The 72,089-nt window shown below is 47.0% G+C and overlaps 1 protein-coding gene across 1 annotated transcript; it reads left to right on the plus strand.

Moving 5' to 3' along the window:
• The first annotated feature begins 4,209 nt into the window (after positions 1–4,209).
• On the plus strand, positions 4,210–29,983 carry LOC142258710 (uncharacterized). Its single transcript, XM_075331328.1, has 4 exons — positions 4,210–4,266; positions 9,816–9,878; positions 18,956–19,056; positions 28,176–29,983. Exons 3-4 carry the CDS (start codon positions 18,978–18,980, stop codon positions 29,921–29,923), a joined length of 1,827 nt encoding a protein of 608 aa, XP_075187443.1. The 5' UTR covers positions 4,210–4,266; positions 9,816–9,878; positions 18,956–18,977; the 3' UTR covers positions 29,924–29,983.
• Positions 29,984–72,089: the final 42,106 nt, after the last annotated feature.

Consider the following 72,089-nt stretch of genomic DNA (forward strand, 5'->3'; position numbering starts at 1 on the left):
CTGGCCACTGCGATTCCCCCAAACATGCAGCGTCACCCCCTAGCCACTGCGAGCCCCCCAAACATGCAGCGTCACCCCCTGGCCACTGCGAGCCCCCCAAACGTGCAGCGTCACCCCCTAGCCACTGCGAGCCCCCCAAACATGCAGCGTCACCCCCTAGCCACTGCGAGCCCCCCCAAACGTGCAGCGTCACCCCCTGGCCACTGCGAGCCCCCCAAACGTGCAGCGTCACCCCCTGGCCACTGCGAGCCCCCCAAACATGCAGCGTCACCCCCTGGCCACTGCGAGCCCCCCAAACATGCAGCGTCACCCCTGGCCACTGCGAGCCCCCCCAAGCGTGCAGCGTCGCCCCCTGCCCAGTGCCAGCCCCCCCAAACGTGAAGCGTCGCCCCCTGCCCAGTGCCAGCCCCCCACCCCCCCAAACGTGAAGCGTCGCCCCCTGGCCACTGCAAGCCCCCCAAACATGCAGCGTCACCCCCTGGCCACTGCGAGCCCCCCCAAACGTGCAGCGTCGCACCGCAGCCAGTGCGAGCCCCCCCAAACGTGCAGCGTCGCCCCCCCGGCCAGTGCGTGCCCCCCCAAACGTGCAGCGTCGCCCCCCCGGCCAGTGCGTGCCCCCCCAAACGTGCAGCGTCGCCCCCCCGGCCAGTGCGTGCCCCCCCAAACGTGCAGCGTCGCCCCCCGGCCAGTGCGAGCCCCCCCAAACGTGCAGCGTCACCAACCGGCCAGTGCCATCCCCCCAAACGTGCAGCGTCGCACCGCGGCCAGTGCGAGCCCCCCCAAACGTGCAGCGTCGCCCCCAGGCCAGTGCGAGCTCCCCCAAACGTGCAGCATCGCCCCCCGGCCAGTGCGAGCCCCCCCAAATGTGCAGCATCATCCCCCTGCCAGTGCGATCCCCCCCAAAACGTGCAGCGTCGCCCCCTGCCCAGTGCGAGCCCCCCCAAACGTGCAGCATCGCCCCCGGCCAGTGCGAGCCCCCCCAAACGTGCAGCATCGCCCCCCGGCCAGTGCGAGCCCCCCCAAACGTGCAGCGTCACCAACCCGGCCAGTGCCATCCCCCCAAACGTGCAGCGTCGCCCCCCGGCCAGTGCCATCCCCCCCCTAACGTGCAGCGTCGCACCCCGGCCAGTGCAAGCCCCCCCAAACGTACAGTATCATCCCCTGCTCCGTGTAACCCCCCATAAGACACTTACCTTATTGAAGCCTGAGACATACACGAGCTGCAGCCCCCAACACAGACAGGAGACACTGCTCTGTGCCCCCAACATCCAGGCTGAGACCCCAGAGCTATAACTAATGAGGAAACGCTGACTCTTCTCCACCTCAGGGTCAGGATCCTCCGCTCTGCACAGAGAAGCCCAAGCACTGCCGCTTCCCGCCCACAGATCTGCACGGCACTGAGGAGGCCCCGCCTTTTCCGGTGACATCATGATTTCATGAAATCACTCCTCCCACCTCAAAAAATCAACTCCGATCTAGCCTCTACCTTAGTTATAGAGCTGAGGTCACACTGGATTTTGGGGGAAGAAATAAAAGTGTCTCCTGTCACTACTGGGGGCTGCAGCTCGTGTATATATCACAGGGAAGGGGCTGAAGCTGCAGCACAGGGCTGTGGAGGCTTCCATAAGGAAGGGGGGTATGGGGGGCTACACAGGGCAGGGGGCGAGGCTGCATATTGGGGGGCTTACACTGGGCGATGCTGCATATTGGGGGCTTACACTGGGCGATGCTGCATATTGGGGGGCTTACACTGGGTGATGCTGCATGTTGGTGTGGCTTACACTGGGTGATACTGCATTTTGGGGGGCTTACACTGGGCGATACTGCATATTGGGGGCTTACACTGGGCGATACTGCATATTGGGGGGCTTACACTGGGCGATACTACATATTGGGGGGCTTACACTGGGCGATACTGCATATTGGGGGCTTACGCTGGGCGATACTGCATATTGGGGGGCTTACACTGGGCGATACTGCATATTGGGGGGCTTACACTGGGCGATACTGCATATTGGGGGGCTTACACTGGGCGATACTGCATATTGGGGGGCTTACACTGGGCGATACTGCATATTGGGGGGCTTACACTGGGCGATACTACATATTGGGGGGCTTACACTGGGCGATACTGCATATTGGGGGGCTTACACTGGGCGATACTGCATATTGGGGGGCTTACACTGGGCGATACTGCATATTGGGGGCTTACACTGGGCGATACTGCATATTGGGGGGCTTACACTGGGCGATACTGCATGTTGGGGGGCTTACACTGGGCGATGCATGTTGGGGGGCTTACACTGAGCGATGCTACATGTTGGGGGGCTTACACTGGGCGATACTGCATATTGGGGGGCTTACACTGGGCGATACTGCATATTGGGGGGTTTACACTGGGTGATACTGCATATTGGGGGGCTTACACTGGGTGATACTGCATATTGGGGGCTTACACTGGGTGATACTGCATATTGGGGGGCTTACACTGGGCGATGCTACATATTGGGGGGCTTACACTGGGCGATACTGCATATTGGGGGGCTTACACTGGGCGATACTGCATATTGGGGGGCTTACACTGGGCGATACTGCATATTGGGGGGCTTACACTGGGCGATGCTGCATATTGGGGGGCTTACACTGGGCGATACTGCATATTGGGGGGCTTACACTGGGCGATGCTGCATATTGGGGGGCTTACACTGGGCGATACTGCATATTGGGGGGCTTACACTGGGCGATACTGCATATTGGGGGCTTACACTGGGCGATACTGCATATTGGGGGGCTTACACTGGGTGATACTGCATATTGGGGGGCTTACACTGGGCGATGCATGTTGGGGGGCTTACACTGGGCGATACTGCATGTTGGGGGGCTTACACTGGGCGATGCTACATGTTGGGGGGCTTACACTGGGCGATGCTACATATTGGGGGGCTTACACTGGGCGATACTGCATATTGGGGGCTTACACTGGGCGATACTGCATATTGGGGGGCTTACACTGGGTGATACTGCATATTGGGGGGCTTACACTGGGCGATGCTGCACGCTGGGAGGTTTAGGCTAGGTTCACATTTCCGTTGTTTTGCATCGGTCACATGCGTTGTACAATGGATGACAATAATTGGGATTAGAAAGCGGATTCCATTGTAAAACGAGAGCGAGAGAGCGATCAGATGATTGCTCTCATTAGACGGCCGCTGGGAGATCAGCTGATCATTCGGCCACCGAGAGAGAGCACGCGCAGCGACATAAGGATTCCGCTGCTCAAAAAACGTTACGCTCTGCGTTCCTGCCGCCGACGGTCAGTCGTTCCATGACTAATCAGTCGGGTGGAGGATGCAATGCAAGGGCATTAGTCACAATCCGACGCTCATATAAATCCGCCAAACGGATTGCGTTGTTTATCAGAGCGGCGGATTGTGACTGATACTAAACAGCGGAAATGTGAACCTAGCCTTACACTGGGCGATGCAAGACGCTGAGGGAAGGGGCTTACACTGGCCGATGTATGATGGGGCCACATCCGGGTGGGGACTGTAGTAAGGATGGATGGGCCATATCCGGGGTGGGGACTATAGAAGTCCATGCCTTATAGGGAACCTATCACCAGTTTTTTGGCGTATAAGCTGCGGCCACCACCACCGGGCTCTTATATACAACATGTTAGAATACTGTATATAAGAGCCCAGGCCGCTGTGAGAACATAAAAAAACACTTTATAATACTTACCTAACGGTCGTGCGGTGGGTCATATGGGTGTCTCCGTTCTCCGGTGTTGGCGCCGCCTCTATCGGCCATCTTCGTCCTCTTTCTGAAGCCTGTGTACATGACACGTCTACGTCATACACACTCGCCGATCCTGCGCAGGCGCACCACAATACTTTGATCTGCCCTGCTCAGGACCTGAGTGTGAGTGTGGATTACGTCGGACGCGTCATGCACCGCGGCTAGAGAAGGAGGACGAAGATGTCCGAAAGAGGCGGCACTGGAGAATGGAAACACCCATATGACCCACCGCACGACTGTTAGGTAAGTATTATAAAGTGTTTTTTATGTCCTCACAGCGGCCTGGGCTCTTATTATATACAGCATGGTAGAATCCTGTATATAAGAGCCCGGTGGTGGTGGGCCGCAGCTTATACGCCAAAACAGTGGTGATAGGTTCCCTTTATCATATTTCCTCCAGCAGGATATATGTTTTCTCTTCCTCCTTTATGGAGCTGAAATCCCGGGAAGATATCATAGTCTCCTGAAGTGAGTGTCCCTCACTGCTGAGTATTTGGTGCAGTGTAGCAGGAGGTGGGTTTCATCCTTCCTTGGCCTCCAGGTCAGTGTTGGCACAGTCTGTCCTCCCTGGCTTGTAGCTCTGCTTGTGTGGGAATTGATGGCTAGACTGTGGGCACTGAGTCTATATTGGCTCATAGTCCTGCGGTCTCTGGGGTCGGGGGGTTTCTCCAGATATGGGGCCAGTCTGTAGTCTGTGGTACGTGGTCAGTTTCTGTGAGGTGTTGATATCGGTCCTCCAGTCACTGACACCTCTCCTGGCCCTCGTCTACCATCTTCCTGATTCTGGCTTTTATCAGGCTGCTGTGATTGGTCATTTTATCCTGTTGGGTTTGGGAGAGCTGTGCCAGGGGTCCTGCTTCATCTGGACCACCTATATGTATCAGGGCTTTATGGTGATGGGAGCGTGGATTGTTATTCTGTAGGTGAGACTGACATGACAGTGCCCTCTTCAGAACTGCTAGGTGTAAAGGGAAACTGCCCAGCTCGGCCTGACAGGCGCTGTTGGAGGTGCTTTGATGGACGTGGAGAAGGCGCTTACAAAATTCCAGGTGGAATATTTATGTTGGGCTGGAATCCCACCTTGATCAATCTGGGTAAGCCCGTTTCACACATCCTTCTTTTCGCCGGTTTTACGGATGCGGCGAACTCCCGTACAGTGTATACAGTACAATGACAGCGCTGTAACGTCCGGGTCACATGCGCCGGTCACATGACAGCACGTGACCCCGGCGCTTGTAGCGCTGCCACTGTACTGTATACGCTACTGGCGTGCGCCGCATCCGCCAAACCAGTGAAAAGCCGGATGTGTGAAATCGGGCTAAGTGTGAGGGCCCCAGACTTCACTGCCGTACAGGAGGATTTCGGTGATGATGGAATTGAAGCTTTTTAGCCAGACCCTCACTGGTGGCTTCAGATGATGGTTTCCTTCGGATGGCATAGCAATCTCTATTGCTTATTTGAAGCTTCCTGACTGGTGAATTTCCAGGCCCAGGTAGGTGTATGTGTCCGTTCCTGTATGAGCGCAGTTATTTAAGACAAATGAAGGTGCTGGTCCGATCTTCATTTTTCTCTTCTGGAACTCTATGATGTTGGCCTCTTTTTAGGTTGATCAGTGGCGCACACGTAGAGCTGAATTTCTCCAAGATTTGTAGGTTGTCTTGGAGGCCTGTCTCAGTTGGTGTCAGGAGCAGGAGGTCATCTGCATAGAGCAAGTATTTCACCTGGGCGTCATGGAGGGTGAGACCTGGAGCTGTGAAACGTTCCAGAGCAGTGTACACTCATTGATGGAGATATTAAAGAGCGTTAAGGTGGCTTTACACTCTATGATATCACTAAAGTGATCTCGTGGGGTCACGGAATTTGTGACACACATATGGCCGCTTTAGCGATGTCGTTGTGTGACATCTATGAGCGATTTTGAATCATCGCAAAAACGTTCAAAATCGCTCATCGGTGACATCACCCCCTATTCCAATTATCGTTGCTGCTGCAGTAACGATGTTGTTCGTCGTTCCTGCGGCAGCACGTGTCGCTACGTGTGACACCGCAGGAACGAGGAACCTCTCCTTACCTGCGTCCCGCCAGCAATGAGGAAGGAAGGAGGTGGGCGGGATGTTCGTCCCGCTCATCTCCGCCCCTCCGCTTTGATTGGGCGGCCGCTTAGTGACGTTGCTGTGACGCCGCACGAATCGCCCCTTAGAAAGGAGGCGGTTCGCTGGTCACAGCGACGTCGCTAGGCAGGTAAGTAGTGTGACTGTTCCTAGCGATGTTGTGCGCCACAGGCAGTGATTTGCCCATGTCGCACAACCGATGGGGGTGGGTACGCACGCTAGGGATATCGATAACGATATTGCAGCGTGTAAAGTGGGCCTTAGACTTCGGCTGCAGCCCTGTCTGACTCCTCGGCTCTGCTGGAAATAAGCCATTCTTCTATCGTTCACACTCACACTGCAGAGGTTCTCGGTGTAGGAGCTTTTGATGACATCGTAGGACTTTCCTACTATTCCGCTCTCCAGAAATTTCAAGAACAATCCCGGATGCCACACGGAGTCAAAAGCTTTTTTAAAGTCCACAAAACAGGCGTATAACGTCACGTACTTTGTTTTGTGGATGTGGCTCTGAATAAGACTGTGCAGGGTGTAGATGTGATCCGTGGTGCGGTGGTTTGGCAGGAACCCTGGTTGGCTCTTGCTGAGGACATTGTGCTCGGTGAGGAAACTAAGGATCCTGTTGTTCAGGAGGCTGGTGAACAGTTTTCCAGGTTCCTGCTGACACGTCTTCCTCTGTAGTTGGCAGGGTCACACCTGTCCCCGCTCTTGTGGATGGGTGTGATGGACCCTTGCTTCCAGGTACGAGGGAAGAAGCCGGCATTCAGCACAATATTGAACAGTTTAATCATTCCAGCTTGTATTCCGGTGGGCTTTATTTCAGCATCTCTGGGGGGCTTCCATCCGGACCACCGTTTTGTTTGCCGCCGGTTGCGGGTTTTTTTGCATAGACTTACATTAGTGCCGTATTGTGCCGCATGGGCTTGCGTTCCGTCCGTTTTTTGCCACATGCGGCAGATTTAGCCGATGCAGTGGCCAGATGGAACGTTACCTGGCACTTTTTTTGTCCAGCAAAAAAACCGCATCACGCCGCATCCGGCCGATGCGGCCCGATTTCCAATGCATGCCTATGGCCGCCGCATGCGTTTTTTTCCACTGCGCATGCTCAGTAGCCTGTCGCAAGTGGCAAAAAATGGACGTCCGCATGTCAAAAACTTATGCAAAGGATGCGGTTTTGTCGCCGCATCCGTTGCATAGGTTTTAGAGCCGGATTGGCCGCCTCTGCTAAAACCGGAGGTGTGAAAGCAGCCTTATGGAACAGATTCTTTCTGCAGCTTCCTGTAATGTAATTGGTGTATCCAGAGGGTTTTAGGAAATGTTTGACTTTCTCCTCCATCGCCTTTAGTTTTGATGTTCTGTTTTCCTGTTCTTGGCTTAGTCCTTCTTTTGGGACGTCTTTGTAGAGGTCTCTGAAGTAACCTGAGTGATGTCATCACAGCTCAGTCATTCTCTGCCTGAGGCTGGAGTCACACTTGCGTATGATTGCGTCCGATTCTCATGCCGGGGATTAGGACGATTGTTTGCCACTTGTCATCCTTGTGCTGTCCGTGTGCAATCTGTTTTTTTTCTCAGCAGCTTTTAGTCATTTACAGGACCTTTTACAGGAGCATTAAGGCCTTGTGCGCACGCTGCGGTTTTTGCTGCGGTTTTTGCCGCAGTTTTGCTGCATGAATTGCTGCAGAAAATGTTCATAACCTTTCTCCAGTCATTTCCCAGTAAAACTTATGGAAAAAAAAAAAAGATGTGCGCACACTGCGATTTTTTTCCCCTTCAGGTTCTGCTGCAGAATTTCTGCAGCCAAAAGAATGTGCATGTCACTCCTTTTCCGCAGGTACCTGCAGTATTTGCCATAGATAATGGTAAAAAGCTGCAGGGAACAATCTGCGGAAAATTCACGGCAATACCGCAGCCAAACCGCGGTAAAACTGCATGCGGTTTTCGGGTGCGGTTTGCTGCGTTTTTTTAGCGCAGTTGCGGTAATCTTTCAGAAGGTGCGGAATTTTCTTAAGAATATTCCATTTTCTAGTGCGCACAGGGCAGTGTTTTCTGCTACATGATAGAATTGTATCCATAAAAACGGATGTCACTAGGATGGTCCGTGTGACATTGTTTTTTTCTCGCACCCACAGATTTGCATTGGCGAGTCTCACGTGAGATACCTGTGCAATTGCAGCACTCTGTGATTTTTTTATTTTTTTTTTAATTCATTTATTTTTTTCCCTTAGTCCGATTGGAGCTGAGACAAAAAAACGCAGATCGGAGCTGCCTCATTGATTAACTTTGTCTTGAAGCCAATGTGAGATTTTCTTACATTGCACTCGTGCGATTTATACACAAGTGTGACTCCTGCCTGAAGCCATGTTCTATGGCCACACGCTGTGATTTCAGATGGAGCAGAGCTGCAATCGTCGTGGGACCTTGTGTGGATTACGTTGGTCCTGGGTGTTTTGGGGGTTAATAAAGGGGTGCTTTATTGTATTTTATTTCAGATAAAGGATTTTTTTGGTGTTTGTGTTTATTTCTTTTCACCTACATAATATTAATGAGGGGTCTCATAAACACCTCCCCATTACTAATCCAGGCCTTAGTGGCAGCTCTGGGCTGCCATTAACCCCTGATTACATTGTCACCACACCAGGGCAAAGTGTCAGGACTGGCGCATCTAATGGATCCAGCAATTCCAGGCGGCTACAGGCTATATTTAGGCCGAGGGGGCCCAATAACCATGAGTCTCCCCAGGCTGAAAATACCAGCTTCCAGGTGCGAGTTTTATCATGGTCGGGTATCAAAATTAGGGGGGGAGCAGATTTTTTTAAAATTTACATAATTTTAAAAAAAGCTGCATGCGGTACTTCTTTTTTTTTTTTTTTCACAGCCAATGTAAGGGTACGGCTGGGGGCTGCAGCCTGTAGCTCTATGCTTTAGCTGTACTGGGTTTCATAATACGGGGGGATGCTACACCAATTTTTTTTTATTTATTTTTATATATATTGCAGTCAGACACACTGTTACACAGGCTGAGGGCGCGTCTGACTGCAACCAATCAGACGCAGGGACTGGCAGTGGGCGGAGAAGCAGTGAATGTGTATGAGGTTAATGAGGTTATTGCTGCACGGAAACTCACAGTATAATGTGCCTGCTCCAATCCCACTATCCCTTCTACCACCATTTTAAAACACAGGACTCTGGTCCCCATAGACTTTTTTTTATATGGAGACCGCCATCCGGCCAGATATCCAGGATCAATTCCGGGCCTGAATCAGGTTTATATTAAACCCATATGGACCTGCCTCCCGGGTATCTGAGAGTCCGCTCATCACTATATATTATCTATCTATCTATCTATCTATCTATCTATCTATGTATCTATCCCTCTATCTATCTATCCCTCTATCTATCCCTCTATCTATCTATCTATCTATCTATCTATCTATCTATCTATGTATCTATGTATCTATCTATGTATCTCTATTCTCTATCAATATCTATGGGGTGGAATCTATGGTGGCTCAGTGGTTAGCACTGCAGTCTTGCAATGTTGGGGTCCTGGGTTCAGATAACAACAAGGAAACCATCTGCAAGGAGTGTGTATGTTCTCCCCGTGTTTGTGTGGGTTTCCTCCGGGTTCTCTGGTTTCTTCCCACACTCCAAAGACATACAGATAGGGAATTTAGATTGTGAGCCCCAATGGGGACAGTGTTGCCAATGTATGTAAAGCGCTATGGAATTAATAGTGCCATATCAATGAATAAATATATATATTATCTTTTATATATCTCTCTATCTATCTGTATTATCTATCACATATCCATCATCGATCTGTCTATCTCTATTAACTATTATCTAATTATCTGTCTATTTTCTATCCAAATCTATCACTATTAACTCTCCATCTAATTTATCTATCAGACAGCTGGTATAAATCCGTGAGGAGGACGAGGCCGAAGATCAGCGCAGAACACAGGAGAAAGGGTCAGTGCAGTGATCTATCTATTATCTGTCTGTATTATCTATCACATCTATCTATTATCTATTTATCACTATTATCTGTCTATCTATATATCTATTATATATCTGTCTATTGACTTCCACTATACTCAGTAAACAAGTCGATCCCGTCCGAGCATCAAAATGCTTGTCCCGAGCCCCGGAGCATGGTCGCACTCGCCGGAGTCTATGAAGCGGTGTGTGCACATACGAGGTCTACACTGATGGACAAATAATCACAATACAGAGCCCAGTGTATTATATCAGCGAGCAGAGGATCTCAGGACTAGAGATGAGGGAACCCGATGTTTGGTGTTTGTTTTTTTTCGAGCCAAATGCCAATTTTAAAAGAAAACAGAGTTCGGATGCTTTATGTAAGCTGAGCAATGGCGCCAGCATCGCTGTGCTCAGGTACGCTCGGTGCTCAGCCCGGTGTGAGCCCATTGCAATGATTAAACTGCTCACACTGAGGGTAACAACAGCATAATTGCTTGGAATGTGCAACCCCCCCCCCCACACCCCCCAAAAAAAAGGAAAACCCCCGCCCATCCTCTCCCAGAAATATTCTGCTTATGGCTGGCATTATGTGGGCGGAGACTAGAACGGCCAATCAGTGACTTCCATTGGGGTTCGGGTCAATTTCCAACTAGTGGAGGTACCACTGCTGCCGACGAACCGAACTTTCACAGGTTCCCTCATCTCTACTCAACACCCCAAACTGGGAGAAAAGAAAGTGAATAAGATCAGAAAGGTTTTATATCAATCAAAAAAATGTTTCATTCAAAAAATCCAAAGAAAACATAAAAAAATTATACATTTGAAACAGCTTTTTGATGTTTTTGCAGCCGCCCAGTGTGGTGTAAAATAAAACATAAAGCAGAGATCGGGGGGGGGGGGGGGGTGATATCAGCGCTGGCACCGCTCGTTCCCCTGCTCAGCATTGCAGATGTCACCACTGTTGAAAGCAATGATGAAAGATGGAGCTCTCTGCTTCCTCCTCAATCGTTCTCCTTCTGCATCTGAGATCTGGCGTCTCAGCACAGGGGGGCGCGACGAAGTCACTACTGTGTGCCCGCTGTGCCGAGATGTGCAGAGCTGCAGAACACGCACCACTGCAGAGACCGGAGCAGTGCGGGAAAGAGGAGAGGTTTGTCTTCCTTCTTTTTTTTTTTTTAATATATAAATGAGTGAGTACATTGGTGGCCAATGGCCATAATACTATGTGGAGGACTATGGGGGTGCATTACACGATATTGAGGACTATGGTGGTTATATTATATTATATAGCGGACTATAGGGATGCATTATAATATATGAAGAGTGCATTAGAATATGTGGAGGACTATGAGGGCTGAATTATACTGTATTGAGGACTATGGGATGTATTACAATATATGAAGGAATGAGAATTGGTATGTATTATATATGGAAGACTATGGGGTGCATTATAGTATATAGTAATATATAGTAATATATGGAAGGCAGTGAGAAGCCCATTATACTAAATGGAGAGCTAATGGGTGTGCATTATATTTAGAGGAATATGGGGGTTGCATTCATGGCCGGCTTTAGGTATGTACGATTAGTGCGGTCACACAGGGGTCCAGCCAGCAGACAGCACAGGGGGTGCTGGAGGGAGCATCAATTCACTTTCATATGCTGCTCCTGCAGTGCACAGGCTCCAGCAGAGGGCGCCCTCCCATCCTGTGTGCTCTGCGTCCTGTCTTCTCCCGTCTTCACCAGAGAGAGGGGGTAGGGCCGCCTGCACTGCTGCAGCTGGAGAAGCTGCTTCTAAAGACCCTCTGTACTCCAGGAGGCCAGGAAGGCAGTGAGTATAATGTGAATCATGTATTACGTGCCGTCTGTCTGTGTTATGTATAAGATATGTTTGTCCTGTATAGTGTGCAATTAGTAGCTGTGTTTCTGTGTATACATTCTGTCTGTATCTGTCTGTTTTTACATCCATCCTATTATCTGTTTATCATCTATTAGGCATCCATCTGGTGCACAGACACAGCCAATGCCCCGGTGCGCCCCCAAACTGGAGACAGAGGGGACCCGGCGGCAGGGGCATTGCTGGTATCCAAGATTCGGGGCTCCGGCTCTGAACTTCTTGCCTGCAGCCCTGAATCTTCTGCCACTACCGCATTGAGCTGTTTTGGCGTCACATTGCCCCCAAATACAGTCCAATCCTGTAACAGAGCAAGAGTTTCATGCTCTCATTGCCCGTCTCCTAAGCGGCAGACCGCTACAGGTCTATGGCTTAAGAGATGTCATCGTACCACGAGTGCAGCGCGGGGAAGTCATCGCATAGCACTGCCTCTGCAGGCCGCCATAGAATAGGAGACGGAGGCTTCGGTATTGGGAATCGGGATTAGGTTAGTGTAATTTTTTTTTGTGCACAGGAGGCTGTGTGGGGGCTCCTGCCGTGCGTAGGGGGCTGTGTGGGGGCTCCTGCCGTGCGTAGGAGGCTGTGTGAGGGCTCCTGCCGTGCGTAGGAGGCTGTGTGGGGGCTCCTGCAGTGCGTAGGAGGCTGTGTGGGGGCTCCTGCCGTGCGTAGGGGGCTGTGTGGGGGGTCCTGCCGTGCGTAGGAGGCTGTGTGAGGGCTCCTGCCGTGCGTAGGAGGCTGTGTGGGGGCTCCTGCCGTGCGTAGGAGGCTGTGTGGGGGCTCCTGCCGTGCGTAGGAGGCTGTGTGGGGGCTCCTGCCGTGCGTAGGAGGCTGTGTGGGGGCTCCTGCCGTGCGTAGGAGGCTGTGTGGGGGCTCCTGCAGGTATTTGCATATAGTTGGTGTGGCCCCTAGAGTTACCTCCTCCTTTGGACCTCAGACACCCCAGCCTGACCTTGCAGTCATCTATCTAATGTATCCATCTATCTTTTACTATATATAGTATCTATGTGTATGGTGTAATTTATGCAGGGTCACAACGACCAGGCCTGTGACTGATGGGGCCATTACTGTCTCCTCGTATGCAGGTTAAACACCATTGAGGAGCAGATGGGCACTGGCTCCCTGTTCCGCACTTGCTCTGCAGCTGTGGGCCCCTGATAGGTGTAATGACATCAGGGGGAGCCTGTGTATGACATTCCCTCTCTCTCATTATTCCGGCATTTGGCAAATAGAAATAATTTTGGTTCCTAAACGACCTAAAACGGGAAAGATTTATTCTGATTTCATGTCATATAGTGAGAAAAACCTGCAGATGTGTCTGTATAGAGAGCGGAGGGAAAAACCTGCAGATGTGTCTGTATAGAGAGTGGAGGGAAAAACCTGCAGATGTGTCTGTATAGAGAGGAGGGAAAAACCTGCAGATGTGTCTGTATAGAGAGCGGAGGGAAAACCTGCAGATGTGTCTGTATAGATAGTGGAGGGAAAAACCTGCAGATGTGTCTTTATAGATAGTGGAGGGAAAAACCTGCAGATGTGTCTGTATAGATAGTGGAGGGAAAAACCTGCAGATGTGTCTGTATAGATAGTGGAGGGAAACTTCTGGTGTGAACTGTATGAGGGAGTTGGAATCAGTGAAATATTGGGAGTCAGAGGTTTTTCTTAGCGACTCCTCAGCCCTGGTGTGGAGGAAGTCACTGTGGAGGTATCATACAGCGCTTGTATTATACATTATGGGAGAAATGAAAGGGGAATCAATGGACTTCATTAGGAGGAAAGTTACATTGTAAAGGCTGTAAAGTTGTGAGATAGGTACGTATATGACCCATCTGAATATTAATTACATTTTTATTTTTTTGGGGAGGGGGTACCAATTAGAACTTCCGCTATGGGGTCCCATGATTTCTATGTACCCCTCTGTCCACCCTCTTAAAGGGGTTATCCGGCTTATTTTGCCTTTTTTTTGTAATTACACTATTGTTCTACATTAGGGCAGGTAAGTAGACAGTAACTACCTACCTGCCCTGCTATCAGCCCTCTCCCCCGGCTCAGAGTGGTCATGTGACGGCTCCTGTCAGGATTTTGCTGCTTCCTGTGATGTCAGGACAACAAGTGCAGGAGCTTATGTTCTGCCTTGTCGACGGGCATCACAGCTGACGTCATGTAGGCGCCCTGCTGGGCAGGTACAGTGCGTGGAGTCCCCGCCCCCTTTCCTCCGCACCCTCCCCACATTCCCCCGCACCCTCCCCACATTCCGTACTCTCCCCTTCCACTGCTGTGGGGCCCGTGAGCTCGGGAGAGAGGCCTGGCAGCGGCAGCTATCGCGGGGTCACCTCCCAACACTGGGCCCCCTGCTCAGGATTGCACGTTCAAATGTATCGGCATCACAGATGTTAATACATTTGAAAGCACAGATGACAGGCAGCACCTCGCTGCTTCTCATCACTGTCCCGCTGTCTGCTCTGACAGTTCAGGACAGCGCTGACGTCACTACTGTGCTTATATGTCCAGAGCACAGACAGCGGGTGACCGAGGAGCAACGGCGGGGACCGAGGAGAGGTAAGTGTGTATACCCTACACGGTGGGGGTGCAGAGCGTCGTAGGGGGTGCAGAGCCCGATGTGTGGGAAGGGGTGCAGAGTCTGATGTGTGGGGAGGGGTGCAGGGCCCGATGTGTATGGGGGGTGCAGGGCCCCATATGTATGCAGCCTGCAGAGCCCGATGTATGGGGGGGTGCAGAGCCCGATGTGTGTGGGGGGTGCAGGGCCGGATGTGTGTGGGGGGTGCAGGGCCGGATGTGTGTGTATGGAGGGTTCAGGGCCCCATATGTATGCAGCCTGCAGAGCCCGATGTATGGGGGGGTGCAGAGCCCGATGTGTGTGTGTGTGGGGGTGCAGAGCCCGATTTGTGTGGGGGGATGCAGAGCCCGATGTGTGTGTGTGTGTGTGGGGGGTGCAAGGCCCGATGTGTGTGTGGGAGGGTGCAGGGCCTGATGTGTGTGGGGGGGTGCAGAGCCTGATGTGTGTGGGGGGGTGCAGAGCCCGATGTGTGTGGGGAGTGCAGGGCCCGATGTGTGGTGGGGTGCAGGGCCTGATGTGTGTGTGTGTGGGGGGTGCATGGCCCGATGTGTATGGGGGGTACAGGGCACCATATGTATGCAGCCTGCAGAGCCCGATGTGTGTGTGGGGGGTGCAGAGCCCGATGTGTATGGGGGTGCAGGGCCTGATGTGTATGGGGGGTGCAGGGCCCCATATGTATGCAGCCTGCAGAGCCCGATGTATGGGGAGGTGCAGAGCCCGATGTGTGTGTGGGGGGGTGCAGGGCCCGATGTGTGTGGGGGGTGCAGGGCCCGATGTCTGTGTGTGTGTGTGTGTGTGTGTGTGGGGAGGGGGTGCAGGGCCCAGTGTGTGTGTGTGTGTGTGTGTGTGTGTGGGGGGTGCAGAGCCCGGTGGGGGGTGAGGGGGGTGCGGAGCCCGGTGTGTGTGTGTGGGGGGGCAGAGCCTGGTGTGTGTGTGCGTGTGGGGGGGGGGGTGCAGAGCCCGATATGGGGCTGTTATTTCTAATGCTAGAGTGATAACAGGTCAGTGCTGGGCCGAATACTGACAGCTAAGGCTATGTTCACACTTCCGTTGTTTTGCATCTGTCACAATCACTTGTGTGACTGATGCAACGGATGCGTTGCAGATAGTGGCACAACTGATGTGACTGGTTGCAAAACAACGATACGTTTTGTTTATTTTTTTTCTTTTTCTTTTTTTTTTACTGTTTAACCAGCGGCCCGGCTATTATGAATGATCAGCTGATCGCTCACAGTAGCCGGACGCCGGGTGATCAGCTGATCGCTCACAGAAGCCGGCCGCCAGGTGATCAGCTGATCGCTCACAATAGTCGGCAGCCGGGTAATCAGCTGATCGCTCACAGTAGCCAGCTGCCGGGTGATCAGCTGATCGCTCACAGAAGCCGGGTGATCAGCTGATCGCTCACAGTAGCCGGCTGCCGGGTGATCAGCTGATCGCTCACAGAAGCCGGCCGCCAGGTGATCAGCTGATCGCTCACAATAGTTGGCAGCCGGGTAATCAGCTGATCGCTCACAGTAGCCAGCTGCCGGGTGATCAGCTGATCGCTCACAGAAGCCGGCTGCCGGGTGATCAGCTGATCGCTCACAGAAGCCGGCAGCCGGGTGATCAGCTGATCGCTCACAGTAGCCGGCTGCCGGCTGATCAGCTGATCGCTCACAGTAGCCGGCTGCCGGGTGATCAGCTGATCGCTCACAGTAGCCGGCTGCCGGGTGATCAGCTGGTCGCTCACAGTAGCCGGCTGCCGGGTGATCAGCTGATCACTCACAGAAGGCGGCTGCCGGGTGATCAGCTGATCGCTCGACCGCCGAGAGCGAGAGAGAGATTGATTTGAATAATTAAACACAAGATTTGACCATGCGCGGTGAAATCAAAAGGATTCCGCTGCTCAAAAAAACATTACATGCTGCGTTCCTGCCACCCGATGGTCAGTCGTTCCACCACTGATTAGTCGCGTGGCGGATGCAACGCAATGGCATCAGTCACAATCCGACGCTCATACAAGTCTACGGGAAACAACGGAATCCGCCAAACAAATTGCGTTGTTTATCAGAGCGGTGGATTGTGACGGATACTAAATAGCGGAAATGTGAACATAGCCTAATGAGTGTGCAGAGGGTGGGAAGAGGGGCGGGGCTGGACAGTGAGGCCGGGTGGGGCCAGCTCTGACTGTGAGGTTCGGCATAGGAAGTTTTCACGTTTGGTTGAGCTGAAGGTAAATAAACTGTCAGCAGAGAATGAAGGGATAATTCAAGAGGAACAACAGTTAGGAAACAAAAAAAAAAATGTAGGGGTGATTTAGGCTACATGCGCACGCTGCGTTTTTGTCGCATTTTTGCTGCATTTTTTTGATGCAGTTTTGTTGTCAGAACTTTCTGACATCTGACTTCCCAGCAAAGTCTATGAGAAGTCAGATTTGTAATGTGCACCTTGCAGTTTGTCAGCGTTTTTTTTTTTGTCAAAAGTTTGTGACAAAAAAGATGCAGCATGTTTATTCTTTCTTGCGTTTTTGTCAACATTTGTCACCCGTTGAAGTTAATGAGGGCATCAAAAAGGCAAGGAAAAATGCATGCTATCAAATTGGTGCATTTTGCATGCGTTTTACCTGCGGTTTTGTCAACAGAAACGCAGCTCACCAACTTAGTTCCAGAATGACAAAATCAATGCTGGAGTGAATTTGACATGTCGGAGCCTGTGTTGGTTTCTCTGTCTCTCTTGCGCTCTCTCTCTTTCTCCCCAAGCAGTAGATACTCACCGATCACGGCTGTCACACTGCTCCCCCGCCTCTCATCTTCTTTCGGACCTGCTCATTAGCCTCATACATATTTACTCCTCCCCCCGTCTGTGATTGGCTGGTTGCAGTCAGACGAGCCCCCATGCTGAGTGACAGCTGTCTGACTGCAACCAATCACAGCTGCGGTGGACGTCTCTACATAGAGCGACTCTCTTCAGTGCTGTACTATCAGCGGAGGAGTACTCGAACTGTGACAGCAAACACCTGAGTGATGGCACCGCTGACACTCGGGTGGTTTGCTGTGACAGCTGGAGGACATCAGGCTTGAACCGCAGTGAACCCGTGATGTCATTGCTGCGACACCCGTACTGCGAGAGCTGTAGCTGTGACGTCAGGGATTTACCCTAGTTCATTCTGATCGCTGCGGCTCTGTCCACACTCACAGCTGGCAGCCATGCTGTATGACTGCTGGCTGTGACAGGACAGGGATGTAACAGAGCTGGAAGCGTCGTGGGACTTCGTGTGGATTACTTCGGACCTCGAGGGGTGTTTTGGGGGTTAATAAAGTAGTGAAAGAGGGTGGCTTTTTATTTCAAATAAAGGATTTTTTTGGCTGTTTTGATGTGATGTGGGGTGTCTCATAGACGCATAACATCACTAACCTAGGGCTTAGTGGCAGCTATGGTCTGCCATTAACCCCTTATTACCCCTATAGCCACCGCACCAGGGCAACGGGAAGAGCCGGATCCAGCTCCAGAATTGGCGCATCTTATGGATATGACACTTCTAGAGCGGCTGTGGGCTGCTATTGTTAGGCTGGAAAGGACCAAATAACGATGGCCCTTTCCACCCTAATATTATCAGCCCCCAGTTGTCTGCTGCACCTTGGATGGTATTAAAAAAAAATGAGGGGATCCCACGTCATTTTTTTTAATAAATCAAATCATTAAAAAAAACAACGTGTGGGATCCCCTCTATTTTTCATAACTAGCCAAGGTACAGCAGACAGCTGAGGATTGCAGCTGCTGCTGTTCCTGTACTGTATATGAAAAATGTGGGGACCCCATGTTATTTTTACCCCCAGCCCCCCCAACAAAAAAAAACAGCTAACCAAGCTGGCTATTCCTCTATCAAGCTATTCTGTTATTTCTTTCTATGTATTCTTTTAGTTCTTTCTTATTATCTAATCTATATGTTCTTATTATCTATCTATCCATCTAGCTATTCTTTCTATTTTTTACTATCTATCATCTATTCTAGCTATCTATCCATTATCCTTTCCTATCATATTTCGTTTCTCCTTCAAAAAAAGCTGTGAGAAAAAAACGCACTAAAAACGCACCTACATTTCAAGCGTTTTTGGGACATTTCCAGGCTCACTCTGACAAGGTGCAGTTTTGGTTGCAGTTTGTGTGCAGAAAAAACTGCAGCGTGCGCATGTAGCCTTATATGACAATACAGCACAGAATAGCTTGCAAAAAATGTTTGCGCTTATGTCGGACAACGCCTTTAAAGAAAAAAAATTGAATAAAACTAATGTACCTCAAAAAGAAAGCTTTCAAAAATACAATATTGTTGACTAAAACAATTATAAAATGACGGAAAAATAAGCATTAGGGCGTCCAAATTGTGAAGACAAAACAATGAAGGAAATCCCAATGTCATAATGTACCACACTAAGTGGATCCTGCCACGTCTGCTTCTATCCCTGCTGAACTGACTCTGGGGCAGCGCGGGGGATATAGGAGGCGTAGAGGCCATGCATGGATTGGTCTCAGGGGCCACACGGCTCTGGTAGAAGCGTCCATCTAGAACCTTCCACATGACTTTTCCTTATGTCCGTGACTTTTACATTATTTATTTTACAGCTTTGAAATTCAGGGAAAAAATATGCAGAACGCTGCAGACACAATGGAAAAAGGAGAAATGGATGTGCGGGGTGATGAACGGAGTAGAGACCTTTCCACAGGTAACCCTCCTCAGTGAAGTCACCATTAAATAACAAGGAGAACAGTCACATTCCAAGCTGCAAGGAGAAAATGAAGTTACATTCTCCCTGCTGCCGCTCGTATACAGTCACCGATGCAGTGCGGGAAACAGTAACAGTTACCGCTCACAGGCTGTCAGCCAAGGAACAAGAGGGTTGATTACTGGGCGCTCAGTATCTAGTGAGTGGTGACTGTTACAGCCTCTCCCACTGTGCTGGTGACTGGAAGTGAGCAGTTGCTGGGAGAATGTAACTGCAATTTCTCCTTGCAGACACTGTCACAATTTCTCCGCTGTCTTGGACGCAGTGAGTGACAATTTTGCCTCTCTATGGAATCAGGGCCGTGCCAAGCTGTTAGTTTATTGAGCGTCAGCTCAACTGTCCAATCTGAAACTGGGAGGTGCTTGGTTTCTTCAGGGGATTCCCTGTTCTGAGTGATTGATCAGTTACTTAACTGAGTAGTTAGTCCCAAAACCATGGTATCACGGAGGTGCCAGGGTAACTGGAGAAGGGACCCCCCGAAATGGGCCCTCAGACTAGGGATCTTGTGCTGTCCCTTTTCCCAGGGGTAGGCTTGATGGTATCCAAGTCTGGACTGCCAGCGTAACACTAACTCCTGTCCAAAACCTGATCTAACACCCCCTCTCTCCCCCACTGGGAAAGGAGATGCAAACCCCACAAAGGATCGCCACAAAGACCGGAATCACAGGAGCATAAATTGAAGGTATCATCTGCAGTAACAAGTAATATCTCAAACCTTAAATAGGGAGAAGACAGCTGAATAGAAAGTAGCTCCCCTCTCAAGGAGCCACAAACCACTCCACAGGACTGGAAAACAGTGTAAAAGACTCAGCTGAAGCTGAGCAGCTAGTTTCAGGTTGCTTGTGAACAGAGTCCGACGCCACCGCGGCTCCCTGCGAATGTGGGCTTCGGTTATCTGTGCTGTGTTCTGATCTATAGCTGCCAGACCTTGGGCCTCCTCTGACAATCCATTTGTCCATATCCGCTATCCTCCTGATATTCTGACCCCAGAGCTGACTATGCCTTTGTCTTTCCCCTTAGTTCACGGCATGCTCTCTTTGAACGTTTGATAACCCTGCCTCACGGCTTGTCCGTGCAGTGACTAGCGTCACACACTGTTCTAATAAACCAGATAGATATCATTTAAATGCTAGGTACTCAGATTACCACTATATCTGCAGGTAAATAGTATTTTTGTAGCTGCCAGGTTTTCTTTAACTCCTTCTCGATATGTAACATATTATTACATCCTATTGCTTTTTGCGGGCTCAAAAGCGGAGTCTCCATTATTGCCAGCAGATGATGCCTGAGTTATTCAGTGGAGGTAAGCTTCACCCATTGCTGTTAACTTTTCGATCTTTGACAGTAGCATTTGGAACTCGCAGCCTATGGGGTACAATGTTCCACATATCCAACACCCCCAGCAACATTTATCATTGGGTGTATATGGATCGCCATAATAGCTGGGGGTCTGCTAAAGACCCCTTGCCCTATATAAGGGTACTCCTATGATCTCCACACCTAGATACATTCCTTCAGTGGTGTAGATTTCAAAATGACATAATTATTGGGGTGTTTCCACTGTTTAGGCACATCAAGGGCTTTACAAACGTGACATGACATCCTCTATTTCAGCCAATTTTGTTCTCCAAAAGTCAAATTGTGCTTCTTCCCTTCCGAGCCCTGCCGTTGACCCAAGCAATAGTTTTACACCATATATGGGCTATCAGCGAACACATGAGAAATTGCACAACAGAATTACCGTATATGGTCCATTTTCTCATCTTACCCTTGGGAAAATGAAAATTTGTGGTTAAAGCAACACTTTTGTGGGAAAAATTAAAATCTTTATTTTTTTCCTTCCACATTGCTTTAATTTCTGTGATGCATCTAAAGTGTACTTTGGCATTGCATTACTGCTGTAGGAATATTACAAAAAGGGGATAAATGCATTGCTAACGTGAAAAATGAGCAAAAGGACATATGTATTGCGTTACTGCTTCAGAGATATTTGCAAAGAGAGATTCTTAGCTTATGTATTGGCAAATCCATGTGAGCCCGATAACCTCGACAAGGTGATCTCATTATTTTGGGAACCTAACCTTAAATGCCTCTATGTGTGATTAAAAATCTGCATGTCTGCTTCCTGGCTAAATAAAATGGTGGACACACCTTAGCTATAGGGCAGAGTGCTTGGTCAGGTGCTTGTCAAGGTTATCGGGCTCACATAGATTGGTCAATACATAAACTAAAAAATTGTTTAAAAGAACTGAAGTCTTCAGTGGTTGATACCTTTTTAATGGCTAACTGAAAAGATGGAACTAAAGACACTTCTGAAGAAACGTGCACAACTGGACAGTGACATATTTTTCTTATCCAAATGCAAAAAGGAGAATCTGATCCTCAAAGGACTCTGGATTACAAACCCAATTCTACATACCTACAATACCCATTATGCACAAAACCTTTGTCACAGGACTTCTGAGAGACTTTAACCTGCTTTACACGTTGCAATTTCGCATACGATATCGTATGCAATTTGCAACGCCCCCATCGTATGTGCGGCACGTTCAGTTTGTTGAACGTGCCACACAAACGATTAACCCCTGTCACACATACTTACCTTCCATACGACCTCGATGTGGGCGGCGAATGTCCACTTCCTGGAGTGGGAGGGACGTTCGGCGTCACATCGACGTCACGCGGCAGCCGGCCAATAGATGCGGAGGGGTGGAGCTGAGCGAGACGTAAATGTCGCGGGCGGAGGGGCGCGCTCGCTACGCTCGGGTCCGGGGCTTCTGCTGCAGCTGCTCGGTGGCTCGAGCGGTGGGCCGGACCTGGGGACTCGAGCAGCGCTCCTCGCCCACGAGTGAAAAGGGGTGGTTTGTTTGGGGAGATAGTTCGTGACGCCACCCACGGGTCGTGGTGATGATGGCACCACCGCTGCTGGTGACGGGGATCCTGGGAGCGATGGTAGGGAGCAGCTAGGATGTCGTCCCCTCCGTGGGTAGGGGTTGGTGTTCCCGGGGCCCGGTGGTGATACGGGGAGGCTGGATAGCTGGGGTGCAGGGTTGCAGGGACAGCGCGGCGTGGTGCCGGATGGCATTGTTGTACTCACTTAGACAGAAAGTCACAAAGTCTCTGGTAAACCAAACGGCTGGATGGACGGGTCCCGCAGCCGGCTGCAGTGTTTTTCCCCTGACCCCGGGTTGGTATTGTGAGTCCTTTCCTGCACCTTCTTGTACGCTCCTCCTGTGCTCCAGTTTCCAGCTGGCTCCTCTGTTCGGTACCGGACGGGCCACCACCCTGTCCCGGCTATCTACGGTTCCACCAAGACTGTCTTCCTTGCCCCTGCAGACGGCCACTACCGTTGATTTCACATTACATTTGTTGATCTCCCTAAGGTCAATAATGCTTGCTTAAGTAGTCTTTTACTAGGCATTGCCCCCACTAGCCAGATTCCTACTCCACACTGATGAGGGACAAATACCCCGAAACGGCTGTCTGTGGATGGATACCATGTTTGGTATGGGTGGTCTCCTTGACTGGAGACTGCCCTTCCCGTGGTTGTTCCTTCCCGATGAAAGACCTGGCTAGTTTCCTGCCAGCGTTGAGAAACACGTGATGGTGTCTCCGCGGCTTTCTTATTTGCATACTACCGTCTGCCTGACTGGCTCCAACCTAGGCCCCAGTCTGCGTCTGCCTCTCTGCACACCTCCTCACCCTTCCTCTGCCTGGACTTGTCTGAACTTGTTTTCTGCCTCAGGCCAGCTAGACTCCTCGGTGGGCGTGCCCATCTGCCTGACTCCGCCCACCTGGTGTGTCTGTCTAAACCCGAGGGAAGAAATCAGGTCTCACTGGGGATGACTGCTGTGAACTGCTGGGGGTGGGGGTGTGTGTGTTGTTACCTGTGACCCCTGGCTAGTCCAGGGCGTCACATAAACATCCCACCCACCTCCTTCCTTCCGCATTGCTGGGCGGGAGCCGCAGGGCGCAGGTAAGATCTGTTCATCGTTTCCGGGGTGTCACACACTGCGATGTGTGCTAACCCAGGTACGATGAACAATCTGACGTTCAATTCTAGAGAAATGAACGACGTGCATGCGATGAACGTTTTAACGTTCAATCGCAATCGCACATACCTGTCACGCTACAACATACCTTACGATGCCGGATGTGCGTCACTTAAGATGTGACCCCAACGACAAATCGTAAGATATATTGTAGCATGTAAAGCGGGCTTAAGGAACCACCTTTTGCATGTCTTCTACAGCATCAAGAGTAAAATCCAGAGGGAATTTGAAACACAAAGGAAGACACTTCCAGAAAGCACAGAGCAAAAAGTACAACAATACTACTACAGACTACAAACTCTTCTGATCCACAACAAGGAAAAGAAACTACATTGACTGCGCTTCAATTCTGGACTTAATACAAACAGGTTGATAATAAAGCTAAAACCTGACAACTTGGACAACCACTCCATTCAAGACACAAAAGCATGTAACTGTATTATCAATCTCTCGGATTATAAACGAAAGAAAGTGGAACTTGCTGTGCTTTCTAGGGGATTCTCATTTTGTCCTAATAAAGCTCTAGACAAAACTGAACTCTGCAGCGACATGGAAGATTACTTCAGGAGACTACGTCTGAGGGAATATTTTAACGATGCAGATCTTTCAGAATCCACCCAGACTGAAGGAAGACGGATCTTGACAACCATGAAAAGGTCAGATTGGACACCTCCACCAGGACGCAACCCTTATTTGGATAACTATATAGACACTTTCAGACATTTGGTAAAATCCACTATCCTAGACACACACAGGAGGCAACCATCCAACATCAGTGCCCAGGAGAGAAGGGCCATAAAATCTTTGAAAACCAACAAATAAATCATCATTAAACCTGCAGACAAGGGGGGTGCAATAGTCATGATGAACAAATCGGACTACATGAATGAAGCACACAGACAACTGATGGACACACGCTACTATAAAAAATTGGAGTCTGACCCTACACAGGACTATTATAAGGAACTTAAGAAGTTGGTCTCTTGTCTGCCTGACATATCCTCAACAGCTGATGAACTGATACCGGTAAGTCCAAGAATAGGCACATTCTACATGCTTCCCAAAATTCACAAATCTGGAAATCCAGGAAGACCCATCATTTCATGTGTGGGCACTGGGCACCCTCACTAAACAAGTCTCTGGATGGTAGACAGTATCCTTAAACCCTTGGTAAGGGATACATCCAGGACACTACTGACCTATTGAGAAAACTATCAGCAATAGGTTCTCTACCACAGGGAACCATCTTTGCCACCATGGATGTGGAATCCTTGTATTCTAATATTCCACACCAGGATGGATTGAATGCCTGCAAAGTCTTCCTGGAAAATACAGGAACTGATGCCGATTCTGTAGTGAAGCTTACAAAATTCATCCTCACCCATAATTAGTTTGCATTTGACAATAACATATATCTACAGGAGACTGGGACTGTAATGGGAAGCAAAATGGCACCACAATATGCAAATCTTTTCATGGCCAAGCTTGAGAGTGACTTTTTATCCTCTTGTCCTATCAGGCCTCTGGCCTACTACCGTTACATTAACGATATTTTAATCATCTGGACAGTCTGAGGAGCAGCTGAAGACCTTCCATGAACACTTTAATCCGTTTTATCCCACCATCAACCTAACACTCAACTAAACCTGCACTGAAATCAACTTCTTGGACACCATCATTAAACTACGGAACAATGAAATAGAGACATCCCTGTACATGAAGCCAATTGACTGTCCAACATACCTGAAATGGGACAGTTTTCATCCAAAACACATAAACTATTGTATACAGCCAGGCTATCAGGTACAATCGGATATGTTCCAACAGTACAGATAAGCTGGGTTCACACATAGCGACAACGACGTCGCTGTTACGTCACCATTTTCTGTGACGCAACAGCGATTTAGTAAGTCGTTATGATCGCTGCTTAGCTGTCAAACACAGCAGACGAAGCAGCGATTATAACGACACGCGTCGCTGTGGAAGCCATGCTGCACTTGGTAACTAAGGTAAATATCAGGTAACCATTACCCGATATTTACCTTGGTTACCAGCGCACACGCTTAGCGCTGGCTCCCTGCTCTCCTAGCCAGGGTACACATCGGGTTAATTACCCGATGTGTACTCCGGCTACGTGTGCAGGGAGCCAGCGCTAAGCGGTGTGCTCTCATGCTGCCAGTGCCGGCTCCCTGCTCACGTAGCTGGAGTTCACATTGCTTAATTAACCCGATGTGTACTCTGGCTGTGTGCAGGGAGCCGGCACTGGCAGCGTGAGAGTGGCGGTGCTAGTAACTAATGTAAATATCGGGTAACCAAGGAAAGGGCTTCTTGGTTACCCGATGTTTATCTTGGTTACAGCTTACTGCAGGCTGCCAGACGCCGGCTCCTGCTCCCTGCTCGCTTCAGTTCGTCGCTCTCTCGCTGTCACACACAGCGATGTGTGTTTCACAGCGGGAGAGCGACGAGCAAAAAATGAAGCAGGACATTCAGCAACGAGCGGTGACCTCACAGCAGGGGCCAGCTCATTGCTGGATGTCACACACAGCGACAGCGACGGACGTCGCTGCCACATCACAGAAAATGGTGACGTAGCAGCGACGTCGTCTCCATCGCTGTGTGTGACACCACCTATAGAGACAATCACCTTGAGGGCCTCAGAAAGACCTTTATGAATCAAGGCTACCACCCAAGAACAATTGAAAACCAGATTACAAGAGCCACGAGAATATCAAGAAACCATCTCCTACATTATAAAACTAAAGAAGAAAACAACCGGGTCGCTCTTGCAATCACAATCCACATCTGGAGGTGTTAAGAGGAGCTACACGGAAACCACAACTATTACTGCAAAAAGATGCCCAGTTAAAATCTATTTTTCCAGCCCCCCCACTTCTGTGTTTTAGACAGCCCCCAAATCGAAGAAGCTTCATTGTCAGAAGCTCCCTGTCTTCTCCAACAACTACAAGAACACTTCCCTTCAACCAGAAAAAATGTAAGACCTGTCAATTTATATTGACAACGGACAAGATAAAGATTCCCAGATCACATCAGGACTACAAGATCCCAGGTACCTTCAGCTGCACCACAACCAATGTGGTGTACTTAATTATATGTACAAAATGTAAACAATAAATAGCTACTGGGTAACAATTCACTGGGAAATGAACAATCGTAGCAAAGTGAAAAATAGTCAATACGCCTAAAACATAGCCTTTAATATTCCATTAGTAAAAAGGTCAGAAAAGGACCTAATGTTAAAAAAGGACAATACAAAAATCAATAAGAAAAATATATAATGATCCTATAATCAGACCAACTGGCTAATCTTAAATTCACCTTATAAAAAATGATGTGAATATTGTATCCAATACTGAAACATACCGCGAAAACAGCGGTGATAAGAACATAGGCGCACTCTGCCCAGGCTTTTCCTGGTCTTGATGGAATAATTGTGCCATATTGTGTGGGTCATTTTTTGACTGGAAATTTGGAGTTTATCTCTCCCCTGATGATATAAGAAACGCGTTGGGAGAACTATGCACATCACTGGATACATGTTTGGAACCTGTGGGGATCCTGAGTCATGTAGTTAAGGACCAGGTTATCTTGCCTTTGGTAGCCATTACAACCCAGCACTAGTGCTTCATCAAATAGGGAAAGGGTGACACGGCAGATGGGGTAAGACCGTTCCTTTTCCTATGTTCTTATCACCGCTGTTTTCGCAGTATGTTTCAGTATTGGATACAATATTCACATCATTTTTTATAAGGTGAATTTAAGATTAGTCAGTTGGTCTGATTATAGGATCATTATATATTTCTCTGGCTATATTTTTCTTATTGATTTTTGTATTGTCCTTTTTTAACATTAGGTCCTTTTCTGACCTTTTTACTAATGGAATATTAAAGGCTATGTTTTAGGCGTATTGAATATTTTTCACTTTGCTACCATTGTTTATGTACTAAATGTCCAACTGGGGTCTGTATGTAGGGGACACAGGACAACAGCTCAGGACAAGGATGAATTCTCACCGCCACACTATTAGAGAAAAAAGGATAGATCTACCTGTGGCCAAACATTTTTGTAACCCAGACCACAGCATCATGGACATGAAATTGCTGGTATTGAAAGGTAACTTCAAGTCCCAGAGAGATAGGAGACTATGGGAGTACAAACTTATGCTGACCTTTGACACATTCAGAGCAGGAATGATGAATGTGTCTCATGGATTCATGTATTTTTACATCAATTAAGAGATGTGCTCCTCAGACCATCCAGGGGCATCACAGCCCTGGACCAGACCTCAATCAGAGGTCAATAAAACTTTCACACTGAACTGCAACAATATTTATGGCCACAGCAGTTTGTCCTCTTGCCATAGTGATAATTCTGCTTCACATTAACTTGTTTTATTTACTGCCCCATTCTATGTCCTGTTGTGTATAAATATGTGACTCTTCAGATTTTGTGTTATATTGAGCCTGAAGAAGAGACCTGAATAGTCTCGAAAGCTTGCTATTATTACCATCTTTTCAGTTAGCCATTAAAAGGTATCAAGCACTGAGGACTTCAGTTCTTTTAAACAATTTTTTTCTCTACTGGCTAACACGGTACAAAGATCTATTTTACCTGTACATAAACGAAGAATCTCACTTTGCAAATATCTCTAAAGCAGTAATGCAATGCCTATGTCGTTTTACTCGTTTTTCTCATTACCTATGTAATAATCCCTTTTTTCTAATATTTCTACAGCAGTAATGCAATGCCAAAGTATCCTTATATTATAGAGTGCCACTGGATATACTTTTGTAGATATTTTTTTTTGAATGTCGTTTTGAGCACTTCGAAGGGTGCAGTTTTTAAAATGTCATTTTGGATATTTACTGTCACATAGGCCTTTTAAAGTAGAACACTACACACTTTAGAATTTGTATGGATTTATGTGTGTCTGTGTATGTTTGAGGTTATATTATTAAAAGCTTATAACTTCAATTTTATTTATGGCAGATGACGGTACCAGGAGTTCCACACAGAATGCTAAGGGAAGTGAAAGTAACAAAGAAGCAAAGCCATATTCATGTTCAGAATGTGAGAAATGTTTTACTCAGAAATCAAAACTCATTACACATGAGAGAATTCACACAGGAGAGAAGCCTTATTCATGTGCAGAATGTGGGAAATGTTTTACTCAGAAATCAAATCTTATTACACATGAGAGAATTCACACAGGAGAGAAGCCTTATTCATGTTCAGAATGTGAAAAATGTTTTGTTCACAAATCAGGTCTTGTTAAACATGAGAGAATTCACACAGGAGAGAAGATATATTCATGTTCAGAATGTGAAAAATGTTTTGTTCAGAAATCAGGTCTTGTTAAACATGAGAGAATTCACACAGGAGAGAAGCCATATTCATGTTCAGAATGTGGGAAATGTTTTGCTCAGAAATCAGATCTTGTTACACATGAGAGAATTCACACAGGAGAGAAGCCATATTCATGTTCAGAATGTGGGAAATGTTTTGCTCAGAAATCAGATCTTGTTACACATGAGAGAATTCACACAGGAGAGAAGCCATATTCATGTTCAGAATGTGGGAAATGTTTTGATCGGAAATCAAATCTTGTTACACATGAGAGAATTCACACAGGAGAGAAGCCATATTCATGTTCAGAATGTGGGAAATGTTTTGATCGGAAATCAAATCTTTTTACACATGAGAGAATTCACACAGGAGTGAAGCCATGTTCATGTTCAGAATGTGGGAAATGTTTTGCTTTAAAACCAAATCTTGTTAAACATTTGAGAATTCACACAGGAGAGAAGCCATATTCATGTTCAGAATGTGGGAAATGTTTTGCTGACAAATCAGATTTTATTACACATGAGAGAAATCACACAGGAGAGAAGCCATATTCATGTTCAGAATGTGGGAAATGCTTTGCTCAGAAATCAGATCTTGTTACACATGAGAGAATTCACACAGGAGAGAAGCCATATTCATGTTCAGAATGTGGGAAATGTTTTGATCGGAAATCAAATCTTATTACACATGAGAGAATTCACACAGGAGTGAAGCCATATTCATGTTCAGAATGTGGGAAATGTTTTGCTTTAAAACCAAATCTTGTTAAACATTTGAGAATTCACACAGGAGAGAAGCCATATTCATGTTCAGAATGTGGGAAATGTTTTGCTCAGAAATCATATCTTGTTACACATGAGAGAATTCACACAGGGGAGAAGCCATATTCATGTTCAGAATGTGGGAAATGTTTTGCTCAGAAATCAGATCTTGTTACACATGAGAGAATTCACACAGGAGAGAAGCCATATTCATGTTCAGAATGTGGGAAATGTTTTGATCGGAAATCAAATCTTGTTACACATGAGAGAATTCACACAGGAGAGAAGCCATATTCATGTTCAGAATGTGGGAAATGTTTTGATCGGAAATCAAATCTTATTACACATGAGAGAATTCACACAGGAGTGAAGCCATATTCATGTTCAGAATGTGGGAAATGTTTTGCTTTAAAACCTAATCTTGTTAAACATTTGAGAATTCACACAGGAGAGAAGCCATATTCATGTTCAGAATGTGGGAAATGTTTTGATCGGAAATTAAATCTTATTACACATGACAGAATTCACACAGGAGTGAAGCCATATTCATGTTCAGAATGTGGGAAATGTTTTGCTTGGAAATCACTTCTTATTAGACATGAGAGAATTCACACAGGAGTGAAGCCATAGTCATTAATAGATTGTCTGTTTTAGTAAATAGTGAAAGTCTATTAATATCTGTTAATAAAGAGTTCATTTTATGTAATTACGGTTGTGTACTTTTTATAATGGATCATTTAAAAATAAAATAAAAAATAAATTTTTATTTTTATATAGCGCTAACATATTTCGCAGCGCTTTACATACATCAGGAACACTGTCCCCATTGGGGATCCCAATCTAAGGTCCCTGTATGTCTTTGGAATGTGGGAGGAATCCGGACTACCCGGAGGAAACCCACGCAAACACGGGGAGAACATACAAACTCCTTGCTGTTGTCCTTGGTGGGATTCGAACCAAGGACCCCAGCGCTGCAAGACTGCAGTCCTAACCACTGAGCCACCGTGCCGCCTGTTTCCAAAAAATTCATCTTTTTACACATTTTTAATTTGATGGAGAAATTTTTTTTTTTTTTGGTATAGCCAAGCTGTACGCTTTATTCATCCATTTGTATATTGCTTGAATGAGAGCAGAATCCATTTAGTTAAATCTACACTCCATTTTGTTTTTGTGTAAGAGCCTGTACTGTGTCTCCCCTGGTGTAATGCAGCAGAGACCCCTCTGTTTACTTTGGATAAGGGCTTATATAGTTTCAGTTTCTTTGTTATAAGTGAAGTTCAGGAATGTGAAACTAAAGGTACTGTCACACATAACGAGATCGTTAGCGAGATCGCAGGTGAGTCACCGTTTTGGTGACGCAGTAGCGATCCCGTTAGCGATCTCGTTATGTGTGACACTTACCAGCGATCAGGCCCCTGCTGTGAGATCGCTAGTCGTTGCCAAATGGTCCAGGTCATTTTCTTCAAAGGCAATGTCCTGCTGGGCAGGACGCATCGCTGTGTTTGACACTGTGTGACAGGGTCACAGTGACTGCTGAGATCGTTATACAGGTGGCTACTGCGACCTGTATTGTTCCTGCATCGCTGGTAAGATCTGGCTGCGTGACATCTCACCTGCGACCTCCCAGCGACTTACCTGCGATCCCTATCAGGTCGCATCATTTTCGGGATCGCTGGTAAGTCGTTGTGTGTGACTGGGCCTTAAAAGTTTATATAGTCTTATAGAAATTCGTGATGATGATGTAATCTTTTATTTGTTTGAAACAAAGGGAGAGCTACTTCTGATACTTTATTGTCTCAGAGGGGTGTCTTCTATACATACATACATGATCTTTATAATTTAATTAGGACCACTCACACAAAATCTTATATGTCCCATGCTGACTGGCAACAATAAATCTGGTGCCTGAACAGCGACCCCCTATTTCTGAGAACCGCTGATCCAACCACCTTGCCTTCCTCAGAAAGACAACTCAAGCTGTATCAAAAGGTAAGAAGCTTATTCTCACAATATTCGAATTTGATACGTGGACAATTTAGCAAATTTTACCACCTGCAAAGAATGGAGAGGCTGTAATTTTTATTGTAGGTAACTTCAACTGTGACAGAATAAAGAAACAATACAGAAAATTACATTGCATGAACTTTAAATAATGAATTTAGATTTTATTACGTTAAATAAGTATTTGATACAATGGAAATACAGCACTTAGCAATTGGTACAGAAACCTTTGTTTGCAGTTAGGCTAGTTTCACACTTGCGTTGAATGGCATCCATTGCATTGCGTTGTGTGACGGATGCCTTGCAAATAGTGTGATAAAAAGGGCAACGGATTCCTGTGAAATAACGCGTTGCGTTAACTTTTCTAGCTGAGAGAGCGCCCCCATCATGACGGCACACGCAGGCACTATCGCACTTATCACGGCACACGCAGGCACTACTGCACTCATCATCTCCACACACGCAGGCACTATCGCACCCATCATCACCGCACACACACAGGCATTACCTCAGTGATGTCCCTGCTGACAGCGCGACTCAGTTCAGTTACTGCGTGGAGCTGACAGAGAGCGGTCGTGTTCTACGGCTGCTCCTGTCAGCTTCATGTAGCAGAGCTGGATGCATCGCAGGACCTCATGGATTACGCTGGACCTGGAGGGGTATTTGGGGATTTTAATAAAGTGGGGAAAGAGGGTGTTTTTTGTCTTTTATTCCAAATAAAGTATTTTTTCGGGTTTATGTGTTTATTTACTTTCACTTACAGGCTAATTATGGAATGTGTCTCATAGACGCCTGCCATGATTAACCCAGGACTTAATGGCAGCTATGGGCTGCTGCCATTAACTCCTTATTACCCCAATTGCCACAGCACCAGGGCAATTCGTGATAAGCCGGGTAGAGTCCCAGCACTGTCGCATCTAAGGAATGCGGCAATTCCGGGCGGCTGCTGGCTGTTATTTTTAGGCTGGGGGGCTCCCCATAACGTGGGGCTCCCCATCCTGAGAATACCAGCCTTCAGCTGTGTGGCTGGTATCAAAATTGGGGGAGGGGGGACTGCTCACCGGCTTTTAAATTTTTTTTTTATTTATTGGACTGCACGATATAGACCCGCCCACTGATGGCTGTGATTGGTTGCAGTGAGACAGCTGTCGCTCAGCGTGGGGGCGTGACTGACTGCAACCAATCGTAGGCACCAGTGGGCGGGGGAAGCAGTGAATACTAAATGGAATAATAAGCGGCTGGCATTTTCAAAAGAGGAGAAGCCGCCAGAGAAGTGTGACAGCCGTGCAGTGTCACACCGGTGATCGGTGAGTATGAGAGAGGGAGAGACAGACCGACAGAGAGTTGGAGACCGAGAGAGAGAGCGAGACCAGGAGTGCTTTTAAACTATTTATAATGTTCTGCTGGACATGCTGAGCATGCTCCGTAGAACGTGACGGAGTCCTGCACTGGAATCCGTCGTCAAACCCATGGCGACAGAATCCAGCACCATAGACATTAATTATGCCTCGTAACGGATCCCAACGGAATCCTGCAGAGTTTTTTTTTTTGTTTGTTTTTTACCAGCAATAAAAAGCGCTACATTCAGCGTTCCCTCCGCTCGACGATCACTGATGGTCAGTGACAAAACAACTGATGCATCGCAGAACGGATGCAACGCAAGACCATCCGTTGCTATCCGTAGCTAATGGAAGTCTATGAGGCATAAACTGTTTCCTGCAACGGTTACTGTAATTCCTCAAGGCGGAGGATAGCAACGGATGCCATTCAACACAAATGTGAAACTAGCCTTACAGAGGTCAGATGTTTCCTACAGTTCTTGACCCAGTTAGCACACACTGCAGCAGGGATTTTGATTCACTCCTCCATATAGAGCTCCAGATCTTTTAGGTTTCTGAGCTGCATTGAGTTTCAGTTCCTTCCAAAGATTTTCTATTAGGCTCAGGTCCTTAGTTGCCCTGTCTGTGTGTTTCGGGAAATCGTCATGCTGTATGGGGTACTTTGCACGCTGCGACATCGCTACTGCCATATCGTCGGGGTGAAATCGAAAATGACACACATCCGGCGCCGGTAACGATGTCGCAACATGTAAAGCCTAGATGCGCCGATAAACGACCGCAAAAGCATCGTAAATCGGTGATCTGTGTAGCGTTGGACATTTTCATATTGTCGCACCAATAGGAGATACCATGTTGTTCCTCATTCCTGCGGCAGCACACATCGCTGTGTGTGAAGCCGCAGGAGCGAGGAACATCTCCTTACCTGGCTCCACCGGCTATGCGGAAGGAAGGAGGTGGGCGGGATGTTTACGGGGGCGGGTACTATCGCGCTTGGCATCACTAGCATTGGCTAGCGATGTCGCAGCGTGCAAAGTACCCCTAAGACTCAGCCACGATCCATCTTCAATGCTCTAATACTAATTCTAGTTTGGTCTCACTTGACCACATGACCGTCTCCCATGCCTCTCTGGATCATCCAGATGGTCATTGGAAAGATTCAAATGAGCCTGGATATGCTGGCATGAGCAGGGGGACTCTGTGTGCCCTGCAGAATTTTAATCCATGAAGGCATAGTATGTTACAGTAATATTTGATAACAGAGAGAAATGGAGAAGGGTGATAATACCGCGCCAAAGATCACTTCTGGAACCGTAAGATTAACGTATCTTTATTGGCATAGGTCTACGCGTTTCAGGAGCTCCTCTCCCTTCCTCAGGACCGTAGAGAACCAAGAGACATCAAATCTAAAATTGTGCCTACTGACATACATTAAATAGCCATATTGACGTCATAAGGACCATCCCTCTTGAAAAAAACGAGCGGGAAAACAAGTTGCATTAAAACATAACGTATTACAAGCATTTGCATATACAAGATAATGAAATATGTGTGTAAAAATCATATGAAGAAAATAAACCAAAAATAAACTAATATGCACAAAATAAAGCAAAAATGTGATGTGAAATAAAATCGATGTGTACTATATTCAGGGTTGAATCCCACTATGCATATGTGTGGGGGCTAGAACTCCCCCATATTTGTAGTAGTGCAGAACATTAGAGGTTACCAGAGAGGTACACCATAGCCACCACGGTGTGTGTGAGTTGTCTGTTTAAATAAAGAAGTGGGAAGGTTTTATTAGAGAATAAAAATATATAAGAGTAAGGGTAAGGCAACCCATAAAAGACTGTGAAAAAAAGTTAATACGTGTATATTGTGAAACTAAAACCGAAGTGACATGAGTGGGATCGGTATGTGAAATTGCTGCAGATCTTCACATACTGACGGCAGTTCACAAGAGTTCAATAGCGTGAGAAAAAATGAAACCGCGCCTGCGCCAAGGAGCCGGCAGGTTACAGAAGGTCAAGACCGTGGGAAATTAACACAGAGCGCATGCGTCCCCTCCAAACATAGAAACTAGTGTTAGTGCTAATATGTAGAAGCTCACATACATATATGAAAAAAAGTATGGGATCAAGTGAAAGTGGAGATAATATTTACAAGTAGTGATGTCTCTAATCAAGCCTGTATTGGTGGACAAGAACCATCAACCCAGTAAAACGGCCTGAATTACGGGAAAGTGTGTGCGATTACCCTGCTGGACGTGAACACAGAAGAAACCGCTAGCCCAATCCAGGGAGCAAAGATGTAAAATAAAAGAAATGTACATATACCGTCTAAGAGTAATAAAAACATTAACATATAAGATAAGAACCTATTCAATAAAAACATAGCTCATAAGGGAATATAAAAAAAGACGGGGGTACAATAAAAATTGTAATAATAAATATCAGAATGTATAAAAATATATTATATATATATACTTTAAACTAAAATCATAATGTAGCCTATGTACTGCCAATTATAAATAGCTAAAACCAGATAGGGAATATATAAAAAAAAATTTTTAGATTATATATATAAAAAAAAGGTTTCTTTTTAATAAATATATGAAAACGCATAATACATCCTATTCAATGAAATAAATCTGTAATCTCATTAAGCCCCCGGGGTTTGAGAGTATTAAGTCTATATATCCAAAATATCTCTTTTTTGTTGAGTACCCCTATTCTGTCAGGAACACGTGGAGGTATCTGTTCAATGGGGGTAACTTTGAGTTTTATTTTCTTCCCATGCACTAGAGTGGCGTGCCGTGATAGACCATGGAGCATGAACCCCACCTTAATGTTGTGTCTGTGGGAGTTCATGCGATTATGTAACGGTTGTGTCGTCCTCCCTATATAGCGTTTTCCACAGTCACATTCTATTAAATAAATTACAAAGTCAGACTGACAGGTAAGGTGCCCTTTTATCATACAATCTGTGTCACCCGGGGTTGAGCCAAAGTAAGCCCTTCCATGTTGGATATTACTGCAACAAATACAATTCCTAGTACAGCATCTATAAGATCCTATAATCTTGTTCTTGTTATTAGTGGCTGGAAAAACCTGATTTCTTAATCTACTGGGGGCCAATTGATTCCTTAGGTTGGAAGCTCTGCGGAATGTAATCCCTGGGTGCATAGGCAATACTTCTTTTAGATAGGGATCATGTAGTACGGACCAGTGTTTTGTTTTGTTATTTGTTTGTTTTTTAGGATCTTCCTAATTAGTTCGCCATCACAACTAAAAGTAGTGAGAAAATTTGAAGAAAACTTGTCATTATTCTGGTCATCTCTTTTTGCAGGGTACCCATTTTTCTGATAAGATCAGTTTGTCTAAGATCCTTATTAACCCGATAGGCTCTCTTAATCGTGGCCAAAGGATATTTTTTGCCAAGAAACCTCTCTCTCAAAATGGAAGCTTGATTCTTAAAATCCTCGTCCAACGTGCAATTTCTTCTAATTCTTTGGTATTGATTTTTGGGTATATTCCGCAACCACTTGTCATAATGATTACTGGTGAAATTAATATAACCATTACTATCCACCTTTTTAAAGAATGTTTTGGTGAAAATGGCATTATTATTATGTGTAATGGACAAATCAAGAAAATCAATGGAGACACGATCTATTGTGGGTGAGAAGTTCAAGCCCCAGGTATTATTTCCTATATCCTCTAGAAACAGTGAACAATTATTGTCAACATTATCCCAAATAATGAATAAATCATCGATGTATCTTTTGTAGATGACCACATGTTTATAAAATTTTGATGAGTATATATACTGTATTTCAAAGAGCCCCATCACCAGATTAGCAAAGGTGGGTGCACGTTGGACGAGGATTTTAAGAATCAAGCTTCCATTTTGAGAGAGAGGTTTCTTGACAAAAAATATCCTTTGGCCACGATTAGGAGAGCCTATCGGGTTAATAAGGATCTTAGACAAACTGATCTTATCAGAAAAATGGGTACCCTGCAAAAAAGAGATGACCAGAATAATGACAAGTTTTCTTCAAATTTTCTCACCACTTTTAGTTGTGATGGCGAACTGATTAGGAAGATCCTAAAAAAACACTGGTCCGTACTACATAATGATCCCTATCTAAAAGAAGTATTGCCTATGCACCCAGGGATTACATTCCGCAGAGCTTCCAACCTAAGGAATCAATTGGCCCCCAGTAGATTAAGAAATCAGGTTTTTCCAGCCACTAATAACAAGATTATAGGATCTTATAGATGCTGTACTAGGAATTGTATTTGTTGCAGTAATATCCAACATGGAAGGGTTTACTTTGGCTCAACCCCGGGTGACACAGATTGTATGATAAAAGGGCACCCTACCTGTCAGTCTGACTTTGTAATTTATTTAATAGAATGTGACTGAGAGACTTAGAGGCAGGTGGAAGGTCCTTAAAAATGATTACAGGGAACTAGGAGAGAAGCTGAAGTCCAGGACCTCCAAGGTGGTGTTTTCAGAAATACTACCGGTGCCACGAGCGTCACTAGAAAGACAGCGGGAGCTTAGGGAGATAAATATGTGGCTTAGAAATTGGTGCAGGAAGGAAGGGTTCGGGTTCATGGAGAACTGGGCCGACTTCTCAGTCGGCTACAGGCTCTACGGTAGGGACGGGCTGCACCTCAATGGGGAAGGTGCAGCTGTGCTGGGGGAGAAAATGGTCAGACGGATGGAGGAGCTTTTAAACTAGGCTCGGGGGGGAGGGAGGGTAGTGGAGCAAATAAGGGGATAGATAGAGCAGACAGAGACAGGGAGACGGTAGGGGTCAATGAAGGATTAGGGGGGGATGGGACATACAAGGAACGTAGGGAGGCTAGGAGTAATAAAGGTGTTAATAGGATTAAATGTCTACTGGCAAATGCAAGAAGTCTTGCAAACAAAATGAATGAATTGGAGACTCTTATGTTAACCATGGATTATGATGTGGTGGGCATTACGGAAACCTGGCTGGATGAAAGCCATGACTGGGTGACAAACATACAGGGTTATAGTACATTTAGGAAGGACAGGAAAGGCCAAAAAGGTGGTGGGGTGTGTATATTTATTAAATCTAACCTAAAACCTGTGTTGTATGATGACATTGAGGGGAACAGCAACAATGTAGAGTCAGTATGGGTAAATGTACATGGGGAGGGGAATAATGGAAAAATGCTAATTGGAGTTTGCTATAAGCCTCCTAACATACCTGAACAAATAGAGGGTGAAATGCTGGAACAAATTGAAAAGGCAGCTAATAATAATAATCGGGTTCTTATTATGGGGGATTTCAACTATCCAGACATTCAGTGGGACATAGAATCTTCTGGTTCTGCTAAAAGCTGTAAGTTCTTATCTACCATTCAAGACCATTTCCTCTCTCAGATGGTAGGTGAACCGACCAGGGGAGATAATTTGCTAGATCTGGTCCTGTCAAATAGACCGGATACAATTTCAGATCTACAGGTCCGGGAGCACTTGGGCACCAGCGATCATAATATGGTAAGCTTCAACATAATATTCAATAGAACATTTCAAAGGGGGAATGCTAAAACCTGGAATTTTAGGAAAGCTGATTTCAACAAATTAAGGGAAGAGCTTAAATGTGTAGATTGGGACAAAGTCATGGTAACTGGGGATACCGAACATAAATGGGGTAAGTTTAAGGATATACTACTAGAGTCCTGTAAAAAACGTATACCCAGTGGTAATAAAATGTCCAGGAATAAAAAGAAACCACTATGGATAAATAAGACTGTACAAAGTATAATAAAACAAAAACAAAGGGCATTTAAAATCTTAAAGGCTGAGAATACAGAAATAGCATTGCAGGAGTATAAAGATATCAATAGGAAATGTAAAAAAGAAATCAAACAAGCAAAATTAGCTACTGAAACAAAAATCGCCAATGACATTAAAATAAATCCCAAAATCTTTTATAAATACATTAATGCCAAAAGGAAAACAAAGGATAGTATCGGCCCCTTAAAATATAATGACAAGTTAGTTATAGAGGACAAACAAAAGACTGAGATATTAAATAGGCATTTCTCATCTGTATTCACCAAGGAACTGACTGTACCAGGGATCATTCAACAAGTGAAAAATCAAAGTCCACCACCCGATATAATTAATTTAACACAAGATGAAGTACGCCTACGTCTGAGTAAATTAAACATTGACAAATCCCCAGGGCCAGATGGCATTCATCCACGAATATTGAGGGAATTAAGCTCTGTAATCGACAGACCGCTGTATCTCATCTTTTTAGACTCACTTGTAACAGGGTTGGTGCCTCAGGATTGGAGGATTGCTGATGTGGTACCGATATTTAAGAAAGGTAAGAGGGTAGATCCAGGCAACTACCGTCCAGTAAGCCTGACATCAGTAGTATGCAAAGTTTTTGAGGGCATTTTAAGGGATGACATGCAAAAATATATTGCAGAAAATAATATGATAACTGACAAACAGCATGGATTCATGAAAGATAAGTCGTGTCTAACCAACCTGTTGGGGTTCTATGAGGGGGTAAGTTCAAACCTGGATATTGGTAATGCAGCTGATGTGATTTATTTGGACTTTGCAAAGGCATTTGATACTGTACCACATAATAGCCTTATACTAAAGCTCCAGAAGCAAGGACTAGGGGACACAATATGCAACTGGGTAAGGAATTGGCTAAAAGATAGGAAACAAAGAGTAGTCATAAATGGTACATTCTCTAAATGGGCTGTAGTCAGCAGTGGGGTGCCGCAGGGATCTGTGCTTGGACCGATTCTTTTTACTCTCTTTATTAATGACCTTGTGGATGGGATTGATAGTACAGTGTCAGTCTTTGCCGATGACACCAAACTATGTAGGATATTAAAAACTGACCTGGATAGTACAATATTACAAAAAGATCTGGATAAGATGTCAGAATGGGCAGATACTTGGCAAATGAGATTTAATGTTGATAAATGTAAAGTAATGCACCTAGGACGGAGTAATCCTATAGCTGCGTATACATTAAATGGAAGTAAACTCTGGACTACAGAACAGGAGAAGGACTTGGGTATTCTCATTACAAATAAGCTGAGCAGCAGCACTCAATGTCAAGCAGCAGCTGCTAAAGCAAACAAGATTTTAGGGTGTATAAAAAGAGAGATTAGATCCCGTGATCCCAACGTATTGTTACCCCTCTATAAATCACTTGTAAGGCCACATCTGGAATACGGGATCCAGTTTTGGGCTCCACATTTTAAAAAGGACATTCAGAAGTTAGAGTCAGTTCAAAGGCGGGCAACTAGACTATTACAAGGAATGGAAGGCCTCCCATATGATGACAGGTTGAAAAAGTTAGATATGTTTAGCTTAGAAAAAAGACGTCTCAGAGGAGATCTCATTTATATGTATAAATACATGTGTGGTCAATATAAAGGACTGGCACATGACTTATTCCTTCCAAAGACAGTACTAAGGACTAGGGGGCACTCACTGCGAGTGGAAGAAAAGCGATTCCGAAACCTAAATAGGAAAGGGTTCTTTACAGTTAGAGCGGTCAGACTGTGGAATGCCCTACCACAAGAGGTAGTAATGGCAGATACTATAACAGCTTTTAAAAAAGGGCTGGATGATTTCCTCAGTACACAAAACATTGTGGGTTATAAATGACTTAGTGACTAAATGTAGAACTGGTGGAGGAAGGTTGAACTAGATGGACCTAGGTCTTTTTTCAACCTAAGTAACTATGTAACTATGTAACTATGTAACTGTGGAAAACGCTATATAGGGAGGACGACACAACCGTTACATAATCGCATGAACTCCCACAGACACAACATTAAGGTGGGGTTCATGCTCCATGGTCTATCACGGCACGCCACTCTAGTGCATGGGAAGAAAATAAAACTCAAAGTTACCCCCATTGAACAGATACCTCCACGTGTTCCTGACAGAATAGGAGTACTCAACAAAAAAGAGACATTTTGGATATATAGACTTAATACTCTCAAACCCCGGGGGCTTAATGAGATTACAGATTTATTTCATTGAATAGGATGTATTATGCGTTTTCATATATTTATTTAAAAAAAACCCTTTTTTTATATATATAATATAAAAAATTTTTTTTTATATATTCCCTATCTGGTTTTAGCTATTTATAATTGGCAGTACATAGGTTACATTATGATTTTAGTTTAAAGTATATATATATATATAATAATATATTTTTATACATTCTGATATTTATTATTACAATTTTTATTGTACCCCCGTCTTTTTTTATATTCCCTTATGAGCTATGTTTTTATTGAATAGGTTCCTATCTTATATGTTAATGTTTTTATTCCTCTTAGACGGTATATGTACATTTCTTTTATTTTACATCTTTGCTCCCTGGATTGGACTAACGGTTTCTTCTGTGTTCACGTCCAGCAGGGTAATCGCACACACTTTCCCGTAATTCAGGCCGTTTTACTGGGTTGATGGTTCTTGTCCACCAATACAGGCTTGATTAGAGACATCACTACTTGTAAATATTATCTCCACTTTCACTTGATCCCATACTTTTTTCATATATGTATGTGAGCTTCTACATATTAGCACTAACACTAGTTTCTATGTTTGGAGGGGACGCATGCGCTCTGTGTTAATTTCCCATGGTCTTGAACTTCTGTAACCTGCCGGCTCCTTGGCGCAGGCGCGGTTTCATTTTTTCTCACGCTATTGAACTCTTGTGAACTGCCGTCAGTATGTGAAGATCTGCAGCGATTTCACATACCGATCCCACTCATGTCACTTCGGTTTTAGTTTCACAATATACACGTATTAACTTTTTTTCACAGTCTTTTATGGGTTGCCTTACCCTTACTCTTATATATTTTTATTCTCTAATAAAAGCTTCCCACTTCTTTATTTAAACAGACAACTCACACACACCGTGGTGGCTATGGTGTACCTCTCTGGTAACCTCTAATGTTCTGCACTACTACAAATATGGGGGAGTTCTAGCCCCCACACATATGCATAGTGGGACTCAACCCTGAATATAGTACACATCGATTTTATTTCACATCACATTTTTGCTTTATTTTGTGCATATTAGTTTATTTTTGGTTTATTTTCTTCATATGATTTTTACACACATATTTCATTATCTTGTATATGCAAATGCTTGTAATACGTTATGTTTTAATGCAACTTGTTTTCCCGCTCGTTTTTTTCAAGAGGGATGGTCCTTATGACGTCAATATGGCTATTTAATGTATGTCAGTAGGCACAATTTTAGATTTGATGTCTCTTGGTTCTCTACGGTCCTGAGGAAGGGAGCGGAGCTCCTGAAACGTGTAGACCTATGCCAATAAAGATACGTTAGTCTTACGGTTCCAGAAGTGATCTTTGGCGCGGTATTATCACCCTTCTCCATTTCTCTCTGTTATCTGCCATCGGGTGGCTGCAGCCGGGATCAATACTATACATGCGATTAAAAGGGTTGTGACTTGCACAACTTTATCTGGTGAGTATTCACTCCCCCCTCCTCACCCCACATTATTGGGGTAATACCCTATCTGCGCTTCCTTTCCACAGCTTCGTACACAGTAATATTTGAGAATGTGGTCCCAGTTCTCTTTAGGTCATTGACCAGGTCCTCCTGCGTAATTCTAGGCTGATTCTTGACCTTTCTCAGAATGATACTTACCTGTTACACCTCGTGGCTCTCCTGTGGCAAGGAATGAGGCAGTCTCCTTGCCTGCCACGAGCACTCCTGCTCAGCAGCGCCGAAGGTCTGCCAGACTGCACAGAGTGCAGGAGAAACCTCCTCAGAGAGGCAGCAGAAGGGTGACACCTAGTGGTACTCCTGCTGCAAGAAATGAGGCAGTCTCCCATTCCTTGCCTGCCGCGGCTCCTCCTGCTCAGCAGCCCCGAAGGTCTGTGAGGTTGCACAATGTGCAGAGGTTTGCTGCTCAGGGAAGCAGTGAGACTCCCGTTATCTCTACACATTGTGAGACCGAGGATCCCGCCTCTATTTCCCAGAGGCAGGAGGGTGAGCATGTGCAATGCTTTGTAGGTCCTGATTCGCCCACTCACGTCACACGGCTTGATGACGAGGCTGGTGACGTGGTGAATCCTGACTGGCCAGGCTGGGACGTCGTGGATCCTGATTGGGTCAAGTCCGTCATCTCCGTCTCGCGCCCGCCCTTGGCTGGAGCGACACCTCCTTAAAAGCTCCTCCTGCCATCATGGCGGCGCGCGACCGTCCTTCTATGTTTGGATGTCTGGCAGCGTGCTGCCACGCCACTGCTCAGGCATTATCGTCTTCCGTGGGCTTGGCCCTTGCTGCTTAGGCAGCACCTGGTTTGCAGGCCGTGTCCCTGCCTTGCTGCTCCGGCAGTAGCTCCTTCGAGAGGCCGTGTTCCTGTTCCAGGTGAGCTCCTCAAGTCTCCACCGGACTCACCTGGTTATTGAAAGCACACGTGCGTGGGCACCTCTGTGCTACCCTCGTGTCATATTATCGTGACTTCCACTGGCACACGTGCGTGGGCACCTCTGTGCTTCCCCGTGCAACAGGTACACCGAGCCGTGTGACCCCTGCCATACAACCCTCACGGGTTAGGGCAGACCGGTGTACATAGATCGTCTGTGACATTCCAGACGATCGCTAGCAGCAACCCGCTCACTCTTCACCCACCATAGCAGCGGTCCCTTACACCGCACAGTGGACCTTGACCGGCGGAAGCTGTCCATTCCCCATCTTGGCATGCTTCCCCGGGTCCCCCTCGTAACATTACGGTCGCGCCAAAGGTCTGGCTATGGCTGAAGAGCAGCAGCAGTTGCTGCGTTATGTGCAGCAGTTGGAATCACGATTGGCAGCAGTGGAGCAGTCTTCCTCCGACAAGACTACTCTGACGACAGTCGCCACCCAGGCGGCTACCCAGGCTGCGCTATTGGGCGGAAGGTCTCCTCGCCTTGCGCTTCCAGAGCGCTTTAGCGGGGACAGCTCCGAGTGCCGTGGCTTTATAAACCAGGTCACCACCTACTTAGAGCTGTCCGCGACTCTTTACGCTACCGAGAAGGCGAAGGTAGCCTTCGTCCAGTCCCTGCTCACAGGGAGAGCGCTGAAGTGGTCCACGCCGTTGTGGGAGCGCGGAGATCGGGTGGTGAATAACTTAGCAGCCTATCTTGGGGCCATGAGAATGGTGTTCCTCGGGCCTCAAGTCACCCACGACTCCGCGCTGCGCCTCCTACGACTTCTGCAAGGGTCCGCTTCAGTCGGGGACTTTGCCGTACACTTTAGGACACTTGCCGCAGAGCTGGACTGGCCGGATAAGGTCCTTGTCCCTGTGTTCTGGGAGGGCCTGGCAGGGTTCATCAAAGACGCACTGGCCACGCGTGAGGTGCCTGCTACTTTAGAGTCCTTGATTGTGGTTGCCTCTCGCATAGACATCCGCCAGGCGGAGCGGAGGCTCGAGGTCTCTTCAGCACCCACGTCCTCACGGCCTAAAAAGCGTCTGGCTCCCATCTTCCACCAGACAGGTCTCCCAGCCAGCTCTGTAGGCGACTCCGTGGAGTCAATGGAGGTGTCCAAAGCGGTCTCCTCTACCCCAGGTTCTCGGTCTGGTGTCATCTGCTTTTCCTGTGGGCAGAGGGGACACATAGCTAACCGATGTCCCAAACAGTTGGGAAAAGACAGCGTCTAGTTTCCATCAGAGGGGGGTTCCTAGACGCTGCTTCTCCCTCTAGGTTGACTATCAGCGCCCAGTTGCAGTTTGGCACTACTCTCTTCTCTGCTCTGGCCTGCCTGGACTCAGGCGCTGATGGCAATTTCATTTCGACCTCCCTGGCAACCCGATACTCAGTTCCCCTGGTTCTCTTGCCCAAGCCACTCAGGGTTCGGGTAGTCAACGGGTCCCTACTAGTCGATTCCATCACCCAGATCACCATCCCTCTCAGGATGGAAGTACCACCAGGACACCATGAGCAGGTGTCCTTCCTGGTGCTTCCAGGGGGGACGGATGAGATCCTACTGGGCCTCCCCTGGTTGAGACAGCATGCTCCTATACTCAACTGGGCAACAGGGGAGATCTCATCATGGGCAGGATCCTGTAGGGAGCACCTCGTGACTACCGAACCACCCGCTACCATTAGGTCGGTTGGGTCCTCAGGGAATACAGGGGAGCCAGGTTTACCGAGACCTTATGAGGCCTACAGGGACTTCTTCTCCAAGAGGGCTGCAGATACCCTTCCTCCCCACCGGCCATACAATTGCCGAATAGACCTGAAGCCAGGCTCCGAGCCCCCTAGGGGCAGAGTGTATCCCCTCTCTGCTCCAGAGACGGAGGCTATGTCCAAATATATTCAGGACAGCCTGGCAAAAGGGTTCATTCGCAAGTCTATTTCACCGGCCGGTGCGGGGTTCTTCGTGCAAAAGAAGGAAGGGGATCTACGCCCCTGTATCGATTACAGGGGATTAAATGCAATCACGATCAAAAACAAATACCCTTTGCCCCTCATTACGGAGTTATTTGATTGATTCCGCGGGGCAAAGATCTTCACGAAGCTGGATCTACGCGGGGCGTATAATCTAGTGCGAGTCCGAGAGGGCGATGAGTGGAAGAACGCCTTCAACACCAGGGACGGTCACTACGAGTATCTTGTAATGCCCTTCGGACTCTGCAATGCCCCCGCCGTATTTCAAGACTTTGTGAATGATGTTTTCCGGGATTTGTATCTTTCCGTGGTTGCATACCTGGATGATATCCTTATCTTCTCCCCCGATCTTGCCACCCATCGGAGGGATGTCATCCGAGTACTTAAGAGGCTCCGCACCCATTCGTTATATGCTAAGCTAGAAAAGTGCATTTTTGAACGTGAATCCTTGCCGTTCCTGGGGTATATCGTGTCCAGTCAGGGGTTAGCAATGGATCCGGGGAAGTTGGAGACAGTGATGAAATGGCCTGAGCCCCGCTCGCTGAAAGCGATCCAGCGATTCTTGGGGTTTATCAATTATTATCGCCAGTTCATTCCCAACTTCTCGACGGTGGCAGCACCCATCATTGCCCTTACCCGCAAGGGCGCTAATCCCAAAGCATGGACACGGGAAACGGTAGAGGCATTTCACACTCTCAAAACTTACTTCTCCAGAGCTCCCATCCTTCATCGTCCAGACATCTCCAAACCCTTCCTACTAGAGGTAGACGCCTCTTCGGTCGGTGCTGGTGCAGTCCTGTACCAGAAAGACGAACGAGGAAGGAAGCATCCATGTTTCTTTTTCTCCAAAACCTTTTCTTCGGCCGAGAGGAACTACTCCATAGGGGATAGGGAGTTACTGGCGATGAAACTAGCATTCCAGGAATGGCGGCATCTCCTGGAGGGTGCGAAGCATCCATTTGAAGTATTTTCTGACCATAAAAATCTCACATACCTCCAGACAGCACAACGCCTGAACCCAAGGCAGGCCCGTTGGTCCTTGTTCTTCTCCCGGTTCCGCTTTATTATCCGCCACCTGGCCGGTGAGAAAAACGTACGGGCCGATGCCTTGTCACGTTGTATGGTTGTGTTGGAGGAGGACGAGGAGGAGCCTCGTCTTATACTACCCCCGGACAGCTTGAGGATGGTCACTCCCACTTCCTTGGATCAGGTGCCACCTGGCAAGACCCTCGTTCCCCCTGAATTACGGAATGAGGTGCTATCGTGGGCCCATGCCTCCAAGGTCGGGGGTCACTTTGGGGTCAAAAGGACCAGAGACCTTGTGACCAGGCACTATTGGTGGCCGAGACTACCCCAGGACATACAGGAGTATGTGGGAGCCTGTATGTCGTGTGCACGGAATAAGCCGTCCCGGCAGAGACCGGCAGGTCTTCTTCACCCACTGCCAGTGCCGGATCGTCCCTGGGAAGTGGTGGGAATGGACTTCCTGGGAGATCTGCCCAAGTCAGCAGGCCACAAGGTCGTATGGGTCATCACGGATCACTTCTCTAAAATGGTCCACTTGGTGCCTCTCCCACGACTCCCGACGTCACGTGCTCTCGCCACCTTATTCATTAGGCATGTATTTAGGCTGCATGGCATGCCTGACAAGGTGGTGAGCGACCGGGGTCCCCAGTTCGCGTCTCGCTTCTGGAGAGAGCTCTGTAAGCTCCTGCAGATAGAGCTGAACATCTCCTCCGCATACCATCCCGAAACCAATGGACTGGTGGAGAGGACCAATCAGACCTTGGTAACTTACCTCCGCCATTTTATCTCCGCGCACCACGACAACTGGGCTAACCTCCTTCCTTGGGCCGAATTTGCCATTAATAATTCGGTCCATGAATCCTCTGGCCAGACTCCGTTCCTGCTCAATAACGGACAACATCCCAGAATCCCGGTTCCGATGCCCATTACGTCACCCGATCCTAGAGTGGAGGATTGGGCGACCGAGGCCCAGGAGATCTGGGATAACACCCAAGAGGCCCTTAAGAGGGCTAAAGACCGGATGGTGACAACAGCTGATGTGCGCCGCCGCCCGGCACCATCCTTCGCCCCTGGTGACCTAGTGTGGCTGTCCTCTAAGAATGTTAACCTACGGGTACAGGCAGCCAAGTTCGCCCCTAGGTACCTGGGTCCGTTTAAAGTACTAGAGCAGGTAAACCCGGTGGCATACCGACTCCAGCTCCCTCCACGCTGGGCTATAGCCAACACCTTTCACGTGTCCCTCCTGAAACCCGTACGACTTAATAAGTTCTCGGGGTCCCTGACGCCTCAAACCGACTCTCCGTCCGACAACCCTGAGGTGGCGAAGCTTGTGGAGACAAAAGTCATACGGGGCAGGAGGTACTACCTCGTGGAGTGGGTCGGCCGTGGTCCAGAGCATAGATCCTGGGAATTGGAGGATCATATCCACGCCCCGGGTTTGATAGCGGCCTTCGAGCATGGGCAGGGGGGGGCCTAGACGGGGGGGTAATGTTACACCTCGTGGCTCTCCTGTGGCAAGGAATGAGGCAGTCTCCTTGCCTGCCACGAGCGCTCCTGCTCAGCAGCGCCGAAGGTCTGCCAGACTGCGCAGAGTGCAGGAGAAACGTCCTTAGAGAGGCAGCACAAGGGTGACACCTAGTGGTACTCCTGTTGCAAGAAATGAGGCGGTCTCCCATTCCTTGCCTGCCGCGGCTCCTCCTGCTCAGCAGCCCCGAAGGTCTGTGAGGTTGCGCAATGTGCAGAGGTTTGCTGCTCAGGGAAGCAGTGAGACTCCCGTTATCTCTACACATTGTGAGACCGAGGATCCCGCCTCTATTTCCCAGAGGCAGGAGGGTGAGCATGTGCAATGCTTGGTGGGTCCTGATTCGCCCACTCACGTCACACGGCTTGATGACGAGGCTGGTGACGTGGTGAATCCTGACTGGCCAGGCTGGGACGTCGTGGATCCTGATTGGGTCAAGTCCGTCATCTCCGTCTCGCGCCCGCCCTTGGCTGGAGCGACACCTCCTTAAAAGCTCCTCCTGCCATCATGGCGGCGCACGACCGTCCTTCTATGTTTGGATGTCTGGCAGCGTGCTGCCACGCCACTGCTCAGGCATTATCGTCTTCCGTGGGCTTGGCCCTTGCTGCTTAGGCAGCACCTGGTTTGCAGGCCGTGTCCCTGCCTTGCTGCTCCGGCAGTAGCTCCTTCGACAGGCCGTGTTCCTGTTCCAGGTGAGCTCCTCGAGTCTCCACCGGACTCACCTGGTTATTGAAAGCACACGTGCGTGGGCACCTCTGTGCTACCCTCGTGCCATATTCTCGTGACTTCCACTGGCACACGTGCGTGGGCACCTCTGTGCTTCCCCGTGCAACAGGTACACCGAGCCGTGTGACCCCTGCCATACAACCCTCACGGGTTAGGGCAGACCGGTGTACATAGATCGTCTGTGACATTCCAGACGATCGCTAGCAGCAACCCGCTCACTCTTCACCCACCATAGCAACGGTCCCTTACACCGCACAGTGGACCTTGACCGGCGGAAGCTGTCCATTCCCCATCTTGGCACGCTTCCCCGGGTCCCCCTCGTAACACTTACCCCCAAGAGGCGAGATCTTGCATGGAGCCCCAAACCGAGTAAGATTGACAGTTATTGAGGGACGTGCATGCAGCAGAGCATTGGGAGATGTGCGCGCTGCAGAGCATTGGGGGCCTGCATGCGACAGAACATTGGGGGCCTGCATGCGACAGAGCATTGGGGCAAGCGTGCGGCAAAGCATTGGGGGTGGGGCATGCGTGTGGCAGAGCATTGGGGGGTGGACATGTGGCAGAGCATTGTGGGCGAGCATGCGGCAGAAATTTGCGGGCTGGCATGCATGCAGCAGATCATTGAAGGCGGGCATGCAGCAGAGCATTGCTGGTATGGGTTGTGCAGAGCGCTATGTAAGGAGCACTATGCAGCTGTCCTTGGTGACACTAGATATTAGGATCACTTTGCGCTCACTAACAAAATGGCTCCGCACTGTGATCCTTAACTTCATTCTCTGTTATCCTTTTGGAAACACGCAGAACAGAAGGCGGAGGTGACATCACACACATGGACAGATTACACCCACTTTTACTGCAGTTGTAATGTGAGCTAGTTATACAGTACAGTAGGTCTACAGTAGGATTTCAGCAGCTGCTCCTCCTAGTGCTTAAAAGTAAAATATCAAACATTTTATTTTTCTCTAGTCACCTTCCATGACAGCACACAGGAGGTTACCTCTCTACCCTAATAGGGACAGAAAACAGAGGTTAAATAACCGCTTTTCCACCTCCCATCTCCAGTGTTGTTTCCTGTCCCTATGGGGCACGAAAAGGTGACCTGCGGTGCTTCCGTGGCTAGTGATGAGAACGTCGCATACATACTTCCTTACCAATCGGGCAGCTGAGGTCTGAGCCAACCCGCTTCCTCCTCCATTGCTGCCTCCGTTTCATTTGGATTTGGGACCCGCCTGCCCCTCCTGCACCTCAGAGCTAAAACTGGGTAGGCTGACTCACCAGGGGCCTCCTTTAGCTCCTCGGCACCTCCTCTCTCACGGACGATGGCTTTGGGGCGAGTAGAAAGTGACGTCATCAGGGGGTTCCTTGCCAGCGTCACTTTCAGATTTCATACATTGCACTGTGGAACACATGCGTGATTACAGCACCGTGGCGGTAAACCAGGCACTCGCCCCGTTAGATGGCCTGCGTTCCTCCCGACCGATGGTAGAGGTGGAATCGCCCCACAGTGGGAAGCTGGGATATCATCCGGACTGCAAAAAGATCCCTGTCAAAGCACTCTCCAGGCTGGACTGAGGATGGAGGGAGATCGCTCTACCCACTCTGCTTCTGTGGAGCCCAACGCAGCCCCCGGTTCAGTGAGTATACTGCAACTTGGGGGAATAGAAAAGTAAAGAATCTGGCTCAACCGTGATAATTGGTGCTCAGAAGTCAAAATTTAACCAAAAGAGAGAAAAGAACTTCAGCACTCAAAAGGAAAACAGTGGCAAATGTGTTTCTTTTGAAAAAGATTGTTTTTATTAATGGCTTTTCATATGAAAAAAGAAAAGCGAAAAAACAGTTGTTGACGTTTCGGCTAATACAATAGCCTTTCTCAATAAACTGTCTATATATACAGGGTATAATCAAAAGAATATATGCATGGAAAACCTTGTCACCAGTTTAACAATTCCGTGGAATGTTATGAGAAGGATAGCAAGAGTCTGCTTTTGAACTCAGTCGATGATAATCATGCAGTAGTGAGATATATGCGGTCAGGAAATGACCTGTTATGAGAAAGATAGCAAGAGTCTGCTCTTGAATCCAGTCAATGGTAATACATGCAGTGATGGTATCTAGTGAGCACCTGATCCAAGGACAGAGTGAAGAAGACTGGTGACGAGGTTTTCCATGCATATTTTTTTTTATTATACCCTGTATACATACAGTTTACTGAGAGGCTATTGTATTAGCCGAAACGTCAACAACTATTTTTTTTTCTCTTTTCGTTTTTCATATGAAGAACCATTAAAATAAGCAATCTTTTTACACATTTTCCACTGTTTCCTTTTGAGTGACGAAGTTTTTTTCTCTCTCGCAACTTGGGTGAAGGTCGGAAGAGATAAGAATGTGGCATCCAAGAAGGAGAAGACCTCCAGCCGTAAATGTGTTGTGTAGCAAGAGGCTTCCTTCGGGCCATAATAAGAGACTATGCTAACCCTGTACTGACTGAGTAGTTAGAGAGGAACAACCCTCCCTCATTGAAGAGTTAAGAAGCCTGGTACGTCAGGAGGTTCAGTTTTCCCTAGCATCCCTCTCTCAGCCTCTTCCCATTGCAGCCCCTGCACCCAAGAAGAGGAAACAGCCTCATGGAGGAGTCTCAGAGTCAGACTCTTTAGATGGTCCATCATCACTACCAGATGAGGTCATAGAGGAGAATGAAGGTATCTCTTCAGTGGATAAAGTCGAGAACAAATATTTCTTCTCCATGGATGATATGGATGAACTACTGGGAGCGGTGCGGGATACTATGGGGGTTGAGGAAAAGAAATCTGCCATGTCAGTACAGGAGGAAATGTTTGGGGGTTTAAGAACCCAAAAGAAAGTAGGATTACCCGGTGCATGAGATCATCAGAGATATGATTCTCTAGGAGTGGGACGCCCCAGAGAAGCGCCTTATCATTCCTCGGGAATTGAGGAACTGGTTCCTGCTAGAAGACAATCCTGCCTGCTACTGGGAGGTGCCTAAGGTGGATGTACAAGTAGCCAGAGTGGCCAGAAGGACTACTCTTCCCTTTTGGGGATTCATCACAATTTAAGGATCCCATGGACTGTAAGATTGACCGCGTTCTTAAGAAATCCTGGGAGACCTCCGCGGTACTACATAGGACCGTGGTGGCCTCTAAATGTGTAGCCAGATCACTGTTCAGGAGCATCTCGCCCAAGACACACCAAAGGAAGATCTCTTGGCTTCCCTTCCACCTCTACAGATGGCGACAGGATGTCTTGCAGATTCATCGGCCGAGTCAGTCCAGGTGACAGCAAGAAGTGGGGTTCTTTCAAATTCTGCAAGACGAGCCATTTGGCTTAAACTTTGGAGCTGCAAAGCGGCTTCTAAAGTTAAGCTATGCTCTATCCCCTTTCGGGGAGAATATGTTTTTGGCCTAGCCCTGGATGACATCCTGGAGACGGCAACAGATAAAATGAAGCTGTTGCCAGAGGAGAAGCAAAGGATAAAAAATTTTCGTCCCCCCACCAGAGTCAGCCTACCCAGTACCAAGGGAAAGGTAAAACGGGTCAGTAATGTTATCAAAAAGGGGGCAAAGGTAGTAACATCTTTAAGTTCCGGATTCCGAAGATCGGAGCCATCATCAAGAGAAGCAATGACTCCATCAGAAGAGGGGTTCATCTATCCAGGTTTCTTCATCAGTGGCAAGAGATTTCGTCAAATCAGTGGGTCATAAACACCATCAGGGATGGCCTAAAAATCGAATTTGCCACATACCTACCACCTGTCTAAGGACACCCTTATGCTAAGCATTCAAAATCTCCAAAATGTAGGAGTAATATCTTCAGTACCAGAGACAGAGGTGGGTCACGATCATTATTCCGGTTTGTTCTTAATAAAAAAAAAAACGGCGCCCCCAGGCTGATTATAAATCTGAAACTATTAAATCGTCATATCATCCACAGACGTTTCAAAATGAAGTCCGTGAAATCCACCATACCTCTTATCAGTCACTGGTTTTTCATGGCTACTATCAATTTAAAGAATGCATATTATCACATCCCAATCTGTCACGCTCACAAAAAATCTTCCGTTTCGCGGTTCGTCACAACGGGTTTCTCCATCACTACCAATTCAACGCCCTCCCGTTTGGTCTCTTTTCAGCCCCTCGGGTGTCCACCAAGCTAATGGGGGAGGTAGTGGTGTTCATACGAAGTCAGAACATTTGTATCATTCCTTACCTCGACAACAGGTATCGATGACCCTTAAAATCCTACAGAGATTGGAATTGGTGATAAATCCTCAAAAAATTGGACCTACTTCCCTCTACAAGGAAGGTCTTCCTCAGAGTTACCATCAAACAAATGTCCTTTCTGCCCATAGACAAACAAGTGAGGATGAAAAACAAAGTTTTTGCCCTGCATCATCAGCGATGGATAACCCTAAGATTCGCAATGTCAGTGTTAGGATCTATGACGTCATGTCTCCCAGCAGTGTCCTGGGCTCAAGCTCACTACAAGCTCACATCCTAGCTTCTTGGAACGGTTCTCAGAGGTCCCTGAACAAAAAGATATCTTTGCCAGGTCCAGTCAAAACATCTTTGCTGTGGTGAATGATTCCAACTCATCTACAAAGGGGAGTCTGCTGGAATCTGGAATCACTGATGACGAATACAACGAATGCCAGCCAGAGAGGCTGGGGAGCGATAGTCTCTCAAGTTCCCTTTCAAGGTCTCTGGTCCCAGGAGGTCAACCGCAGATACACAAATTACTGAGAGCTAGAAGCTGTGGACCAAGCTGTCAGAGCAGCATCCCCCATGATCCAAGGGGCACACGTGATAGTCTACTTGGACAATATGACGTCTGTAGCACACCTTCGTCATCAAGGAAGCACACGCCTCATGAGTAGAGATGAGCGAACCGGTCGCGGTTCGGTTCGAGTTCGGTTCGCCGAACGGAGGTCTCGTTCGAGTTCGGTTCGGCGAACCGGTTCGGCGAACCACTCGAACCGCATAGGAAACAATGGGAGGCAATCACAAACACATAAAAACACCTAGAAAACACCCTCAAAGGTGTCCAAAAGGTGACAAACAACTCACAACACAACACAAACACATGGGAAAGTGACAAGGACATATACTCATGCGAAAACAAAAGAGCAGGACAAGGAAAAAGAGGAGGAGACACAGATATATGAGTATATGCAAGGAAACATCAATGCCATTACTGTGCAACTTGAGCCCTGCTCATTTTATGCTTCCAATCTGGATAAATTGCCTGAGCTTGCCACATACGCCTTGGGGATCTTGTCGTGTCCTGCAGCCAGCGTTCTCTCGGAACCTGTCTTCAGTGCTGCTGGGGGTCTGCTGGCAGATAAGCACACGTGTCTGTCCACTGACAATGTGGACATGGCTCTCAGAGGACTTTTCTTCCCCTGGGTCAGCCAGGGGAGGCGAAAGGCACGCGTATTTTTGAGAGTGCTTCATGCAAAGCATCTGTTTCATTTTGAAAAGGGGCATCAACTGATGCCAGTCAAGTGGGGTGTGTGTGGCCCAATTAGTGGCAACGAGGGAGACTGTGGTTGGAGTCCCCTCGCTGTGTTTCTAAAAGAACCAAGATGAACAAGTCATGGCTCTCAGAGGACTTTTCTTCCCCTGGGTCAGCCAGGGGAGGCGAAAGGCACGCGTATTTTTGAGAGTGCTTCATGCAAAGCATCTGTTTCATTTTGAAAAGGGGCATCAACTGATGCCAGTCAAGTGGGGTGTGTGTGGCCCAATTAGTGGCAACGAGGGAGACTGTGGTTGGAGTCCCCTCGCTGTGTTTTACATGCTTTTCGAAGGGCATGACATGCCTAAGAGGTTGAGTTTCAGCATCTGCAACTTGTTGGCTACAGAAAGGCTGCCTTTACACCCTTTTGAGACCGAGGATTTTCGAGACCTTATGCCCATTGCAGTGCCCCAAGAGCCGATGGCCATTCGCCACTCCTTCTCCAAGAAAGGCGTGCCCGTGCTACCACAGCAGGTCGCACACATCACCGATTCCTTGAGAAACTCTGTGTGTGACAGGGTGCATTTCACCACAGATACTTGGACCAGTAAGCATGGACAGGGGAGTTACATGTTGCTGACTGGGCACTGGGTAACTATGGTGAGAGATGAAGAAGGGTCTGCTGTACAAGTCTTTCCGTCCCGACGAGTTGTGTGTTTTAATCCTTCTTCTGTATGTACAAGTTCCTCCACTGCTTCTGCCTCATCAACCTCGTGTTGTTCCTGCACCTCAGCCCAAACCCTGTGTGGTCAGGCCACCCTTCCTTGTAACTGCGCCCAAGTAATCCCACACACCTCCTTACTATGCTGGCAGCAGAGCTCAAGGCCATCAGGCGGTCAAATGTTTACTTTGAAATGTAGGGGAAATGTGAGACACCGCTGAGGAATTGTGGACGGTTAGCTCTGTAGAGTGAGACAGAGTTTCATCAATGGTTGTCTCCACTCAACCAGCAGCCAGGGAATGCCGGGTGCGACAATGATGCTAAACAGTCTGCGGCCCTTCTTCAGGGCAATGTGACACACGTGCCTTGTATGGCTCACGTGTTGAATCCGAATCTCCAGCAATTTTTAAAACACTATCCCGACCTACATGTCCTTCTGTCGAGGGCACGGTGTAACGCCTGCCTGGATTGACACACTCAGACGGGCTGTAAAGGATAGGCTAGAGGGAACCCACTCACCAAGCTGGACCCCCAGAACCCTGAAACCCTTTAATCCCTATACAGTGATGTTGAATGACACAGGGCCCAAGTTGATCAATACCTGTGGAAGGCTGCAGTTCCAGAGAATAGTAGTGATGCAGGGTCAAAACATAAATTGAGGAAGAGGAACAGAATGGGACGGACAGGACTTAATCAGAAAACAAGCAGAGGTGAAATGCAAATCGGCCAACGAGGTACCTAAACAGCAAGCAGGAAAAGTAGTCAGGTAACAAGCACACAAACTCATAAAACTAAACTGGGGGTAAAATTAACCAGAGGTTCATAGCTATGTCTGGCAGTGGTCTGCAGACAGGAGGGGCCTAAAAAAGGGTGTTGTGTCTTCCCATTGGTTGTAGCTGCATGATGGTACTTCATCTGTGAGATACCCACCCCCTGCATTCAGCCTGTGGTTCTGCATCTGTCAAGGTAACGCAACCCAGTGGGTGACCATAACCTGCGTCCACCTGCGCCGCTGGCATCGACTCCTCTCCCATCATCAGCACTATGCACGAAAGGAACACGTTGTCACCTTGCGACAGGAGTACAAATTGACGTAGCGGACTACGGTGGCGACTTAACAGCTGTGTGCGGCAATGATGCAAACATGGCAGCGTGCCTTCGTCAGGCCCATGTGACACACGTGACTTGTATGGCTCACGTGTTTAATCTGATTCTCCAGCAATTTTTAAAACAACATCCCGGCCTACATGGCCTTGTACAGCGGGCACGCTCGCTATGTGCTCACTTCCATCGTTCGCACTCAGTAGCTCAACAACTTTCATCACTCCTGAAGTCTTAAGGTCTGGCAGTTAAATGTCAGAAATCCGATGTTCCGACATGCAGGAATTTTAATCTGCACATGTTGCAGCGTCTGTGGCAGCACCGCAGAGCCCTGCTGAAATACGTTATTATGACGTATACCCTGGGCTAACTTGATCCAGAGGTGATGCAGATCACGCTGCTGGAGTGGTGTCAGATCAAGGACATATGCACCGTTCTACACAGTTTACAAATGTCGACGCAGATGTTTAACACTGGCGATGACATTCTCAGCGTGACAATTTTGGTCATCTACATGATGGAACACACTGTAAGTATTATTCAGAGTCAGGTGTTGGTCCAAGAGGAAGGGAGGAAGTACTGGAGGAGTCATATGCGGAAGGGATAACAAGATCTACAAGGTCCAGACGGTCAGCGGCACCTTGGCGGCAGTCATGGTACGGTGGGGGAGAGGGACTATCAAGGGAGCATAGTATCAGCAAAACAGTTGAGGAAGGTGCAGGAGCCCAGGAAGAAATGGAGGACAAACTGGCGATGGGCATGGAAGACTCAGCAGATTAGTGAGAGCTTGCTCACATGTTGGTTGTGCGAGGTTGTGGGGAGAGGGCAGAGGAAGGAGGCACGATTCTCAACTCTCCGCCACCAACACACCAAGGACTTGGTCCTCCTGGATGCTCAAGACACATGAGCGCCTTCTTGCTGCACTACCTACAACATGACCCTCGGATTGTACGAATTCCAAGTCATGCTGACTACTGGGTTGCCACACTGTTAGATCCCCGGTACAACACAACATTTTGCGAAATAACTCCTGCCATAGAAAGGGACGCACGTATGCAGGAGTATCAGCAGAAGGTGGTACGCAATCTTATATCTGCTTTTCCACTAAACACCAGTGGTGCACAGAGTGAATCTCAACGCTTTTTCATCGATAGGAGGAAATGGTCTTACTTGTCCACATCTGAGGGACTGAGGGCTGGCTGCTGTGCTGAGACGGCGTTGAGTATGGTGTCTCTGCAGAGTTGCATTTTTGGTCATATACCAAAATGAGTTGAAAAAGGACAGATGCTGGTGGAAAGGGGAACAGGTGTGTTGGAAAGGGTAAAAAAGTTTGTGTCCGTGGGTTTGGTGGTTAAGCAACATTAACATTTGCTGAAGAAACAACATCTGGTATGGTGGGACTGGCAGATTTGGATAAGGTGGTATATACTATGTTACCGCTATATCAAAAATATTAAGAAAAAAAGAAAGAGAAAGGTAGATATCCCAATCGCCATTCGGTGTCCACCATGCTCACAGATGGAAAAGGAGAGGTTGGCAACTGGAAGGTTAGGTGGAGGATACAGAGCAGGTTGACTCTCAAACAAATAGTAGCCTGAACCGAGTTAGACGCAACTCGGATGTGGAGACTTGGAGCCCTGTTAGTGTGACAGGGTCCACACGACCACCCAGCCCCGTAACTCCCTGTTAACAACACAGGGGCAATTGGTTATCCAGTCCGTCTGCGTAGGGGACACACCTGTGGACAGCAGGCGCATCAGCAGCATCAGGCCTGTTTATGCCACTGGGCTGCACTAGCAGGACTGGTAGGACAGGAGCTGTTCTTAAGGCCCCGTCACACACAGAGATAAATCTTTGGCAGATCTGTGGTTGCAGTGAAATCATGGACATATTGTTCCATTTGTACACAGCCACAAACCTGGCACTGATTGTCCACAATTTCACTGCAACCACAGATCTGCCGCAGATTTAGCTCTGTGTGTGACAGGGCCTTTAAACGTTCTGCGTTACCAACTGTGGTGGCGGCCTGCATCGATGACCTATCCCTGCCTACCTCTGGCCTAAAGCCGCCATGGGTTCAACACATGGAGGTGTGCTCTTTCGGAGCATAATAGAAGACTGGGCACCTTCTTCTTGGCTCCAGCCCCTTTTATAACCTGGGTCCGTCCCAAACCAGGGTGAACCACAATGCACCTCCTGGAGACAAAAGCAGAGTGACACATCATCATGAGTGGCATTACTAGCGTCCTATTTTGAACCGCCACTTGAATGATGACCTCATGGCTGCCACAACCAAAACACCTCAACAGTCATCGTCTGACCAACAACAATGAGGTGACAAGTCATAGGGACGGCCCTCTGCAAGCCTGTTGGGAGTAGCCTGGCCAAATTGTCAGGACACCTGATTCCCTGTGGTCTATATGGGCTCCCCACATCAGGGGCAGGGCCAAAGAGTTCATTACCCGACCTAGCCTCTGATTCAGTAAGTGCCTGAGCATGCTCAGTAGCATGAAATACAGTTTCTGAAAAAAAGACTATCCGCTTCAGCATGCTGTCTAGGCACAACACAGGACTTAGACCCGGCACGGAGTGCAAGTACCTGTGCAAAGAGGCTTTTCTCAGTCAGTGTGAAGCCCCACAGGTGTTGTGTTGGTGCATTACCTTCAGGGACGCCACGTGGAGGAAGAGTCTGGTCACACTTAGGTTGCTTCTTTATATGTATTTTCGTGATGCCACTCTCAGTATTGCGGTCAGTGGGGACCGCCACTGCACTGTAAGGGGACACCTGGGGCTGATGTTGGGTGCAGTTAGTTTTAGTGGCCTCCCGAGAGTGAGTCAAGCACCAGGGCCCTGTGTAAGTGTGTTGAGCCGCAGGTCGCAGAATGACTCAGGCACAGTCCAAACGAGCATGCGCTGTAGCCCAAAATTAAGACTTTGCCTCAGGAATGACACAGTCAGGCAGAGCATGCTCAGTTGGCGAAACACTGGAGTAAGGCTGCGGCTGGGTTAAATCGGCACACAGGAAGGAGCAACTGCGGAAACACTTCGTTCAATTGTGAGGGGAGTCATGTTGTACTTTGATGATGAGCACCGTAACACCAGTGAGCAGCATCCTGTGCCACAGACCAACATTCTTACGGTGCTGTCTATACTGCTTACCGTGAGAGGAGGGTAAAGTCTGTAGTTCTGGCAACTGGACATCACAGTACCCGGGTACGGTAGGCTGTGCCCAGACAATAATGCGGGCAAGCAACACTTTGTTTTATTATGAAAACACATATCTGTTCTGGGTAGACAATCACACCTGCTGCCTCTCCACTGTCAAATTGTCATGTACAGTTTAAATCATAGAGGGACAGCGACACATGTTTGCATTGAATGTTGCTTTTCAATATTTACATGACTGTGTTGCAAAGCTGTGTGGTTTGCATTCACACTGTTATCATCTGCCTTATCTGTGAGGCTTCAGCTAACAAGGGTATTCAGGGTGGGTGATGTGTTTTGTCTATGTTTAGGTAGATAACTGGGAAGCTCTTGTGATGCGCCACTAGTAAGTTGTCTTCGCACACAAACACACACACACACAAACACAATTACTGCTGCTACGCAGAGGGCTTAGCAAGCAGTAGGCAACTGAATAGATTGTTCTATTATTTCAATTTAATGCATGGTTCTTATTGTTTGTTTTGGGAAAGTGAAAGAATCATTTATGAACCCAACTGCAAACAGTGCTTTTCATGTTGCGTGGTTTTGCTGCATACTGTGGATCCCACCAAATACAAAACTTAAAATGAAGCATAAGTCGCAAAGGGAATTTCACTGTGCTACAATGCGGCCTAGCGGGGCTGTGCAACCACCGCCTGCCCCATCACGTGCATCTGCGTGCTCTTCATCCTCTGTGACTGTGGGGACAGCAGTCACACATGCTTTTTCACACTGAACTTCCACCCCGTTACCCGTAAGCGGGAGTGTGATTGGCAGGTCGTCACTTGTTTTTTAAGTGCAAACAGATGGTATTGTTGAGCAGTCAGACATCGAGAGAACCACCATTGGATGAAGGAAACATTATATCCACGCCTGCACCTTCGTCACAGATTGGCTGGACTACCTGCAGTTAATTATTGCGTTCCAGAAATGGAAAGGAGTGTAGAATGCACAGGTGTTGTACCTTGCTTGGCAGCAAAGGAACAATATCTTAGTATTCCAGACAATTTTAGGATGGCAGAAAAAGTGTCAGCTCTTTGGGCAAATTAAATAGCGTGGCAAAAGAGGGCAGGTGGGTACAGTGGCCGTGTTCTGTGTGTACTAGGACAGTAAAGAAAGCCTCACTTTCTATCCCTCCTAATGATGAAATGCAGTAAGGAATTCCCTGAGTTTGCTATAAAAATAGTGTTGCAAAATGTGCATGAGGGTGTCATGCAGAGGTGCTAGAAATAGCTTTGCACCAGTGGGGGACAAATGGAGTACAACAGACACTTTTTGTATGCCACTAAATGGCAGCATTTTTTGCTATTATTATAGCTTATTAAAAACAGAGCAGGAGGGTGTCATGCAGAGGTGCTGGAAATAGCTTGGCACCAGTGGGGCACAAATGGAGTACAACAGCCACTTTTTGTATGCCACTAAATGGCAGCATTTTTTGCTATTATTATAGCTTATTAAAAACAGAGCAGGAGGGTGTCATGCAGAGGTGCTAGAAATAGCTTGGCACCATTGGGGCACAAATGGAGAACAACAGCCACTTTTAGGATGCCACTAAGTTTACTCAGTGTTTGCTAGTATAATGGCTTAGTAACAATGAGTTTGAGTGTGCAATGCAGAGGTGCTGCAAATAGCTTTGCACCAGTGGGACACTAATGGAAGTCCAACAGCCACTTTTAGGATGCCACTAAGTTTACTTTACTTTAAGCCATTATCCAAACAGCAGTGATCTGAATGCGCTGTTCCCGCACACTATACGCTGAAATTTCATAATAGTGTGAGTCACACTATTACAGCAGAAAGCCAGCTAGTAATTAGCTTGTCTTTTTGCTGCTAGAACCGTTCTCGAACGTATCTAGAACTATCGAGCTTTAGCAAAAAGCTCGAGTTCTAGTTCGATCTAGAACAGCCCCCAAAATCACTCGAGCCGCGAACTGGAGAACCTCGAACCGCGAACCGCGCTCAACTCTACTCATGAGCCTTCAAAGGATTTCCGCAAAAATATTTTGTTGGGCAGAAAGACATCTATCTCTGTCGGCCGTCCATCTGAAGGGTTCCGCAAATACCCAGGCGGATTATCTCAGCAGGAAGGACATTCATCCTGGGGAATGGTCTTTGAAGGCAGACGTATTCCACATCTTAAGCTGGGTTTACACGCTGCAACATCGCAAAGGACATCGCTGTAACGTCACCGGTTTGGTGATGCAATAGCGACCTCCCTAAGTCTCTGCTAAGTCTCTGGTGAGCGTTCAAACAGGCAAACCTGGCCAACAACTCAACAGCGATCCGGACCTGCAGAGCGACTTAGCTGGTTGTTGGGGACATTGATAAGCAGCCTTTTGAAAGGGAAGTTGCTAACAAAGTCGCTGAAAAGGCTTCACACACTGAAACTTCATGCTGCACAGCGGGAAACAAAGGACCTAGGAATGGTCCTGAACGATTTGTAACGATTACAACTTCACAGCAGGGGCCAGGTCGCTGATAGGATTCACACACTGCAACATCGCAAACAACATCGCTATTGCGTCACAAAACCGGTGACGTTACAGCGATGTCGTTTGAGATGTTGCAGTGTGTAAACCCAGCTTTAGTCCTGAGGTGGGGCCATCCAGAGGTGGATCTCTTTGCGAACAAGCAGAACGCAAAAGGTAAATCAACTTGTTTCCCTGAATCCCAACGATCAGGCTCTAGCAGTGGATGCCTTCTCCCTCCCTTGGAGGTTTCCACTAGCCTATGCTTTTCCACCAATACAACTACTGGCAAGGACTCTGCAAAAGAAAACAGACAAAACGCCTACCATAATGGTCGCACCAATATGGCTCAGGAGAAGTTCGTTTGGGGCCCTCATAAACTTGTCTCAGGACGGGCCCTTCATATTGCCTCAAGTCCACGACTTTCTCCATCAAGGTCCACCCTTCCATCAAGATCTCAGGAGACTGAACTTGGCAGCGTGGCTTCTGAAGCCATAATTCTAATAGCCATTGGCCTGTCAGAGAGAGTAATTGAGACTCTTCAAAAAAGCCGTAAGCCAGACACCAACCTCACATATTTCAAGATATGGAAAACCTTTACCGCCTGGTGCAAACCTCAGGTTCCTAACCTATTTCATCTGAATGTAGCTCACATCCTGGACTTCTTACAAAACGGCCTTGAAAAAGGTCTGTCCCAGCACTTTTAAGGTCCAGGTATCGGCATTGAGTGCTTATTTTGATCAAGACCTAGCAAACCATCACTGGGTAAAAAGATTTCTCTCTTCGGTGTTCAGGTCTTGTTGTAGACAACTAGCTATACACCATGTTCCAAATTATTATGCAAATTTATATTTTTCTCTTATTTTTCTAAACGGTCGGTGCAAATGACAGTCAGTCAAAATAGTCATCACCCGTTAGAGTATACATCAAATTTTATTGAAGAAACCTCCCAATGATAACAGTATAATGTTCAAAATTAAAAAAAAAACAAAAAAACGTAAAATGCACTGTCCCAAATTATTAGGCACAGTAGAGTGTCTAAACATTTTTATATGTTTTAAAGAACTGAAAATGCAGCATTGTTAGGTCACATTCACTAAAATAAAAAGCTATTTAACTCCAAAACATCCTAACAGGCCAAGTGTTACGTCACCGCCGGAGTCCGCTCCATCGACTTCTGCTCCGATCGCCAGGCGACGCCGTGTTCCTGCCGCGCATGGTGCTGGTGATGGGAGAAGAGTCGATGCCAGCGGCACCAGTGGCCGCAGGCTCCGTTCATCCACTGGTCTGGGTTTCCTGGGGATCTTCAGTGCCACTGGCTGACTGTAGGTGGCGGGTGTCTCCCAGCTGAGGTACCATCATTCAGCTACAGCCTATGGGAAGACACCACACCCTTTTTAATGCCCCTCCTGTCTGCTGACCTCTGCCAGAGATAGTTCTGAGAATTCTGGTGCCTGGTTCGTCCTGTGATTTCATGTGCTGATTACCGCTTGTTTCCTGACTACCCTCCTGCCTGCTGTTTTTGTACCTCGCTGCCCGAGCCGGTTTTGACCTCTGCTTGTTTCTGATTACATCCTTTGCCTGCTGATTCTGTCCCTGTTCCGCAATTCCTTGTTTGACCCTGCCTGATGACTACTCTCTCAGACTGCAGCCTTCAACAGGTAGTGATCTCCAGGGTCCTGTGTAATTCCAAATCCCTGTATAGGGGTTAAAGGGTTTCAGGGTTCTGGGGGTCCTGCTTGCTGAGTGGCTTCCCTCTAGCCTGTACATTACAGCCTGTCTGAGTCTGTGGATCCAGGCAGGCGTTACACCAATTTATATGTTAACATAGGAACCTTTCTTTGATATCACCTTCACAATTCTTGCATCCATTGAATTTGTGAGTTTTTGGAGAATTTGTTTAAATTTCTTTGCATGATGTCAGAATAGCCTCCCCGAGCTGCTGTTTTGATGTGAACTGCCTCCCACCCTCATAGATCTTTTGCTTGATGATACACCAAAGGTTCTCTATAGGGTTGAGGTCAGGGGAAGATGGTGGCCACACAATGAGTTTATCTCCTTTTATGCGCATAGTAGCCAATGACACAGAGGTATTCTTTGCAGCATGAGATGGTGCATTGTCATGCATGAAGATTATTTTGCTCCAGAAGCCACATTTCTGCTTTTTGTACCATGGAAGAAAGTTGTCAGTTAAAAACTCTATATAGTTTGCAGAGGTCATTTTCACACCTTCACAAACCTTAAAAGGGCCTACCAGCTATCCCCCCATGATTCCAGCGCAAAACATGACTCCTCCACCTCCTTGCTGACGTCACAGCCTTGTTGGGACATGGTGGCCATCTACCAACCATCCACTACTCCATCCATCTGGACCATCCAGGGTTGCTCGACACTTATCAGTAAACAAGACTGTTAGAAAATTAGTCTTCATATATGTCTGGGCCCACGGCAACCATTTCTGCTTGTGAGCACTGGTTAGGGGTGGCCGAATAGAAGGTTTATGCACCAAAGCAAGTCTTTGAAGGATCCTACACCTTCAGGTTCAAGGGACTCCAGAGGCATCAGCAGCTTCAGATATGTTTGCTGGTTTATAATGGCTTTTTAGCAGCTGCTCTCTTAATCCAATGAACTTGCCTGGCAGAAACCTTCCTCATTCTCCCTTTATCAGCACGAACACATATGTGCTCAGAATCAGCCACAAATCTCTTCACAGTACGATGATCACGCTTAGGTTTTCGTGAAATATCAACCTACATATGACCATTGGTCACTTCTTAATATAATAATGTCCAAAAATAGACAGACAGGTATTTTATGTCAAATTATTATAACAAACTTTATATTTTCTGGGACATTTAGTGAAGACCGTGTTAGATAAAAACAATGTGCAAACCTGTGCATAAAACTAGACAGGGCAGTGTGGTCAATTGTACAATATCCTCATATGAAAAGTGGCTGAATGGGGGAATATATAATACTTAAATGAATACAATAAATTATGAAAATATCCTTATATTAATATATATCGCAATATTCGTATGGTCCATTACAGTTAGTTATTTTACTATATTGTAAAGATCACCATGTGTGGTGTCATAAATAAATTAACAATAGAAACTATTACTGATAGAGTCTTCACTATTAAGGCATATGACCTATATTGTTCTATAATAAGACAGGTAAGCTGTTATAAATATGGGTGTCACCATGTAAATATACACGTTTATGCAGATCAAAATAAATACAGCATAGATGTCAAACTTGTATTCTATATACAGAATGTCATAAAGGACCATGTATATAGAGAGTATATAAAAGTTAGTGATACTTTAGATCAGAGATACCTTTTACAACATATCAAATAACACCATACACGTATAAGATATTAACATATAGGAATCACCACGGCCAGGCGTGTGGATGAACTTCAGGTGCTTTCCATACTTGAATCTTATATGAAGATTCTTGATGATCGGTTTGTCTTCCGTCTGGATCCATCGTTTCTTCCAAAATTGGTGTCAGACTTTTATAGAAACCAGGACATTATCCCACCATCTTTTTTGCCAGAAGCCAGCTAACCAAACAGAGATGGAATTCCATTCACTCGATGTGTGTAGAACGTTGGTACTCTACCTAAAGAAGGCCGAATCCTTCAGGAAGGATTCCAATCTTTTTATCCAGATTGTGGGTCAGAATGCTGGGAAAAAGGCAGCCAAAAGCGCGTTATCCAACTGGATAAAAAACGCTATCAAAGAAGCATACACTAACCAGGGCCACCTTCCTCCGGATCGCCTAACCACTCATTCCACACGATCAATGTCAGTTTCCTGGGCCGAGAGGGCGGATGCTTCCATCAAACAGATTTGCAGAGTCGCTACATGGTCGTCTGTCCATACTTTTACCAAACATTACAGGCTAGACTTGCTCTCCAATAAGCACCTGGCCTTTGGTCGTAAAGTCCTCCAAGCTGTGTCCCTCCCCAACTTTTTTGTTGGTACTCCTCCTGTGTCCTGTCGTGGAGGGTGACTAGAGAAAATAGAATTTATCTTACCGTTAATTCAGTTTCTAGGAAACCCTCCACGACAGCACAGTTATTCCCTCCCTATCATTTTCTTTTGTTCTGCATTTTAATGGCATATTTCTGGAATAAAGATTTAGACCATTCTTGCATTTGTGGTTACTTTGGAAAACACTGGAGATGGAGGTGGGGAGGGGTTATTTAACCTCTTTGTGTTTCCTGTCCCTATTAGGGTGGAGAGTAAACCTCCTGTGTGCTGTTGTGGAGGGTTTCCTAGAAATCGAATTCACGGTAAGATAAATTCTATTTTTTTTTATATTTTGCTTATTAAAACCAATAATAATATAAACAAAACATTACAGCATTAATACTTTACATTTTTTTCAGTTATTGAATTTTTTTTTTTTTTTTGGACGACACCTTCCCTTTTAGTACAGAGATGACTAGATCGGAGTTGTTGCACCTAGGTCCATGATTTCTGGGTACTGTACTGTCCATAAGGATGTGCTCCCTGCATCAACACCATTCTTGCTGTCTCACTACAGAGATGACTAGATAGGAGTTGCTGTACGGAGGTTCATGACTTAAGAGCTCCCAGTATTGTCTATAAGGATGGCCTCTGCCAGTCCATGCATTGTGATCTGAGATTGTACCAATGTGCATAGATGTCTAAATAAGCCCTTATATAGATTACATGAAAGCTCCCATATACAGGGCTAAAGTCGCCAGGATCAGACAACAATCCGATGTGTATGGGGCCTCCCAACTTACATCAAGAATGGATGTCAAGGAAGAGTAGGAGCTGGCGTGTTGGAATTCCACTTGTTTATCCTTTTGTTCTCTTCAAAGATAATCCACCAACAGAGGAGGCCAACATCTCTCTACTAGAGAACACAAGTACATTTGGCCGAGCTTTCCTGTATGTGATAGTCATGAAAGAGCTGTCAGCCAAACAGTTGAAGGGATTGGTTGTGTATGGGCCTTAAAGGGTTTGTGTAGTGAAAACAAGTTGGCACCTCTCCTTGGGCTAGATGATAATTTGCTGATCAGAGTGCCCGATCACCAGGACCTGCACTGATTGGGAAAATGGGGAATTTTTATCCATTACAGAATGGAACAATAAGATGGATGTCCAACCACTGCTCTACTCATTCTCAATGTGGCTGCAAAAAAAGAAAAACAAATACAGAGAGAAAGAAAACTGGAGAAAAATGCGCCAATAGGGTCTTATCCAGTAAAACAATCCGCGAGTGCAGGTGTATACACTCACCTGGTAGGGTTGTGAAAGTCACAACTCCTAGAAGTAGCTTAGTAGACTGGTGAACAGCCGCAGCCCCGGAGGTAATCAATAGGAGCATGAAACACGAGAATCGGATTTTTTTGCCGCGCTATCACCAGGAGATAAACGATGTTGATATTACAGCATCTCTTTATTCTATGCACAGGTCAGGTCAACGCATTTCAGAGATCACAGTCTCCTTCATCAGGACATCAGAGAAAAATCAACATTGAAGTATGGCCGGGGTGAACCCTTATATATACAAGTACATACATGCCAGAGGACCGCCCGCTGTATTTCAAATACTGGCGGGATCTCTGACAGTTACAATAACTGATGTACAAATAACAGAGCATATGCATCAAAACAAAGTGTATAATCGCCTTAAATAAAATGTAAAACCGCAACATTTGTGAGTATTTAATAACCAAAATTGAGAAAAAATTTATGAAAAAATAATTAAAGAGAAAATCGCTGTGAAAATTAAAATATATGGATCTTGGGAGACGTCATAAACGGGTCTAGAACTTAGCATCATAGAGTAGGGCATATATATGGAGTAAGGAGGTTAGTACGCGGCACTATAGTGGCATATGAATTAGGTGCCTGCGAGTTGTGGGTATAACGATAAAAATGGAATGAAGAAAAAATGTATGTGAAAAAAATAAGACATTACCCATTGTCTTGAGAATACTCATGTAGAATATTCCTAGTTGGTGATATTTTAAGTGAAACAGCGTGTATAAAGGAAATTTAGAGTAATTAAATAAAGTGTGTGTTGAAATCAAATGTAAAGAATCGGTTCTGTTTGCTGAATTTGTGAACATTGAAAAATAATTAAATTAATGAATAAAAATCTAATGGTGTAAATAGTAAAAGTAAACGGGACATGTGTCATTGGGCTAAAACTCTACAACGACGTGGGAGATCATCACGTACACCATTAGTATTAGGGTCCACCAGAAGGTATGGAGTAAAGGGACAGCAAACACTGAGAAATGCCCAAGGCGCCAATGAAATGTATATTTGTATCATAATAGAATAGTGTGTGTTAGAAACACTATGAATGGTGATTCCATGTGAACGTGAAAAGAAGAGACAAGGTAATAACAGTCGTTTCACATGGAAGCGAGTGCCAGAGTAAAGGCCAAGTGCGCATGCGCCACCACAGTGCAACAGTCCAACACGCCGGTTCCTTCCCTCCCTTGACATCCATTCTTGAGGTAAGTCAGGAAGCCCCCATACTCATCGGATTGTTGTCTGATCCTGACAACTGTAGCCCTATGTCTATGGGAGCCTTCATGTAATCTGTATAAGGGCTTATTCAGACATCTATGCACGTTGGTACAATCTCGGAACGCAATGCATGGACTGGCTGAGGCCGTCCTTATAGACAATACTGGGAGCTCTGAGAACATGAACCTCAGTGCAGCAACTCTGATCTTGTCATCCCTGTAGTGAGACAGCTAGAATGGCATTGCTGCAGGGAGGACGTCCTTATAGACAGTACAGTACCCAGAAATCATAGACCTAGGTGCAACAACTCCGATCTAGTCATCTCTGTCCTGAAACATCTATAGTGGAGTTGCTGTACACAGGACGTCCTTATAGACAGTACAGTAAGCTCAGAAATCATGAGCCTTATTGTAGCATCTTCGATTTAGTCACCTCTGTAGTGAGCTAGAATGGAGTTACTGTACAGAGGACGTTCCTTATAGACAGTGCTGGGAGATAAGACATGAACCTCAGAGCAGCAACTCTGATCTAGAGCCTCAGTGGTGAGACAGCTAGAATGGAGTTGCTGAACAGAGTGTATTCCTTAGGCCAGAGCCACACTAGCATAAGGCGTCGGATGAAGTATGCTAATGGCACTCGGATCAGGCTCTGCTGCGAGTGTGAGTTGAGTGTCATTATACAGTGATCCGATCCAGTGATAGGATCACAGGTGCAGAGGAGAAGGAAGTATTAATCTCTCCATCTTCTCTATTGCTTGTCTCTGCGTATATCCAGATGTCATCCGAGCGCAGTGCGATGTTTCACACACACCCATAGACTTGTATGGGTGCAAGTGAGTCAAGACTCCCTGCATCGCACCATGCTGCCATTTTTACTCAGTTCAATTGGGGCTGAAGAAAAAAATCTTAGATCTGAGCTGCATCATTGTCTAACATTAGGCAGAATACAATGCGAGATTTTCTCGAATCATACACCAGTGTGACTCTGGCCTTATAGACAGTACAGTGCCCAGAAATCACGAACCTCAGTGTAACAACTGCAATCTAGTCATCCCTGTATCGAGCAGTGCTGTAACTAGAGTTTGATGGGCCCCAGTGCAAAGTTTGGACCTGCCCCCACCCCTCAACACACAGACACACGGGGTACAGGATGACACCGACACTCGGAGTATGGGATATTGACGCTGACACTCGGGGTATGGTAAAATGACGTTGACATTTGGCGCTTTCCGTCAGCACCCAGGTTTTCCATGATCTGAAATTCCTCTTTCTATCAGCACCCAGCTTTCCTATGTTCTGATATCCATCTTGTCTTCAGCACCCAAATTCCCTATGCTCTGCTATACATCTTTCCCTCAGCACACAGGTTTCCCATATCAGACCATGGGAAAGCTGGGTGCTGAGGGAAAGAACCTCTTTCACTCAGCACAAAACTTTCCAATCCCAAGCTTATGTCTTTGTCCCCCCTCGTATATAGTTCTCCAGATACTATAATGGCCCCCACATAGCCTTCCATATAGAATAAAGGTTCCCACGTAACCCTTCATATTATTAGAATGCACCCCATAGTCCTCCATGTATTATAATGCATTTCCCATAATCCTCCATGTATAAGGTAGCTCTCATAGTCCTCCATTTATTATAATGCAGCCTCCATAGTCCTTCATATATTATAATGCAGCCCCATAGTCCATGTATAAGATAACCCCATTAGTCCTCATACAATGCAGCCCCCATACTCCTATGGGTATTATAATGCACCTTATAGTCCTTCATATTGTATTATGCAGCCCCATAGTCCTCCATGTATAATGCACCCCTATAGTCCATGTAAAAGGTATCTTTCATATAGCATTATGCACCCCTTATGTTCCTCCATATACTATTATGCACCCCTTATATTCCTCTATATAGTATTATTCACCCCTTATATTCCTCCATATACAGCAGTAGTATATGACGCGCCCACAAGGTCTTGGGGGTTACTCTTCACTGGGCCGGTGTAGGAATGGGGATGTCGCAGCGGCCAGGCCCAGTTCCATGACCCCGGCGGTGTCAATAAAAGGGATTGAGGGAGTTGATTTAGTGATTATTCGTGACGCCACCTGTGATATGCGGCTATTATGTGCCGCCGCTGTGGGAGGTGCTCGCTGGGGCAGATGGTGTGATGCAGCAGAGTTGGTGCAGCTCTCCACAGCCAGAGCTGTGCTGCAGTAATACGCTGGAGCGCGATGGCAACAACCTCGGCAGTGATTGGACGACACAGAGGTTGCAGTTAAAATTCTTTACTCACTGAGGTGTCACCGCCTTTGGAGTGCTGAGCTCCGCTGTTATGGGCTCCAGTTGATCCCGGATAGAATGGAGGTTAAGACCGGTGTTCCCTTCTGTGTGTCCTTTCTTGTGGTATTCCCTCCACCCCAGCTCCTGAGCCGTGGAACAGGTCACGGGTGTCCGCTGCACTCCCCGCGAACCCTGGGATCCCCCTTCTTCCTAAGAGCCTGGGTAGAGCACTCCAGCTCCAGACCACGGGCCCCTTGCTGTGTGCTCTCTCCTGTTGTCTGCTGTTGATTGGAGTGGAGGTCCCAACTTGACTGACTTGAGTGTGTGTTGGCCACTAACTTCCCATTAAGGTTCCCCCCTTCCCGGGTTGCTGAACTCGTGGGCAGGAGGTCCCATACCTCATGATGGCTACCCCCCAGTCCCAGTGGGAGGACTCCTGTACTGAGTGTTGTATATATTATGATGTACACTGGTGAATGACCTCCTCCTTACCCAGAATGCATACTGCACCTCAGCTGAGGTGTAGTACCCTGTGGCGCCCGAAGCTGCAGGGGGCCCCACATATACACCCCTTATATTCCTCCATATAGTATTATGCATCCCTTATAGTCCTCCATATAGTATTATGCACCCCTTATATTCTGCCATATACTAGTATGCAGCCCTCATATACTGCACCACCATATTGTGTACCCCAATATAGTATTGTGCACAACATATAGTTATATGCAGCCCCCATGTACTTTTTTGCAATCTCCATATAGTAGTATGCACCCTCATAGTCCTTTGGCCATCCTGATTAAATACACAAATATACTCACTTATTCTCATTCCCCCACTGCTCCGGTCTCTTCAGCGTGTGTCCACTGTTCTGCCGCTCTGACATTTTAGCACAGTGGCGCACAGTAGTGACGTCACCGCGCTCCTCTGTGCTGATACATCAGAGTGTCACAGACACACAGCGGGAGACTGATGAGAAAGGGAGTGCTCTGCTCCTTCTCTCATCATTGCTTTCAATTGTATTGGCATCTGTGATGCTGATATAAATGTAAGTGCGATCCTTGGCATGGGGCCTGTGGAATGTGAGGGGGGCCTGTGGAAGGGGAGGGGGCTGGTGCCAGCGCTGGCATCGGGCCCCCCCTTACTCACGGGCCCCATAGCGGTTGTATGGCCTGCCTCTATTGGTGGTATGCCACTGCTGGAGGCTACAGGGAGATCATCAAAAAAATCCACTCCAATCCAATGTTGTAAATTATGACGACTCTGTTGGCGTCGCTCTGTTAGGCTCTGTGCGCATTTTGCAGATTTGGTGCAGAAATGTTCTCCATGAAATCTGCATCTTCTGACAGAAAAATGCACCAAAAAACACATGCGTTTTGGTAGGTTTTTGTGCCATACGTGTTTCTCAATGTAATCAATGGGTTGAAAAGCTAAAAAGTGCAGGAAAAACCGCACTAACAATTCACATCCTGTAGATTATTTTCTGCACCAAATCTGCAAAAAAAAATAACGTGCGCGCAGCACATCAGCATTTACACTGACTTTGCTGCCATAGCTGGTGTAAAAATAGGCATATAGATCTGTGCTACAAACTGCACCAAATCTGCAACAAAAACGCACTGTGTGCACACAGCCTTACACTTCTCCCTGTGAGGCTCCACCCACTCTTCAAAAATGTCGCTGTCGCGGCTGGGACTGGAGGGCGTAAAGTAAAAGTCAAAATGGAATTTTACCCTATAGAAATACATAGAAAATATAAGTGTAAAAAAATAATGTATGACTTCTGCTCCATTAAAAACTTGAGCAATTCCCAAAAAAAGCATTAAAATATTAGTTATGAAATCATTACAATTATAAAGTGTGTGTGTGTGTGTGTGTGTGTGTGTGTGTGTGACCGCTTGGTTGATGGGCGTGACCGTTTGGGTTGGGCGCGTGGCGATGTATTTTCCTGTACTCTATAAT

This window comes from Anomaloglossus baeobatrachus (genome assembly GCF_048569485.1).
Source record: "Anomaloglossus baeobatrachus isolate aAnoBae1 chromosome 3 unlocalized genomic scaffold, aAnoBae1.hap1 SUPER_3_unloc_1, whole genome shotgun sequence".
Classification (NCBI taxonomy): domain Eukaryota; kingdom Metazoa; phylum Chordata; class Amphibia; order Anura; family Aromobatidae; genus Anomaloglossus; species Anomaloglossus baeobatrachus.

Bases quoted from the DNA above. Each gene is read 5' to 3' on its own strand.
- LOC142258710 (XM_075331328.1), top strand. From the start codon at position 18,978: ATGCAGAACGCTGCAGACACAATGGAAAAAGGAGAAATGGATGTGCGG. The intron at 19,057-28,175 runs GTAACCCTCCTC...TATTTATGGCAG, and splicing joins GAGTAGAGACCTTTCCACAG to ATGACGGTACCAGGAGTTCC.